This window comes from Rosa rugosa, chromosome 3, assembly GCF_958449725.1.
Source record: "Rosa rugosa chromosome 3, drRosRugo1.1, whole genome shotgun sequence".
NCBI lineage: Eukaryota > Viridiplantae > Streptophyta > Magnoliopsida > Rosales > Rosaceae > Rosa > Rosa rugosa.
In genome coordinates, this window is record NC_084822.1 from 31,034,970 (window position 1) to 31,107,058 (window position 72,089).

The following is a 72,089-nucleotide window of genomic DNA, read 5'->3' on the forward strand; positions in this document are numbered from 1 at the left end:
ATCATGATGGGGAGAGAGAGAGAGATAACACCGCATGTATAGTGGTTCACCTTGCTCTTGAGGCAAGGCTACGTCCACTTAGATAGTTTACTATGAGTGAGGCCAAGTGACCTTTGTAGTGATACAAGTATAGGGATCATGGATCCATCCTCTCTAAGAAGGGGAGGACTTCCCTTTATAGCTAAGGGAAGTCCCACTCCATTTACATATTCTCGATGTGGGACAATAATACATATATTGCTTCTCTTGAAGCCTCTTGGAGAGCATGGGAGGGTGGCCTCCCTACGAGGTACCGGCCGACCTCCACCATAGCGAGGTAGCTCGGGTGTCGGACTACCGGATGCATGTCGTAGGCGGGACTAACCATGCCGCGGGGCCCACCTAAGAGGTCATTGCTTATGCTTGGCGGTATGTGATATAGGTGGTATGTACAAGTCCCCCAAGTCCCCGAGTAAGAGGCGCTTCTTGGTTGGGGAGTTTAAATGTGATGCCGCCAAGTATGAGTGATGACCTTTGTTGAACGTCATACCCATACTAGTCCCCCAACTCTGCAAGTAAGAAGGGACTCTACGGGTATGTTGGTGCCATGGGGCCCTCATCACGCTAGTACCTGCAAATAAGATAAGAGTGTACAAAATACATACTGATTGCGCTAGGGCAATCTAAGTGACATTTGAGTCAAATGCATCGAGGTGCATGAATGTTTATGTGAGATGCATGTTACACAATGTGTGTATGCACATATTATGTAATGTTTGAAGTACGAGGTATAAGTCGAAAATGTATGTGGTTGTGATATCATACAAAGTGCATATGATGCATAGATGTGTGATGAATACAATGATATGTACATAATGATATGTATACGTTGTAGGCATATGATGAACACATGTTAGGACCGGGAGTGTTGTTACTCGCCGAGTCCCCCAAGTCACGTAGTAAAACAGGAATTTGGATTTAGGCTACGGTAGACGAAGCCGGTAAGGCTAAGATTAATGAAGCTCCGGTATCGAAGTAACCAATGACAATACTAGCGAGACTATGGCGTGACCATGATAGTCCCCCAAGTATAGGTTAGAGGAAGGAACTCTAACTTACTTAACCCAAACGTATAAGCCATAACCCAGTTGTTTGGCTCATGTGTAAGAGGAATGTACGAATTGAGCTCGCTCATGCTGAGCGGGTGATAGGTTGTGGGAGTTTTGTCCTATGGTCTTTATTAATGGGATGTAAAAGAAATTTAATTGTTGCGATCAACAATAGATGAAAAATTTCAATATTTCCATTAATAGACCATAGCGCGACAGGTATGAGCGTGAAGCTCAATGATAGTCCCGGGCGGGTACCACCCCTAGTGATAAGTGGTATGAATAAGTCCCCCAAGTATAGAGAATGCTCGGGAGGTGAGATGACTCAAAAGCAAAGGATTGGACCTTCGCTTACCCCGCCTCCGGTACCAAGTGGGGTTTTCTGAGGGCTTGAGCCTATGGTACCCGATAGGGTAGAATGAGAATTTGGGTCTCTGATACCCGGAAGGGTAGATTGGGGACCAGAGCCTCTGATACCCGGAAGGGTAAATTGAGGATTTGGGTCTCAGATACCCGGAAGGGTAGAATGAGGACCTGAGCCTCTAATACCCGGAAGGGTAGATTGAGGACTTGAACCTCAGATACCCGGTGGGGTAGAGTGAGGACTTGAGCCTCTAATACCCGGAAGGGTAGATTGAGGACTTGAGCCTCGTAACTCCGTTGAGGTACCCGGTGGCTTTGGCCTCCGGTACCCGGTGGCGTGGCCCCGGGTAGGATGAGGACGTGAGCCTCTAATACCCGGAAGGGTTTGAGTGAGGGCTTGATGCCTCTAGTACCCGATGGGGTAGAGTGAGGGCTTGATGCCTCTCGTACCCGATGGGGTAGAGTGAGGGCTTGATGCCTCTCGTACCCGATGGGGTAGCCCCGGGTAGAATCAGAGATTGAGCCTTGTAACCCCGTTGGGGTATCCGGTAGCTTTCGCCTCCGGTACCGGGTGGCGTGGCCCCGGGTAGAATGATGGCATTGGCCTTGTAACCCCGTTGGGGTACCGCGCTCGGGGTGAGGATTTGTGTAATGATATGACCTTGACTTACCCCTTGGGGGTACCGCGCTCGGGGCGAGGATTTATGAGATGCATGTTGCATTTATTTTTGTGAGTGTCACATGTGTATATGTAGCAATTTAATTGGATTGCAATTAAATTAAAGCTTGACATTAATACATAGTCGTAATAGATATGATACCGAGACTATCACATATCGTAGGCATGCTTAGATTATAGAAACCGTTATTTGAAGCATGTAAATAATTGCATTAGCTCAAATTTAAAAGTGTAAATGAGAACTTATCTTTTGCCGATTGGGGAGGTTGAAAATTTGGGATTGACCCAAATATCAAACCATGTTGGAGTCGTCCAAGTATAACGCTCCATGTAATCGACAAATGATCGTCGATAGTTTACTTGGCCTTGTATGCACAAGAAGATGCCCGGTTTAGAGTGATTTTTCTTTCTCCAAAGGCAAAACAGAATAAGTGATTAGCAACTTATATGATATAATTTAATAGCGTAAAAGATTGAATTTATTCGTATAGGTATACGATCATGCTCAATAAGAATTTGAGTACACAATAATAATCATGGGTGAGACCGGGCCCATCCCGGATTGATCACAACTATTGCATAGGGTAGTAATTGAAAATTATGCTCAGTATTTGCCCACTTGTACGTGTGGTTTGATCGAAAAGACCAAGTAATCATGCTCCATACGTTTGTATGATAAAAAGAAACCCAGGTTCCCGGGAACCTTAATTGGTAGTATACCTTGGGCAACGTGCAATTATAGCAAGCTTATGTGTTAACAAGCTAGGTGCTCAACTGAATATATCTTGCATGTGGTACTGAATAAAGCTACAAGGCATGCATGTGTAAGTATACCATGCATTCATACTCTAAGGTATCGGGTAGGTTTGCATGGACATATAATTGCTTGATACGTGGCACTAATTGCACGTACCACGCATAAAGTGAAACATGAGTGCAAACATGCTTGATATGTCAATTGAACTTGGACCATATATCCGAGTACTTATCTTAGCAGCGTTGCAGACTTGCAGGGAGGCTTGAGTTCGAGGTTTGCAGGTACCCGGAGAGGCAGAGATCAAAGTAATTGGGCAGGCAACTGAGAAACGTAGTTATGTGCATGAAGAGCGCACGACTTGGTTGATGAACCCAGCGGGTACCGAGTGCCAGTAAGCTAGTGCCGGGATGAGGGAACTTCGAAGTTGTGGTCGACAAGTTCGATGCCAGACATGACGAGCGAGTACCGGTGATGATCGTGATGATATTGGAGGCCTCGACCAATAACGGTCCCGGGTGGAAAACTCCCGATGGGCCAGACTTATCTCCGGGTTCGGTAGCTGGTACCGATGATAGCTGCCACCTATAGCTGCCATGGTGGTTTGCTGGTTCCGGTGAAGGCAAGGCACCGGTGAATGCAGGGGTACCGCTATGAGCTCTTTGATTTGTCTTCAGCATGAGTTAACAAGATGAGGCACGAGGGGACCTTATGAGATAAGCTGCCTGGAGATGAATTTGTGAAGACAGACTAAGTATACAAAACCCCGGCTGGATTGGGTGTCCAAAACAGTCCCCGGGTGTCCAGAGTACTTGGCCTGATTGAATTTTGGCTACAAGCCTTCGATGCAGGCTTGTCACAGTGCAAGATTTGATCAGCTTGGATGTGTGGCGGTTGGATTTGACCCGGGAAGGCCCAACAGGTACCGGGAATCATTCTGGAGTTTGAGTGAAGGTTGACCCGGTACCTTCAACTCGGCCGTGACGGTCAAAAGCCCCGAAGAGAGCTCCACTTGGGCTATTTCACTGGTGAGTTGATGGCAGGTCCTGTACAGTGATACCGCACGGGTTGGCAAGCTTGGTGGGTCATCGGGATTCGTCATAAGGTTCCCGAATGAAGGAGGATGATGAACTTCGTAAAATTGGTATGAGTTGCCACCGAGAGAGAGGTCACGATCGGGTTGGATATGGATCCGAGACTCTCAGTCATTGCCGGCTCCATGATGACGGGTGCCGGTATGGGCCTTAAGAACTCATTGAGGACAACGGTACCCGGTGGTGAAGAGCTTGCGGTAAGGGATGTCGAGTACCGGTATGTAGACTTGGTGGTGTAAACTCGAGTTTGCTTAAGCTGCCGGGATGAGCTACTGAGAGGAGGTACCGGGTTGGTCACCGAGAGGAAGTAGATAGGTTTCGGGTACCGGGCTTGAATCATGACGTGCGAGAGTTGTTGAGGTTGGGAGGTGTGGGAGGGATGCTCACCGAGCGGGAGCTAGCAGTGGGGTGATGGGGTTACCGGTGATGATCTCCAGGAAATGAGGATGCTTTCGGGGAAGGCCTGGTTCCAGAATTTCGAAGTACCGGGCGGGGACCCGTGGTGGTACCTGTACGTGACTGGCTGAAGGATCCAGGAATGATTTAAAAATTGGACGAAGAGCGGGATCTTCTCAATGAGTCCCGGTCGGGTACTACTGAAATTGGACCTTGGTGGTAGAAATGACATGAGTACGGTGATGAGCTATGATGGTGCGGGGTCCTGCACGTACCCGCTCACTTGTGGTACCCGTACATCACTCTTGCTCAAGGTCGGAGGTTCATACCCAAACATACGGACCCTCCTTCTAGCGCCAATGTTTCTACTGAAGAATACGGAATGGAAACTATGTGTGGATCATGATGGGGAGAGAGAGAGAGATAACACCGCATGTATAGTGGTTCACCTTGCTCTTGAGGCAAGGCTACGTCCACTTAGATAGTTTACTATGAGTGAGGCCAAGTGACCTTTGTAGTGATACAAGTATAGGGATCATGGATCCATCCTCTCTAAGAAGAGGAGGACTTCCCTTTATAGCTAAGGGAAGTCCCACTCCATTTACATATTCTCGATGTGGGACAATAATACATATATTGCTTCTCTTGAAGCCTCTTAGAGAGCATGGGAGGGTGGCCTCCCTACGAGGTACCGGCCGACCTCCACCATAGCGAGGTAGCTCTGGTGTCGGACTACCGGATGCATGTCGTAGGCGGGACTAACCATGCCGCGGGGCCCACCTAAGAGGTCATTGCTTATGCTTGGCGGTATGTGATATAGGTGGTATGTACAATGAGCTACGCTCATGGTACCGCCAGAGGTACTGATTCCCGCCAAAGGAATAGCCTATAGATACACAGCCAGGCGAGCTACAGCCTGAGCCTCGGATCGCCCCCAGATCACCGCCGACGCGCCGCCACGCGTCTTGCCAAGATAGCATCAGAAGCTCCTGAAGCTGGGGACTGAAGCACATCAGTCCCACATCGAAAACAAGGAGAAGATCAGCCTCCTCCTCACCTATAAAAGGTTCTCTCCTCTCTCCTCATCAATTACGCATTTACTACTCATTTATTGTTATGCTGTCTATATGCATTGACTGACTTAGGCATCGGAGAAGTGAAGATCGCCCAACGCGGTCTCCCTCTGACGCCCTGTCTTTCGTTTGACAGCTAGCGAAGATCACCAAATCTACAGAGTAGCGGTCCGCCCACCGGACCCTCGTTAAACGAAGGTTTGGTTACCGCCAGACTTTGGCTACCGCCAGACTTTGAGCATTAACAGACAGCTTCCAAGCCAAGGACCAACAGTTAGCGGCATACATGGGGTACGTCAAAACACTGCTAAAAAAATTCAAATTTCACACCATCACACAGATCTCCAGGGAAAAGAACGCCAAGGCTGATTCACTGGCGAGACTGGCAACCGCTCAGCCACATCAAAGTCCAGCGGACACAAGAGTGGAGTGCCTTGACAAGCCAAGTATTACAAAAACCCTGGCGGAGATCTTCAACATTGAGGTCAATCCCAGCTGGATGGATGAAATTATCGAATACAAGCGCAACGGGACATTGCCAGAGGACAAGGTCAAGGCGCGACAGCTCCAGCGGAGAGCAACCCGCTACAACATCCAGAATGGAAAACTTTACCGCCAGGGATTCACCCACCCCAACCTTCGTTGTTTAACCCCAGAAGACGGAAGGGTCGTGCTAGCAAGGATACATGGCGGAGAATGCGGAAACCACTCGGGCGCCAGATCCTTGGCCAATCGCACAATGCGACAAGGCTACTTTTGGCCTACACTCGGTGATGACGCCCGAAGGATATCGAGATCTTGCCACAAATGCCAACAGTATGCTGATCTCCCACATGCACCGGCGGAACCATTGTCAATCATCATCGGTCCATGGGTTCACTCCACGTGGGGCCTGGATTTGATGGGCAAATTCCAAACCGCCAAAGGCCAATTCAAGTACATCATAGTCGCTATCGACTACAACAGCAAGTGGATAGAGGCAGAGCCACTGACGGCAATAACTACCTCCAAGGTAATCCACTTCCTCTAGAAGAACATCTATTACCGCTATGGCGTCCAACATACAATCATTATGGGCAACGGCACGCAGTTCAACAACAAGGAACTCATATCTTTCACCTCCAACCTTGGCACCAAAATGAGTTTCGCGTCTGTCGCTCACCCCCAAACCAACGACCAGGTCGAAGCAGCAAACAAGGTAATCAAGAAGCTGCTATAAAAGAAGCTCGACAACGCCAAGGGTTTATGGGCGGAGAGGCTTCCTGAGGTTCTTTGGGCCATCAGGACAACCCCAACTTCCGCCACTGGCGAAACTCCCTTTTGTATGATGTTCGGAACTGAGGCTGTTCTACCTGTCGAGGTAACTCAACCTACCGCTAGGGTCGAAGGCTACTGCCCCGAGACCAACAGCGACGGCGTCAACCTCGACAAGGACCTCCTAGAGGAAAGACAACACAAGGCCCATTTGCACAATCTGCAAAACAAGCAGCGGATATCGCGTTTCTACAACACCAGGGTCAAGGCCCGGAACCTTCAATTGGGGGACTGGGTAATGAAGGAAGTAATTCCACCGCTAACAAAGCTCCGCCAAACTTCGGAAGGTCCATACAAAATTGTGGAAGTCGTTAGCCCAGGCACCTTCTACTTAATGGATAAGGATGGCGTCACAACAACCCACCCTTGGAATACCGAACACCTTCGGTATTACTACAAATAGTCGTACCGCTACCCAAGAGCATCTTGACTTAGCTAAATTTTTGTTCAATATTTAGCTAAGGGAAGCTACCCAACGGGTACTACCCCACTTTTGTACACGCTGATCAATCAGCTATCAATCAAACGAGGAATTATTCAAACCATTGTTACCAAGTCTAGCACTGAGGGCAACTGGCAACGCCAGCAATCGTCAGCGGACCACGTCCGCTACATGGTGCACTTGGACCAATCTTAATTCCTTTAATGTTTCATTGATTGGCAAAAGAAAACTCTAAGTCAAAACTCTAGCGGTACAAGCATATCATGACAAACACAACAAAATTTTGAAACATCACTTCATATACGAAGGGCTGGGACTCCCCACCCAAAAATATTCATTACATAAAAAATTACGCCTCAGCGGCTACAAAAAAGGGGGGCACTCAGCATCAATTTCAAGGATTGGCACGACCGCCATCAGCGTCTTCACCTTCGGCATGCGGCGACAGATGTAGGCGGCTTGTTTGGTCTGACCCTCGGGCGGTGGGACTGGGAGTCTCTATTGTACCATCCGCCCCGGTATGGGCCTCCAGGAAACCAGCACGGGACACCTCAGACTGGGTCGGAGGAGGAGTCCGCTGGGAGTCATCCGCCGGACGTGCGCCGCTTTCTCCGCTACCCGAGCGGGCGCCTTCAGCTCTAGCGGGGGTCACACCCTTCTCCGGTAGAGCATTCTTAGCTGGCGGCTGGGTGGTCTAGGACGCCTTCGCCCAGTCGATGGCGCCTTTTTGCTGCAACATTTCCAAATTGGCGACAGCACCAGCTTTCCCCGCCTCCGTCAATGCCATCTTATACTCCGCCAACTGCTTGAATGCCTCCACAGCGGCGGCCGCAGTACGGCTCCCCTCAGCTCCCAAGTGGGCGAGCTCACCTTCCAGCCTCTTCACCTACGTAAGTCTGGCGGAAGACTCCCGCTGCAGGATCTCAACCTTCTTATCCTTGGCAGCCAGCCGATCCTGCAGCAGGGATATGTCCTGCTCCAGCTTGCAGACATGGTTATTCCACTCCAAGTCCCACTCGACGGCGACCGCCATCTTGCCACGAGCATCCGCAGCATCGCAATCCGCCTTGGTCAGGCGCCGCTCTGTGTCCGCTAGCCTGTCCTTAGCCTCCCCTAGCTCCCTCTGGAGACCCTGGATCTCTTCTCTGAGCTCCCGCTCAACCCGGGGCTGCTTCGACGCCTCCAGGAACACCTCGTGCAGTCCAACCGACAGATGACCGAAGGCCAAACTGAATGGCGACTGGTCAACGGCGGTTGGCCGCGCAATCCCCGCTAGCCCGCCAAACCCGAGCTGCTCGCAGAGGTGATACAGAAATTCCCGCTCATCGTCGGTCATGAATTCTGCGTAGGCGGAGAACGAGTCCAAATCACTCGCTGGCACCTCCCTCTCAGCAACCACCGGCGCTTTGGGCGGAGCCTGTCGAGCCCTCTTTTGCTGGCGGGCCCCGATAGTCTCCACCTCGTCCCCTTCTTCCTAGTCAGGGAGGTCATTCTGGCGGCACCTTCGCTGAAGCACCCTTGTGTTTTCAGCAGGAGCAGGCCGTGGGCCCTTTGGCAACGGCTCCGGCCCCGCAATGGTGGCAGTCTCCGCCGGCGGCACCGTTCTATCCTTGTGTGCCCCGCGTCGGTTGGCAGGCGCCCTCTCTTTCTGTGGCACGGCTGCAGAAGGGCCTCTACTCCCACCGACAGCCCCGCTAGTCTTACCAGTCCCCGCCTGAACGACGGGCGACCCATCGCTACCAAGATGAGAGTGGTGCGGCATGGGCAGCACCACGGGAACCTCGGACTGGCTTAGCGCCAGTGTATCCGAATTGACGACTGTATGCTGGGCTGCCAGCCCGGAGGCATACATACTCTCCAAGAAGTTGTCGATTTCAGCACGATCCATGGCTTTGGCGAAAGCGTCGCGACTCGCTTTGTTACCCGGCGGAGATTCTACAAAAAAAGACGAAGTGACTTAGACTGAGACAAACTAAACAAAGGCACAGTGTGGCGGAAATTGCTTACCAATGCCACGCGTCAATTGTTGATCTACCAACAACTCCCAACCGGTGAGGAGACGAAGGTCCAACAGGTTGTGGTTCCTCCAACAGCCTCTGATACGTGCCACACGACACTCCTCTTCCCGAGTCAGGTTATAGCACAGACCCGCTACAAAAAGAGGTAACCGTTAGTACAAACTACAAGGACTATCACAACAAAAATCGTCAACTTTGGTCAACAGAGACCGACAAACAACCTCGGATAGGCTGAAACTCCGACTTAATCCTAAACGTCGGCTCCCCCTCATTGGACCCCGCTTGGTATTCCCACCCCGACGTGGCAACACAGAAGGTACCCCGCCAGTAAGACATGGAGTCCTTCAGGTTCTCGATCAGCTTGGGCGCCCCTTGGCGGCGGCTCAAGTTCACCTGCCCTCTACAACCTTGGCGCTTCACATACACCAGCTCGTAGAAGTGTAGCACCTCCGCTACGGTTGGTCCCTCACAGCCGGACAAGCGCCATAGCGAGTTCAGCGCCATCATCAACCGCCACATGTTGGGGCAGATCTGCCCAAAGGCGATGCCAAACTCGCACACCAGGATTTGGAGGTTTGGCAATAGCGGGAATGTCACTCCTTGGAAGATGATCGCCTCGTGCACGACGGCAAACCCCGCTGGGAGAATGGAGGCCTTCTCGTCCACCGTCTGCGGACGAAGCTTAACCACGCCTGGCAACCGATACATCTGCTTCAATCGGTTGATGGTGGCAAAGGTCATCCACCCTCCCGCCTCGTCAAAGGGGGTACCGTCGGGAAGGACCCACACCGACTCGGTATCCTCCTCCGCCACCTCCCCCCCGTCAGCGGAGCCACTGGCAGCGCTGTTACTTGCTAGCCGCTCGTCACGCCTACTTTGGGCAGTGGCATCCTCCCCCGCCCTAGAACTCTCCGGACGCGAAGTACGACCCATAGTTACTTCCCAGGGTATGGTTTGTAGCGGCTCGATCTCTAGAGGTTCTGGCAGTGAGGTTCCTGCACGGGCAGACGGACGCAACAAGTCAATAAAAATTCTATCCGCCACGCTGAACGACACGTCAGACCTGGAGTCCTCACTGCTTGAAATTTCTACGACGTTAGCCATCCTAAAACCCTAAAACCCAAATCAGTCAGTTCACACAATCTAACCTATCCCTATATCAGTTGCATCAAAGAACCTCAAGAACAAAAGCCCAGAAAATTCCAAAACAAGAACAAACAAACACTCAACCCAGATTCGACCATCTAGCAAATCCATAAACACCAACTCTCTGCCAAAAACCATAAACATACCCCCCAAACCTCACTTTACACCCTCAGAACACACCGGGGGAGAACAGATCAAACCCCAAAACAAAAACAACAAAACCCAGAAACAACACAGATCCAATGAAACAGGAGTAGGATTCGAGATACCAACCTCAAAGCAAACTTTGGTCTGATCGAGAACGCTTGTCTTCACCGGTAAAGATTTCGTCCCCAAGATCCGATAACTCGAACAGATTTCGCCCCCCGAAATTCTCTTCACAAATCGCAGACGAACAGAGCTTGAAGAAGACGACGAACAGGTTTGAAGTTTTCGCAAAGTGTCAAATCTCGCTAGGTTCCCCCCCCCCTTTTATGTCAACGTCAAAGAATTCTAGGCCGTCCGCTCAAAAACGACATCACGCACCAGCCGTACACGTGTCCCACGTCTACACTTACTCTCCGGATTAACTGAGGCGACGCCTCGGTTACAAAATCCATAATTACTCGCATTAATGACGAGAAGAAGGCCAGCCTGAGGAGGCACACCTCCACACGCTAACCCTTTGGAGGCGAGCCACGTGTCGACCACCTTCAGACGAAGCGTCTAAGGGAAGTAACTGGTATAGGGGCAGAAGTCTCCGCTAAGCGAAACTCCGCTAGCGAAACTTCTCCCTTGCCACCTTCCAAGGAAGAAGTCTCCGCTAAGCGAAACTCCGCTAGCGGAACTCCTCCCTTGTCACCTTCCAAGGAAGAAGTCTCCGCTAAACGAAACTCCGCTAGCGGAACTTCTCCCTTGTCGCCTTCCAAGTGACGAAGTCTCCGCTAAGCAAAACTCCGCTAGCGGAACTTCTCCCTTGTCACCCTGCAAGCGGGACATATTCCGCTACCCGACATCGCTAGCGGAACTCCCTTTCCATCTTGCAAAATCCGTACTTTGCTGAGCACAACACCGCTCAACAAAATACCGCTAGGCACGTCTCCGTGACACTGCTTCCTGCTACAACCAGCGGGGGGATTTCCGCCAGCGGCGGATCCTGAGGCTACGCCTCACTCTGACAACGACCGCCACGCTGCGTTACGGTCAGACCGTCCCTACGGGACACGGGGACTTGTCAACAGTCTACGACGGCCCTGATCAGGCACGTTGACCCCCGCCACTTGGGTACTAAAGATTGGGCTTGCTACCCAACACCCTCTGCTCCGTGCAGCCCCCCCTCAACAAACAATTTACCGACCATCCGGAGGTCCATCTTAGCCGGGGAGTGGGGGACTTCCTGGGGGGCCTAGCAGCGGCCCACCCGAAAGGGTATAAAGCGTTTGCTCAGTAAATCCATGGTTGACAACGCACTGACGCTAATTATGCTGTTGAAAGTCTAGCGGAAGGTAACGCTTCGAACCGCTGAGCAACTCCCCAACCAAGATTGCCCTCCTTGACTGGGGACTTGGGGGACTTGTACATACATGTACATTTGCAAGCATAATTAGCTATAATGAGCCACGCTCATTGTACCGCCAGAGGTACCGATTCCCGCCAAAGGTACCGATTCCTGCCAAAGGAGTAGCCTACGGATACACAGCCAGCCGAGCTACAGCCTGAGCCTCGGTCGCCCCCAGATCACCGCCGACGTGCCGCCACTCGCCGTGCCAAGATAGCATCAGAAGCACCTGACGCTGGGAACTGAAGCACATCAGTCCCACATCGAAAACAAGGAGAAGATCAGCCTTCCCCTCACCTATAAAAGGTTCTCTCCTCTCTCCTCATTAATTACGCATTTACTACTCATTTATTGTTATGCTGTCTATATGCATCGACTGACTTAGGCATCGGAGAAGTGAAGACCGCCCAACGCGGTCTCCCTCTGACGCCCTGTCTTTCATTTGGCAGCTAGCGAAGATCACCACATCCTCGGAGTAGCGGTCCGCCCACCGGACCCGCGTTAAACGAAGGTTCGGCTACCGCCGGACTTTGAGCATTAACAGTAAAATATAAAGTAAGAGAGTTTGGGAGAATAGAGAAATGAGAATGAGGGAATATGATGTATCTTATTGAGTAGAAAACCCTCCCTTATATAGAGATGAGGTTAGGGTTTAAATTACAATATCCCTAATTGGATAATTACAAGAATGCCCACTAAATAATAACTATTTACAACAATTTCAACTTTTTTTCTTCCCTTGCTCACCCTATTTGTACCTGAACTCTCATCAGTAGTACCCTTTTTGACAAAGGTTGTCACCGCCATATCGGTTGGGCCAGTTCTTCCAAATCTTAGGGGAAGTTTTTGTTTTTTGCACTGTTGGTCCCTAAATACTGCAACTTCACAGTTACAATCCATCAAACAGTCCTCTTTACAAGCAGTCTTATCCAATGATAGAATAGAGTATGGAGTGTTTTCCCAATCTATGTTATCCACATCAGCAATAGAATATGAAGTTTCATTCTCACCTTTGCAACCAACTGCACTCAAGTTTCTCTTGCAGCCTAAATATCTTTGGCCCTCGTAGATGAAAGTGAAACCAGGGAGACATACACAAGAAGGTTCCTGTTCCACAAGTACACAATAAGAATTTAGGCCACAGAGGCCAAGAGGAGCACACTTATTATCAGTTGATGACCACTCAATTGACCAGGAACCATTCTTAACCAAACTGTAGGAGTACAACCGGAGTATTCCATCAGCATCAATCGTCAGACGATAGCCAGGATACATAGAAAGGCCTTGCTGACCGGCAATACTTTTTATCTTGAAACCAGTGGAATTAAGAAGATAGAGCCCCCCATTTTGATCAAGATTGAGGGACACATTGTTCCCAGCTCCGACTGTCCCAGAGGCCCAATAAGCATATTGATCAGTACTCAATGTAAATGGACCAACTGGATACTGAACTAGGTTGCCATCACTCTGCATGATCACCTGAAACCTTCCACTTGCGTGATTCATGTTTGAGATGGAGGAGATGAGCTTTGTTCCAGCCAACAGACGCTGCCCCGATACAATGGTATCTGTTGGAACATCAAAAGTCTGCCAAATGATCTTTGAATCAGAATTGTAGAGGACAAAGTTACCTGAATCAAGCATGGCGGCCCTGAAAGCAGGCTGGGAAGAATTTGAAATTGGTATAAGGAAGGCATTCTTGCTGGTTGAACTGAGCTCAACTCCACTGTCCCTCACAGTCAATTGAACATCATTAGGAAGTGGCTCTTGTTTAACAGCATCACGATTTGCTGTCCAGATGACTGTTTTCGGATTGGTTTTCTCGAACCAGATGCCTACAGCAAGGTCATTTCCTTGCCTGTAGAAGCCAAAAGCAAACTGACCCGAATTCGATAACCAGTATGAGTTGTTATTGGGATATAGAGAAGCACCTAGGCTGATATTCCCTTGTTGAGCAGCTGCAACTTGAAGAAGAAGAAGAAGAAGAAGGAAAAGAAAAATTGCAGCCATATTTGAGTTTTTCATGCTTTAGAGACCCTAGCTTATATATAAAATAGCTTTGGATCCTTCAAGAGATGGTACCTGTATCAAGCATTTTTAATGTCAAGGCCTCAATCAGTACATGTGAAAAAGAATATCATCAACCTATTCAAGAATCCAAGTGCCCAACTCTGGATTTCCAGTAGCTTTGACTAGTGGGTAGTGGCAGCCCTAAATCTATTCAATTCAACTGGATTGAAGTGTCAAAACGAGTAAGAAAACAAGGAACAAGTGTTGGAGATGGGTACTGTTAGTACAACATGTGTTGTTGGCATTCCATTAACCACAAAAGTATTCATAAGCCATGTGATGATCTTAATTATATATTTCTATGTGCTCTGCTTTCTAAACATGAGATGGTGACTTTTGCTGTCCATGCAGGTTGTGCGCAGTGGTCTTCTTCTTCACTCTCATGCGTGGGTATCTTCTCTTCATGGTGATCATTCTGTCAAAGCATGGAGGATTAATTAAGCACCATGTGGTGGCATTGCTTTTCAGACATGAACATGGGAGCTAATCTTTCTATACTCACAACCTTGCTGTTAAAGAACAAAGGAGGGAGCCTTTGCATCTGGCTTCGATATCGTCTTGCTGCCATAGGAGAAAGAAAGAAGACCATGGCAGCTTGGTTCTCCACCTTCTTCTGACAAGAACCTTGCTGTCATGGAAGAATGGAGGAAACCACAAATCAGCTTTCAATCTCTCCTTGCTGTCCAAGATGGAAGTAGGAAGCAAGTGCCTATTCACCTCGTGATCTTCTGGTGATTTGTTAGTATTAACATATTGGCAAGGAGAGGCAATATCCCATTGAGATGGATCCGGGTGAGGAAGAAAATCTTGGAGAGGTAATTAATATCCCCTTGAGATGGATCTGGGTGAGGAAGAAAATCTTAGAGAGGTAATTAATATCCCCTTGAGATGGATCCGAGTGAAGAAGAAAGGTGAAAGCAACCATATCTTTTCCTTGCTGTCCACTCAGTGTAATCATGAAGACCTTGCTGTCTAAAATGATAGTGGGAAGCAAGCAACTGGTGATCATTCATACATGAACTTAAAGACCAAGTATGATAGTTTGTTTAATTGCAAGTATGGATATCTTGCTGTCGAAGACAGGTGGCCTTGTTCATCTTCATGGAAACCTTGCTGTCAAAGATCAAAGTGGGAGACAATTGCAGCAGGGTTCCCCATTTTAGTTGGTTATCTTGCCGAAACACAAGGCCCTACTCCAACCAAGCTTCTAGCAACTTTGACAGAATGGAATTCCTTCTTCCTCCTATATATACATGGGTATTCTGTTTGTTCTAGGTATTGAAATCGTGTTGAGTTTCAATCCCTTGATTGTAAAAGAGTCAGACTCTTTGTTGCTCTGTTTTGTTCCATGTTGAAAACAGTTTGTGAGTCTGTCCAGTAAGGATTGCAGCAGTCATTGCAATCCCACAGTTAAATGTGTAGTCTGTCCAGTAAGGATTGCAGCAGTCAGTGCAATCCCAGATTGTAAGTTAGTCAGTTCAGGAGGGATTGCCGCGGTCAGTGCAATACCTGAGTTGTAACTTTGTAATCTGTTTTGATTAGTGAATCATTGGGTTCTCAAGAGTTAGAGCCCCGCAGTGTTTTTGATCTCAATTGAGGTTTTCACTGCGTGACCAAGTTGTGTTGTGTTGTGGAATTTTCTGTTCTCTGCCCAGTATCCAAAACACGTTCATCCTTGTATTTACAGGTACCGTTCCATTCGGTTCATTTCTGTTTCTCACATACTGGTACATTTTTCATCCAAACATTCTTGTCAATTGAAACTACTCAACCGTTTGACAGCAACTAATGTAATAACCTGTTTTAACAACTCTTAGTGGAATTACTGTTAATAAAGGAAAAAAGGGGCAGACAACTTTCTGATTTTAGGGAGTAAAGCTCGGAGATGTGTTTATTTGTCCTGTTTATGCATAATTGGTGACAGTTAACAAGCAGACTAGCATCTCTCTCTCACTCACTCTGTTTCACTTAAAAAAAACAGAGCATTAGTTCTCTAACTCTGTTCTTCCTCCATCAACCACCTCCAGACGTCGGATCACTCCCTTTGGCTTCGCCTGAGGCTGCTCTACCTACTGGACGTCGTCTTTTTCCCCAGCACAGCCTCAAGGTCCGGCAAACCAGCTCGACCCGGTTGCACCCGAAAACGAACCAACTCATCCTCCTCGTGTTTCCGGCCACCAATTCCCCCCAAACTTCATCCTCGAGCTCGCCTCAACGTCCTGAAGCTCCTAGAAGTGGCCTTGCACGGCGGCGCTACTCGTGGTGGCGGCTGGAAGCCAGACCCGATCAAATCGAAAACCGAAGCTTCGAGCAATATATCTCGCGCTACAGGACGTTGTTTTGAGTGTTTCTTGAACTGGTGAACTCAGAGTGAGGATCTGAACAACTTTCCAGAAGGTATCGAGGCCTGAAGTTGCAGTTTTTACGTCGAACTAGGAGCTCGCCGGTTTCTGGGTTTTTCCGGCCAACCGACTGGTTTGAGGTAATTTCTATTCCTTCCGGTCATTTTAAGACTTCGTGCTAGTTATGAAAGTTGTCAAGCATGATGAGAGGAAGAAGAGCAGCCCGGCCCCGACACCATTGGTGGTGGTCGGCGGCGGCTCTGCCACTAACTCCGGCGGCCCTTTCCGGCCACCTCCGGGGATCAAAAATATAGTTTCTGTGCATTTTTAGATTCTATATTTCAATACGATCATTTCGATATATTATACGCAATTTTTGGATATCATATGATTAAGTTATGAATTTTACGATTTCGATCGATTTCGATCATTCGATTTGTGATATGTGAAGATCGGACCGTCCGATGGACTTGTAGTTTTGATATGATGATCTTATGACTGTCCCAGTGGCTTTGTGTGGTCATGGGCGAAGATCCGACCGTTGGATCTTCGTATAATTGCTAAACAGTGATTAGGGAGGCGATTCGTGAGAATCCGTCCGTTGAATTTTCGTATAAATTAGCGGAGATGTTAGTAAGGACGATTCAGGAAGATCTGACCGTTGGATCTTCGTGATGATTTTTGGAGGATGATCCTAAAGGCGATCTGTGAGGATCCGACCGTTGGATCATCATTTAATTTCGATCCGACCGTTGGATTGTCGTTTGATTATGTTTTTGAGTTATTGGCTAAGTTAAGGTCATGTCTGATTAGGTGATCGACGGTTTGATTTGGCGGACGATTCGTGAAAGTGTATTTTGAGCTGTTAAGAAGACGCAGCGGGAATTTAGAGGTGAGTAAACCTCACGTGGTTCATATTACGAACCGAATAAATTTAATTACCTTATTTTGTCGTAATTGTGTGAAAATATTTATGGAATAAATATTTGTTTTAAAATCATATGGACTTGATCAATTACGGTCCATAGGTAAGTAAAATGATTTTTTACTATACAAATGAAATTCTCGGTTTTATTGCATGTGAACTATAGTTGGTATTAGTGATTATCCCTGAGCGGATAATTACGTATATATATATTTACGTGATTATATGTGAATGGTGTGACATTGAAGAGTGTGGAATTAGGATGATTAAATTATTATGAATTGACATGTGACTTACCATATTTATATGTGATGAACATGATTGATGAGTTCTTGTTAATATTCATGATTTACATTTGAGGATGTATAGAGTTAGAGAATGTAGGGTTCTGAGGATGAGGTGTCCGAAGTTCGACGGTTAAGGATAACCGGAGTGTTTGTGTGCTGAGGACGGGGATGTCCAAGGTGCGACGGTTTATTATTAACCGAAGTTGTGTGCTGAGGACGGGGATGTCCAGAGCGCGACGGTTTATTATTAACCGAAGTATATGGTGCTGAGGACGGGGATGTCCAAAGCGCGACGGTTATAGTGTTAACCGAAGTATTTTTGCCGTTGCTTGACCCTAGGCCAAGGTGTCAGAGGTAACGAGGCAGTTAGAGCTCTAACGTGTTATGGGATGGGACCAAAGTGGTGATGGTGTTGTGAGATAGGACCAAAAGTGGTGATAGTGTTGTGTGATAAGACCAAAGTGGTGATATTGAATTGGTTTGACGTTTGCGTCGTGGATGTTGAGATTGTTGGTTGTGTTGTTGAGTTATAAGAATTGTAATTTAAAATCAACAGTTCTTTCTTGTTTACTCATACTGGCTGTAAAAAGCTTACAGGGTTTTGTGTTGTTGCAACTCCCGGTACACTATTCAAATTTTGTAGCGGGTAATCCTACAGGTCAGGAGAACCAGGACGGTGATCGGGCTGCTTAGAGTAGTGTTATGTAAATTACAGCATTATATTGTGAGGTTTGTTATGCTCATTTAGAGCTTTGGAATTTTACTTTGTAAGAGTGAATTGTAATAATTAACTCGAGGTTTTCGAGTTTTTGTGTTGAGAGGCGAGTGATGTGTTTGTTGTGAGAAAAAAATTCAGAACGTTATTTGTATTAATTGTTTATTCATGTTTCGGATTTGAATTGGTTATTCAAAATTCGGGGTGTGACAGTTTTGGTATCAGAGCGTAAGGTGCATATTTGGTGATGTGTCAATACTTTCCGAGTGATGGCCCGTCTGCAGCGGATCCCCATCGTGTGCTCTTCGGTATTGGCTAAGTCATTGGGTATGTGTGAGTGTTAGGAGTCGTTTAGGCCGCTAAGTAGTCCTAGGAACGTGAATACTTTTCTTGTAGTATCGACTTGGTTAATATGGACTAGTATTGACTTATACTATGTTGAGTGTTATACATGTATTAACCAAACATACTATGCTTCCTAGGTAATGGAAATTCCGAGGGGTGGGCCTAGACGTCGTGGTGGGGGTGTAAGAGAAGGTAGAACTGGTGATAGAGACAGGTTCCGTCCCATAGAGGAGCTTTATGATGATGATGTAGAGTCTTCTATCGGTGTACAACCTACTCCGCCCATGGGTGAAATGGCTGACCCTGGTCGTCTGTTGAGATTGGCTAGAGACATTAATCATCTGGGAGCAGCCAAGTTTCATGGAAGCATGGATTACAGGGTGGCTGATCAATGGGTCGAGGATATGGAGAATTATTTTGAGATGATGGACTGTAATGAGATCGAAAAGAGGAAGTTAGCCACTTTCATGCTAAAGGGTGAGGCTAGGGTGTGGTGGAATTGTATGCAAAAGACCATTGATGTGACCACCCTGACTTGGGATGGTTTTGTGAGACTATTCCGAGAGAAGTACTTTCCAGCTTCAGTGAGAGAAAAATTGGAACGGGAGTTTCTCTCACTAACACAAGGGAAGATGACGGTGACAGAGTATGAGGCAGAGTTCTCTAGGCTATATAGGTTTGTGAAATCAATGGATGCTGAGGATTTGGCCAAGAAGTTTCAGCGGGGGTTGAATGCTTCCATTGAGCGTGATGTGGCCATTTTGGAACTGAAGGTCATGAAGGAAATTCTAGCAAAGGCTCTGATCATTGAGCAACAGAACTTGATTCATAAGGAGAAGGAAACAGCTGAGAGGGATTTTCAGGGAAAGGGAAAGGCAGTGGCAGGTAACAGTGGATCCAGAGACTTTAGGGGTGGATACTGGAAGAGACAAAAGACTCAGTTCCACCATCAGGCCCCAGCTAGAGTAGCAGCAGCTCCTCTTCCTCCTATTCGGGCCGTACCTGTCAGACAAGTTGCAGCTGCAGCGCCTGTGAGATGTTATAACTGCGATGAGTTGGGTCATCTCTCTAGGGCTTGCACTAAACCCAGGGCTAAGGGATGCTTTCGTTGCGGACAGACTGGACACCTTGCCAAGGACTGTACTCGACCCCGTGTTGGAGGACAGGGTAATCAGCAAAGGCTCTTACCTCCAGTACCAGCTAGAGTCTTTGCAATCAGTCAGAGAGGCACTGGGGTGGAAGGTACCTTATCTGTTTATAACTATCTTGCTAGAGTATTGTTTGATACGGGAGCCTCCCACTCTTTCATATCTAGTTCAGTAGTGGATGTGTTGGGATTGATTGTCATGCCTCTTACTAGATCATTATGTGTTACATCACCTCTGGGTGTGTCTCTTGAGCTGGATATGTTTTGTGTTGATTGCCCTATTGGGATAGGTGGTAGAGAGTTCTCTGCATCATTGATTGTGATTCCGGATCACACATATGATGTGATTTTGGGTATGGATTGGTTGAGCCCGAACCATGCATTGATTGATTGCTTTAGGATGATTGTGTCCTTCCGTATTCCTGGACAACCAGTGTTTCATTACCGTTGTCTGAGGTCCGACGTTGCCATGAGGGCAGGGATTTTGGCTCATATTGAGTCAGGGAGTAGTATTTCTGAGATTACAGGGATTCCTGTAGTTTTAGAATATGCTGATGTGTTTAAGGAGATACCAGGGTTGCCTCCAAAAAGGGTAATGGACTTCTCCATTGATGTGATACCAGGTACTGCCCCTGTATCGAGAGCACCCTATCGGATGACTCCAGCTGAACTTCAGGAGTTGAAAGTTCAGATTGATGGATTACTGGCTCAGGGGTTCATACAGGCTAGTGTATCTCCTTGGGGTGCACTAGTGCTGTTTGTGAAGAAGAAGGATAATTCACTTCGATTATGTGTGGATTATCGGCAGCTGAACAAGGTGACCATCAAGAACAGGTACCCTTTACCTAGGATTGATGACTTGTTCGATCAGCTTAGAGAGGCTACTGTGTTCTCAAAGATTGATTTGAGATCTGGATATCACCAGTTAAGGGTGAAGGATGAGGATATTCCGAAAACGGCGTTCAGGACCAGGTATGGACATTTTGAGTTCCTTGTCATGCCTTTTGGCCTAACTAATGCACCAGCAGCATTCATGGACTTAATGAACCGTACGTTCAGTCCTTATTTAGATCAATTTGTTGTGGTGTTTGTGGACGACATCTTGATTTATTCAAGGTCGTCTAATGAGCATGAGGAGCATTTGCGGATTGTACTACAGACGCTGAGAGAGAAGAAATTGTTTGCCAAGTTTGAGAAGTGCGACTTTTGGCAGAAGGAAGTCAAGTTCCTTGGTCATGTAGTTTCGAAGGATGGAGTTTCGGTAGATCCTTCGAAGGTGGAAGCGGTGATGAGTTGGAGTCGCCCTACCACCGTTACGGAAATCCGTAGCTTCCTTGGATTGGCAGGGTATTACAGGCGATTCATTAAGGGGTTTTCTGGTATTGCTTCAGCTTTGACCAAATTGACAAGGAAGGACGCTCAGTTTTTATGGACGGATGAATGTGAGAAGGCTTTCAACGAGCTGAAGACCAGGTTGACTACAGCACCAGTGTTGACTATTCCTACTAGCGGTGGTGGTTTAGTTATCTACAGTGATGCATCTCATCAAGGCTTGGGGTGTGTGTTGATGCAGAATGGTTGTGTTGTTGCTTATGGCTCTAGACAACTGAAGGTTCATGAGCGGAATTACCCCACTCATGATCTAGAGCTAGCTGCAGTGGTGTTTGCCTTGAAGATTTGGAGACACTATCTGTATGGTGAGAAGTTCGAACTCTTTTCTGATCATAAGAGTCTGAAATATCTATTCTCCCAAAAGGAGTTGAACATGAGGCAGAGGAGATGGATGGAGCTCATCAAAGACTATGATTTCACTTTGGAGTATCATCCTGGAAAGGCCAACGTAGTGGCAGATGCTTTGAGTAGGAAGCCCCGAGTAATCATGGCATCGCTTATGGTACAGGAGTGGCTCATGTTGGAAGCTGCATCCGAATTTGACCTTATGCCCACAAGAGGTGGACATGAAATCTTTCTCGGTAGTATGACCTTACAGTCTACCTTGATTTCCATGATCATTCAGGGGCAGACACTTGATGAGTTTGCCCAGGCGAGGATTGCAAAGATGACTGCTAATCCTAATGTGGAGGGCCCTTCTGAGTGGGCTACTAGAGCAGATGGGGGGTTGAGATTTCGAGGAAGATTGTATGTTCCAAGTGTTGATAACCTCAAGGAGGAGGTCATGCGGGAAGCTCATAGATCTCGATACACGATACATCCAGGTGGTACTAAAATGTATATGGACCTACGAAGACAATTTTGGTGGTATGGAATGAAGAGGGATGTGGCGGAACATGTGTCGAAGTGTCTTACATGTCAGCGAGTGAAGGCAGAACATCAGAGGCCTGCAGGGATGCTACAACCATTACCGATTCCGGTGTGGAAATGGGAAGATATCTCCATGGACTTTGTGACTGGATTGCCTAGGTCCAGGCAAGGTTATGACTCAATTTGGGTGATTGTGGACCGATTGACGAAGTCTGCACACTTCCTTCCTGTGGCAAAAACTTACTCAGGGGATGCGTTGTGTAAGTTGTATGTGAATGAGATAGTAAGGCTGCATGGTGTGCCTGTTACAATTGTTTCTGATCGGGATGCTCGTTTCACTTCAGAATTTTGGCGTAGATTCCATAAGGCATTGGGCACAGCTTTAGCTATGAGCACCGCATTTCATCCACAGACAGATGGGCAAACTGAGAGAGTGAATCAGGTGATGGAGGATATGCTTAGAGCTTGTGTGATGGACTTTAAGGGAAGTTGGGCGGATCACCTACCATTGATAGAGTTTGCCTACAACAACAGTTATCACGCCAGCATCGGCATGGCCCCGTATGAGGCTCTTTATGGTAGGCCATGTAGAACTCCTATCTGTTGGACAGAAGTAGGGGAGAAGGGACTCTTTGGTCCTGCACTTGTTCTGGAGACTACAGAGAAGATCACTACTATTCGGGATAGGATCCAAATAGCACAAAGTAGACAGAAGAGTTATGCAGACTTAAAGAGAAGACCAGTTGAGTTCGAGACGGGTGATTACGTGTTCTTGAAGGTCTCACCTATGAAAGGCATAATGAGATTTGGCAAGAAGGGAAAACTCGCACCAAGGTATGTTGGACCCTTTGAGATTTTAGAAAGGGTTGGGAAAGTGGCATATCGTCTTGCCTTACCTGTTAGCATGTCTGGTGTACACAATGTCTTTCATGTGTCTATGCTCAGGAAGTACGTCCGAGATGAGTCCCATGTAATTGATCATGGTACGATTGAGGTAAACACGGATGTAACCTTTGTGGTTGAACCTGTTCGTATCTTAGATAGGTCTACGAAGAAGCTTCGTAGGAAGGAGGTTAATCTTGTGAAGGTGCTGTGGAGTCATCATGACGAGGGCGATGCATCATGGGAGTTAGAGTCTGACATGAGAGTGAAGTATCCACAGCTCTTTGCGGAATTGGGTGCTTGAATTTCGGGACGAAATTCCTTTAAGGGGGGTAGATTGTAATAACCTGTTTTAACAACTCTTAGTGGAATTACTGTTAATAAAGGAAAAAGGGGGCAGACAACTTTCTGATTTTAGGGAGTAAAGCTCGGAGATGTGTTTATTTGTCCTGTTTATGCATAATTGGTGACAGTTAACAAGCAGACTAGCATCTCTCTCTCACTCACTCTGTTTCACTTAAAAAAAAAACAGAGCATTAGTTCTCTAACTCTGTTCTTCCTCCATCAACCACCTCCAGACGTCGGATCACTCCCTTTGGCTTCGCCTGAGGCTGCTCTACCTACTGGACGTCGTCTTTTTCCCCGGCACAGCCTCAAGGTCCGGCAAACCAGCTCGACCCGGTTGCACCCGAAAACGAACCAACTCATCCTCCTCGTGTTTCCGGCCACCAATTCCCCCCAAACTTCATCCTCGAGCTCGCCTCAACGTCCTGAAGCTCCTAGAAGTGGCCTTGCACGGCGGCGCTACTCGTGGTGGCGGCTGGAAGCCAGACCCGATCAAATCGAAAACCGAAGCTTCGAGCAATATATCTCGCGCTACAGGACGTTGTTTTGAGTGTTTCTTGAACTGGTGAACTCAGAGTGAGGATCTGAACAACTTTCCAGAAGGTATCGAGGCCTGAAGTTGCAGTTTTTACGTCGAACTAGGAGCTCGCCGGTTTCTGGGTTTTTCCGGCCAACCGACTGGTTTGAGGTAATTTCTATTCCTTCCGGTCATTTTCAGACTTCGTGCTAGTTATGAAAGTTGTCAAGCATGATGAGAGGAAGAAGAGCAGCCCGGCCCCGACACCATTGGTGGTGGTCGGCGGCGGCTCTGCCACTAACTCCGGCGGCCCTTTCCGGCCACCTCCGGGGATCAAAAATATAGTTTCTGTGCATTTTTAGATTCTATATTTCAATACGATCATTTTGATATATTATACGCAATTTTTGGATATCATATGATTAAGTTATGAATTTTACGATTTCGATCGATTTCGATCGTTCGATTTGTGATATGTGAAGATCGGACCGTCCGATGGACTTGTAGTTTTGATATGTTGATCTTATGACTGTCCCAGTGGCTTTGTGTGGTCATGGGCGAAGATCCGACCGTTGGATCTTCGTATAATTGCTAAACAGTGATTAGGGAGGCGATTCGTGAGAATCCGTCCGTTGAATTTTCGTATAAATTAGCGGAGATGTTAGTAAGGACGATTCAGGAAGATCTGACCGTTGGATCTTCGTGATGATTTTTGGAGGATGATCCTAAAGGCGATCTGTGAGGATCCGACCGTTGGATCATCATTTAATTTCGATCCGACCGTTGGATTGTCGTTTGATTATGTTTTTGAGTTATTGGCTAAGTTAAGGTCATGTCTGATTAGGTGATCGACGGTTTGATTTGGCGGACGATTCGTGAAAGTGTATTTTGAGCTGTTAAGAAGACGCAGCGGGAATTTAGAGGTGAGTAAACCACACGTGGTTCATATTACGAACCGAATAAATTTAATTACCTTATTTTGTCGTAATTGTGTGAAAATATTTATGGAATAAATATTTGTTTTAAAATCATATGGACTTGATCAATTACGGTCCATAGGTAAGTAAAATGATTTTTTACTATACAAATGAAATTCTCAGTTTTATTGCATGTGAACTATAGTTGGTATTAGTGATTATCCCTGAGCGGATAATTACGTATATATATATTTACGTGATTATATGTGAATGGTGTGACATTGAAGAGTGTGGAATTGGGATGATTAAATTATTATGAATTGACATGTGACTTACCATATTTATATGTGATGAACATGATTGATGAGTTCTTGTTAATATTCATGATTTACATTTGAGGATGTATAGAGTTAGAGAATGTAGGGTTCTGAGGATGAGGTGTCCGAAGTTCGACGGTTAAGGATAACCGGAGTGTTTGTGTGCTGAGGACGGGGATGTCCAAGGTGCGACGGTTTATTATTAACCGAAGTTGTGTGCTGAGGACGGGGATGTCCAAAGCGCGACGGTTTATTATTAACCGAAGTATATGGTGCTGAGGACGGGGATGTCCAAAGCGCGACGGTTATAGTGTTAACCGAAGTATTTTTGCCGTTGCTTGACCCTAGGCCAAGGTGTCAGAGGTAACGAGGCAGTTAGAGCTCTAACGTGTTATGGGATGGGACCAAAGTGGTGATGGTGTTGTGAGATAGGACCAAAAGTGGTGATAGTGTTGTGTGATAAGACCAAAGTGGTGATATTGAATTGGTTTGACGTTTGCGTCGTGGATGTTGAGATTGTTGGTTGTGTTGTTGAGTTATAAGAATTGTAATTTAAAATCAACAGTTCTTTCTTGTTTACTCATACTGGCTGTAAAAAGCTTACCGGGTTTTGTGTTGTTGCAACTCCCGGTACACTATTCAAATTTTGTAGCGGGTAATCCTACAGGTCAGGAGAACCAGGACGGTGATCGGGCTGCTTAGAGTAGTGTTATGTAAATTACAACATTATATTGTGAGGTTTGTTATGCTCATTTAGAGCTTTGGAATTTTACTTTGTAAGAGTGAATTGTAATAATTAACTCGAGGTTTTCGAGTTTTTGTGTTGAGAGGCGAGTGGTGTGTTTGTTGTGAGAAAAAAATTCAGAACGTTATTTGTATTAATTGTTTATTCATGTTTCGGATTTGAATTGGTTATTCAAAATTCGGGGTGTGACAATTAAATATTGATTTGATTACTTCAAAATTTTCATTAAACAATTTCTAGTAGCAAAGACCGTTTCATTGTCAAGGGAAGAAGTGATCTTTGACGCTCAGGCATCAGCATGAACAGCAGATCACTCAGTTTTTCAACCCGAAAAGTAACAAATTCTTCATCAAAATTTTCCAAAACTAAAACAAGAATTGATATAACAGACCATTGCTTCTTGATTCTGTCTAGCAGTAGTGCGGTTTTATTAGATTGGACAAGTAAAACGGACATGATTCTCTTCTTACACCATCCTGTTTTTGCTGCACAAGCATTCCCCAAAAACAAAAACCTATTTTCCTTGTATTTATTTTCCATCCCAAAAAATGGAAACCATTACAATTTGATCTAAGAGGGCATGATCTGTTTGGTCACGGTGTCATAGCTCAACTGCATCCCCAACCCAACACCCAAACCTTCATTAAATCCCCTCACATCCTCCTCATAAAATGCCCTTCACAATACCCACTTTGCATCACTAGCAATATCCTGTACATTGTACATTGTAATGTTCTGTTTATTATGTCATAAAAAAGAAGTTCTGTTTATTCTTTTTTCGACAAATCGATCTATTAATCAAATATAAATGGACAGAGAATCAAAGCTAGCTGCTATGTCTTGCGTGTGTAATTGAGAGAGGCCAAGTCAGTGTAGTGTGTAGGGCAGTGCTCCATATGGAAGAGCGACCTTTGAATTTTCTCGATTGCGTCCAATATGGAGTATGGGGTATAAATTGGGTCTTACACGATAAAACCAAAGACTACTACTATGGGTCACCACCCCTCTCTTGTATTTTTCTCTTCGAACTTAATTTTCTTTTTGTTTATTCTGGAGCCATGTACGTCCAACTTCTTCCTGGGTTCAAAGACCTAAAGTCAGTTGGTATAAAGCTATGAAAAAGGAATGCTACAATACAAACATATTCACACACAAAACCCTGTCAATCTCAAATGGATTTTGATAAGGGAAAATGTCATAATATCCTAATTTTCCTAACTCTCTTCCTTCACCATATTTATGGATTTCTCCATTCTCCATTATCCATAAAATAATTAATTAATTGATTAAGATAATTTTAGGAGAAGCATGGAAAGGCCCTGCGCCTCATGGCGCCTCCACCATGCTAGACCGGCCGGCAATGGCCGGCGCCGCCTACCCTCTGCAGCCATCACTTTGCTTTGACGACAAGAACCCTAATTCGACTTCTCTCTTTACTTCTAACGTCAATTGTGACTTCATGACTCAACCAAAATCCTCATTGGCTGCTTCTAAAGCCCATCTTTTGTTCTGCAAAGCCTTCCTGCTCTTTAGCAAAATTAGGGTCGAGACCATCCTATGCAAAGGACACTAAAGAAAATATTTCATTCTTGCAAAGAATCCAGGGTGATATTTATGGACCTATCCAACCATCTTGCGGACCATTCAAATATTTTATGGTGTTAGTTGATGCATCAACACGCTGGTCACATGTTATGCTATTGTCCACAAGGAACGCTGCATTTGCTAAACTCCTAGCACAAATCATTAAGTTAAGGGCTCACAACCCTGATCATCCTATTAAGTCAATACGTCACAATACTGGAGAGTTTACATCACAAACTTTTGATGATTATTGCATGTCTATTGGGATTGAAGTTGAACATCCAATTCCTCATGTTCACACCCAAAGTTCACACCCAAAATGGTCTCGCAGAAGCTACCATTAAACGACCACAAATGGTTGCTAGAGCATTGGTAATGTGCACCATTCTCCCTATTTCTGCTTGGGACTATGCAATATTGCATGCAGCTGTGCTGATTCGTTTGAGACCCACTGCCACTCAACCCTTTTCTGCGTCCCTGATGGTTACTGGGTATAAGCCGGCCTGATGTCTCACACTTACGCATATTTGGGTGTGCAGTTTATGTACCAATTGCGCCGCTACAGCGCACCAAAATGGGTCCTCAACGACGATTAGACATTTATGTTGGATATGACTCTCCAACTATTATTCGCTGCTTAGAACCCTTGACAAGCGATCTCTTTACCGCTAGATTTGCGGATTGTTACTTTGATGAGACAGTCTTTCCGTCGTTAGGGGGAGATAAGAGCACAAATGTTCAACAGGAACGACATGAATTGTCGTGTTCTATCCCCACTTTGTCTCATCTTGATCCCCGAACCGCACAGTCTGAAATTAAAGTGCGGAGAATTCTCAATCTTCAGAATTTAGCAGATTCGATGCCTGATGCGTTTACTGTGTTCGCTCAAAAATCGTCTTGGCCGCGTGTCACTGGGCCGAGGGCTTCTTTGGCTTACACGTGTCCTTCTAGAGTTGTGATGTGTGCGCGGGCGTGCCAACTAGCGGCCTGTAGGCCAAGCGAGGTTTTGTTCTAGATTGTAGATCTTGCGCCGATCTGACTTCTGATAAGTTGATTGTGGGCCGAGGAAGGATCGATCTCGGCCGCGGGGTTCTCTCTGCCTTGAATGCAAGGACTTTAGCACGGATCGGCCTTACCTAGCCGCAGTGCTGTGTAACTCGGTGATTGAGGAGAAAGTGAAGTGATGATGACTCTTTTTGTGATTTTCTTTATGAGCGCAAGAATGTAAATAATGCAAAGTAGAAGTGCAGCAAATAAAGATAAACAACAAGAATATAAACCGCGGGAAATAAAGTGCAGACAAAGTAAATAACGAAAAAATAAATTGTATAAATGTAAAGAACAACAATGTAAAGTGAAGGAGAGATAAATACCGGTAAAGAAAGCGATAAGAAATAAACACGTAAAGATTGATAAGTGTTGTTGAAATGTATTGAGATAAAATTTGTGTAATCATGTAGAGCGTTTGGTCGAGGACCTCTAACAATGAAACCTATGGTCCTTTTTATAGTGAAACTAAACTACTGAATGAAGGAAAAGAAACAATCTCAACCTTTGATAGCTAAGACCGCATTGATTACAAATAGAACATTATTCATGTTTGTGATATCGTTATCAATGATTGATTCTTTCATGAGCAATCAATCAGATCTTGTAACTAATGATTGGCAATAACACCTCCTGATGCTCATTCAAGTTAATTGCCCCAAACTTCGGTAACATTTCTCCTGACAATCAACATCTTTGATGTGCCGCGGCTAATTAGCCGCGGTCATTCATTACGACTTGTGGGTCCATTTGGTCTCTCCCGATCTAATAACGGTTCTCTGCACACGTTATCTTAGGTCATAAATTTGACAATAAACATTTAATGTGCCGCGGCTAATTGAGGATCAACTTTGTAAATCTTTAATGTGTCTCGGCTAATTGAGAATCAACTTTGTAAATCTTTAATGTGCCGCTGCTAATTAGCCGCGGATATTCATTACACTTTGTGGGTCGGGCCCACCTATCTGCCACGTGAGCCTTGCCAAATATTGGTTCAAACATGCTGATATAGCTAAAGTGACAAGATCACACATACCTGCTGCAAACGTGCCTGCAAGGATTGATGTCCCTAGAATTAGAGGACATGATGCCACCTCAAGAGAGACTGAGCATGGCCCCAAAGTCCCCTCCTATGGTGACGTCGTGGCTAGGCCCATGGCTCCTGCCAGGAAGTGCGGGAGGCCCAAAGGTTTGATGGATTCTTGCCAAAGAAAGAAAGCGAGTTTGGCACAAAACGATCCATTAATCATCGATTTAAATAATCTGTCTCATGAGAATATTTCAGATTATAGTTATGTCAAAGAGACATCATTGGGGGATGCTCCAATGTCAGAACCAATTCCAGAGAATAGAGAGATCTTCATGAATTACACTAGTGTACATGAGACGATGAACAGAAACTCTATTACTATTAATGATGCCTTTGCATATTCTGTTGCAAAAGGAATTATAAAGTATGATGATATCAAAACTCGCTCAGTTGAAGAATGTCAACGAAGAGTGGATTGGCCTAAATGGAGAGATACGATCTAGGCTGAATTAGATTCACTAGCAAATAGACAGGTATTTGGGCCTATAACGCAGACACCCCCAAGTGTAAAGCCTGGTGGTAATAAATGGGTCTTTGTTAGAAAACATAATGAGAAAAATGAGGTTGTTAGATATAAAGCCCACCTTGTGGCGCACGGTTTCTCACAACGCCCTGGAATCAACTACGAGAAGAAACATATTCTCCCGTAATGGACGGCATAATGTTCCGCTACCTTGTCAGTTTGGTAGTTTCTGAGAAACTTGACATGCAGCTTATGGATGTGGTTACAACATATCTCTATGGGGATCTAGATTCAAAGATAAATATGAAAGTTCCAGATGGACTTCAATTACCCAAATCAAGTCGCTCTAAACCACGGAGCGTGTTTTCTATAAGATTAAAACGGTCACTATACATATTGAAACAATCCAGACGAATGTGGTATAATCGTCTAAGTGACTACTTAATTGGGAAGAGATATGGTATAATCCGGACGAATGTGGTATAATCGTCCAGATGGACTTCAATTACCCAAATCAAGTGGCTCTAAACCACGGAGCGTGTTTTCTATAAGATTAAAACGTTCGCTATATGGATTGAAACAATCTGGACGAATGTGGTATAATTGTCTAAGTGACTACTTAATTGGGAAGGGATATGTCAACAATGAAATATGCCTATGCGTGTTCATTAAAAGGACAAGTTCCGGATTTGCAATTGTAGCAGTTTATGTTGATAACATGAACCTAATTGGAACTCTAGATGAGTTAAAGGAAACTGCTAAATACTTGAAATCCAAATTTGAGATGAAAGATCTTGGGAAAACACAGTTTTGTCTCAGTTTAAAACTCGAGCACCGTAGTGACGGAATTTTGATCCATCAATCAGCTTATGCTCAGAAATTACTAAGGCGCTTTAATGAAGATAAAGCGAAGCCTGTGAGTAATCCCATGATTGGCCATAATCTTGAGCCCGGAAAAGATCCCTTTCGTCCAAAGGATGAGGGCGCTGATTTATTAGAGGCTGAAGTGCCTTATTTAAGTGTAATAAGCGCATTATTGTACTTAGCTCAATGCACAAGACCGGACATCTCATTCGCAGTAAAATTGTAAGCTCGACATAGTTTTCCACCATTGGACTGACGTAAAGACAATCTTTCGTCATTTAAAAGGTACGATTGATATGAGATTGTTTTATCCATACAGAGAGAAAAAGAATAATGGAAGTTTGGGATTGGACCCCATAAGGCAAAATGCAACTGTCCATGATATGGCCCCTGGCCATGTCGCCGCTGCCGGCCACCTCCTCCTCCCCTCCATCAAAATGACGGTGATGTTTTGATGGGTTTTGCTAATGCAGGATACCTCTCTGACCTTCACAAAGGTCGCTGCCAAACAAGTTAGGTCTTTACCATGGGATGCACTGCGATATCTTGGAGGTCTACAAACAGACTCTTGTTGTTACTTCCTCAAATCATGCAGAGATTATTGCTCTACATGAAGCAGTGCGTGAATGCATATGGCTAAGGTCCGTAATTAGACATATTCGAGAGGAAATTGTGGTTTAAAGTCTACCACAGATGAATCTACATGCATTTATAAGGATAATGCAGCTTTTATTGAACAAATGAAGTTAGGTTTCATCAAGGGCGACAATACCAAGCATATATCGCAACAACAATCACTTCTAAAGATTGAAGTGAATCAAATCCGATTAGAGGATAATGTAGTGGACTTATTCATTAAGTTGTTACTTAAATCCACCTTAGAGAAACATGTGAAGAGCATCAGATTGAGAAAGTTATCCGAACTCCCATGATTGTAGCAATCAGGGGGAGATGTCGACATCAGGGGGAGGTATGATGTCTATATGTTTGATCTCAAAGAGTGAAGGACGTGTTGTACTCTTTTTCTCCTCCTCGAGGTTGTTTTTGTCCCACATGGATTTTATTACTCGAGCAGGGTTTTTAACGAGGCAACGTTTGAAGCGTCACCACCAAGTTTGAGCGGCACAAGGGGGAGTGTTGAAGAATGTTGACTTTTAGTTGCCTTGTCAAACTAGGTTTAGTTCTATAGTTGTAATAGGAGAGAAGTTTCTAGATTCCTAGTTCTATTTGGAATAGGTTTCCTTGTATCACAAGACAATGTACTTTGTAATCCCTATATATAGGGCTCCTATTATCAATAATAGAACACACAATTCTCTCATCAATCTCTCTCGAATCTTTTATTCTTAAACAAATCCAAAAGTTACCAAGAATTTACTCATTTTGTTCTTTGCACTTTGATTAGTAGTTAAAAATATGTTTAAACTCATATTCATCCTTCTGAAGTAAAACTTTCAACAATATTCCTTAGATAAAACTTTCAATGAGGCCGCCATGTTCATTTCCAATCGTTAACTCCTTTGATCCTTTCAACAATATTATTCTTCAATATACAACAAACTTCTTCCGAACCTTAAGCAAATTACTCATTGAATATTAACTAGCTTCAAGGGGAAGAAGTTTACTCTGCGATATCCGGAGGAAAACCTAGGGTTGGAAAACAGAGTTTTGTTGTTGTGGCTTGTCCGGCGGGGTTCCCACGTTGATGGCGGCTTCTGGCTGCGTCGGTGTGTGGTGGACGTTGCCGGATAGGTGGTGGACTTATTAGTTTCTTCTGGGGTGAGGGAGTTTCGGCGACTGCAGCATCGAACGATGACGATTTTCTTTCTCAGGTCTTTGGCTGGGTCACGACAGGGGTGGAGGATCTTGGTTATGGATCTGATGGGTGTGAGCGGCTGGAATGGTTTCACTCCGAGGTGGAAGGGGATAGGAAGGTGGAGAGTCAAGGGGTGGTGGTGGTCAGCATATCCAGGCCTTTGGTGGCGGTGCAGATTGCTCCCTTTTTCATGGTTTTCAGTGTTCTTCTTTGTCAATGGTCCAGTTTTGGTCCTAGATCTGGTCGAAGACTATGTAGATAGTGGAGGTGGAAGGCCACACGGCGGGCTTGGGTGGCTACAATGGGGTGAGATTGTGCGGCTGGGATTAAGGCAGTGGTTTGCTGGTGGTTGGGGTCTGATGTTGAGGAAATTGGAAGCGTGTTGCGGTGGTCGAATTCTCTTGTCTATTAGGTTTTTAGTTTGTGGTTTTTGGTTAGGTTTTTTAGGTTTTGGTTTTTGTTTAGGTATAATAAGTCCCTCCTCAATTGAGCGAGGGTTAGGTTGTTTTGGTTTCATGGGTGTGTCGTGGTCTGGTCTTTTGTCGGTGCTTTTTGGTTATCAACGTGATGGTGAATCACCCGTACACGTGGTCTGGCGGTTTTGGATCGCGGTGTCTGAACGGGTGAAAACAGTTCATCGTAATGTTGGTGGCTGGGTTGTATCGGTACATGTTTGGTGGTTACTCATTGTAGCTCGTGGGTATGAGCGTAAAATTTGGTTAGGGGTTGGGTCTTTTTGGCTCATGGAAGTCACTCTTGTTGACAGTCCCGTAACTATGGATCTAATGCTATGTAATATGTTTGGTTATTAATGGAATTTTCATCTTCTCAAAAACAAAATTACTCATTGAATATTATGAAGTCAATATGAAAGTTAGACTTGGCATATTTGAATATCCCTAATTGCAAGAATAATTACTTACCTGATATTAGAAGATAACAAGTTACTCAACAGATGTAAATCAAACATAGAATATAATTAGACATGACGCAGTCTGTAATGTTCTAATTACTCATTTTATCCTTAGCATCTTGTAGCAATAATATATGAAGAGCAAATGTAATCAAAATACAAAGCAAACAATAAAAAGTAGATGGAGAAACTAAATTAATAGACAGGTACACTAATCAGCTAAATACACAATTGCCAACTCTAGATGTTGTCTAGTCAGTGCAAGGCTTAGTCAATGTCTGGAACTGAAAGAATTTGGAGGGGATGGTATCTCCAGAATCCCTTCCAGCATTAGTACCACCTTCTTCATCGAAGGGCGCAATGATGGCTCCTCCTGGATGCAGCAAAGACCAAGCTTAACCATCTCCCGTAGTTTACTCGTGTCAATCTCATCATCATTTTTCACTAGCTTATCCAGTTCATTGGCCTCCAAACAATGGTACATCCAATTCTCAAGAGTTAATAGATCCTCAGGTATGTCCATGGTCGAACCTCTCTGACAGCATATGATCTCCAACAATACAATCCCGAAGCTGTACACGTCCGCTTTCACTGTTATCGACATGTTCCTGTGCCACTCAGGTGCAACGTAACCCCTGGTTCCTCTGAAGCCAGTATATGTCCTTGATTGGTCGGCTTTCAACAGCTTGGCTAATCCAAAATCAGCAAGCTTCGCACATTTCTGCTCACTCATCAGTATATTTTCTGGTTTGATGTCACAATGAATGATTTGTGTCTCACACTCTTCATGTAGATATAGTATACCTTGAGCTACATTGAGGGCTGTACTGACTCTTTCCTCCCAAGTTGGCCTTCCACCATGAGATTTGAAAAAGAATTTCGCAAGTGAGCCGTTGGTCATGTACTCATAAACCAGAAGCCTATTTGTTCCATCTTGACAGTAGCCAAGCAATTTCACTAGATTCTTGTGATGAGTTCTCCCAATTGCATTCATCTCATTACGAAACTCTCGCTCTCCTTCATCCACCACCGTCTCTAGTTGCTTGATTGCCACTTCTCTCCCACCAATCACCCCTTTAAAAACTGTCCCAAAAGCTCCTTTTCCCACTTGATTGGTGAAGCCTTTGGTTGCATTTTCAAGTTCACAATATGTATATGACCGCAGTGTAACACCTTCAATTAACCCTTCACCAGCTGAATTAGTAACCTTTCGGTAATCCGAAACACGATATCTATATATAACAACGCCAGAAATTGCCATAATAACAAGTGAAAAAATTAAAGTTGCAATGATGCTGATAAACATGACTCTGTCATCATTTTTTCTTCCCTTTTTCTCGATTTTTGTACCTGAACTCTCATCTGTAGTACCCTTTTTGACAAAGGTCGTCACCACACCGGGTTTGCGAGTTCTTCCAAATCTTAGAGGGAGCTTTTGTTTTCTGCACTGCTGGTCCCTAAATACTGCAGCTTCACAGTTACAATCCATCAAACAGTCCTCTTTACAAGCAGTCTTATTCAATGAGAGAATAGAGTATGGAGTGTTTTCCCATGCTATGTTATCCACATCAACAATAGAATATGAAGTTTCATTCTCACCTTTGCAACCAACTGTACTCAAGTTTCTCTTGCAGCCTAAATATATTTGGCCCTCGTTGATGAAAACGAAACCAGGGAGACATACACAAGAAGGTTTCTGATAGACAAGAACACAATAAGAATTTAGGCCACAGAGGCCAAGAGGAGCACACTTACTAACATCTGGTGACCACTCAATTGACCAGGAATCATTCTGAACCGAACTGTAGGAGTACAACCGGAGTATTCCATCAGCATCAATCGTCAGACGATAGCTACGATTCATAGAAAGGCCTTTCTGAAAAGAAAATAAACTTCTTATCTTGAAACCAGTGGAATTAAGAAGATAGAGCCCCCCATTTTGATCAAGATTGAGGGACACATTGTTCCCATCTGTGAATGTCTTAGTTTGCCAATAAGAATATTTATCAGGACGCAATGTAAATGGACCAATTGGATACTGAACCAGGTTGCCATCTGTCTGCATGATCAGTTGAAACCTTCCACTTGCGTGATTCATGTTCGAGATGGAGGAGATGAGCTTTGTTCCAGCCAACAGACGCTGCCCGGATACAATGGTATCTGTTGGAACATCAAAAGTCTGCCAAATGATGTTTGAATCAGAATTGTAGAGGACAAAATTACCTGAATCAAGCATGGAGGCCCTGACAGCAGGCTGGGAAGAATTTGAAATTGGTATAAGGAAGGCATTCTTGTTTGTTGAAATGAGCTCTACTCCTTTGTCCCTCAGAGTCAATTGAACATCATTAGGTAGTAGCTCTTGTTTAACAGCATCACGATTTGCTGTCCAGATGATTGTTTTCGGATTGGTTTTCTCGAACCAGATGCCTACAGCAAGGTCCTTTCCTTGCCTGTAGAAGCCAAAGGCAAACTGACCCGAATTCGATAACCAATATGAGTTGTTATTGGCATATAGAGAAGCACCTAGGCTGATATTCCCTTGTTGAGCAGCTGCGACTTGAAGAAGAAGAAGAAGAAAAAGAAAAATTGCAGCCATGGTTGAGTTTTTCATGCTTTAGAGACCCTTGCTTATTATACAAAATAGCTTGGATCCTTCAAGAGATGGCACCTGTATCAAGCATTTTCAATTTCAAGGCCTCGGTCAGCAGACAGCACATATGAGAAAGAATATCATCAACCTATTCAAGATTTCCGAGTGCCTAACTCAAAGTTGACCTTCATAAACTATAAAGCTACAGCCAAATTTGGAAGATAGTAGATAATGATTTCTCATAGCTTTTACTAGTAGCAGCCCTAAATCTATTCAATTCAACTGGATTGAAGTGTCAAAACGAGTAAGAAAACAAGGACCAAGTGTTGAACATGGGTACCGTTCCATTCGGTTCATTTCTGTTTCTCATGACTTGCATACTGCTGTATTTTTCATCCAAACACTCTTTTCAATTCAAACTGCTGCATTTTTCATCCAAACACTCTTGTCAATTCAAACTACTGAAGCGTTTGACAGAAACTAAATATTGATTCAATTACTTCAAAAAATTTATCAAACAATTTCTAAGAGCAAAGACCGTTTCTTTGTCAAGGGAAGAAGCTTCTTTGACGCTTAGGCATCAGCATGAACAGCAGATCACCCAGTTTTTCAACCCAAAAAGTAACAAATTCTTCATAAAAATTTTCCGAAACTAAAGTAAAATAAAACAAGAATTGATACAACAGACCAATGTTTCTTGATTCTGTCTAGCAGTCGTGTGGTTTTATTACATTGAACAAGTAAAATGGACATGATTTTCTTCTTATACCATCCTTTCTTGCTGTACAAGCATTCCGAAAAACCAAAAATCTATTTTCCTTGTATTTATTTTCCTTCCCAAAGGATGGAAACCATTACAATTTGATCTAACAAGGCATGATATGTTTGGTCATGGTGTCATAGCTCAACCCCATCCCCAACCCAACACTCAAAACCTTCATCAAATCCCCACACATCCTCCTCATGAAATGCCCTTCACAATACCCACTCTGCATCACAAGCAATATCTTAGCCACCCCATTGCTCTTCCCTACACACTCCCTAGCCCTCTTATCCCCCAACATGCAACACACGCTCCACAAAACCGCCACGCCGTCCTCCGTCGCCGCCATCGACCCCTTCATCAGCCTCTCCGCCACCGCCGCCACGCATTTCGGCTCCCCGCTTATCTCGGACCTGCCCTCCGCGCACGTGGCAATCTTGGACAACAGCTTCATCGCCTTCTCCGCCAGGGAAGCGCTGACGTCAGGGTTCGAGAGGGTTTCCGTTATGAATTGGACGAGTCCGAACCGGACGAGTTCGGATTTGACTGACCGGGTCACCGACAACGAGACCAAGCACGAGAAAACGACGTCGTGCAAGCTCCGATCGGTTTCTGAGGTCAACAGGTCGTTGAGTACGGTCAACAGTCCCTCTTTCTCGGCGATTAATCGTTTCGAGTAGGCGTCGAGTGCGATTGAACCCAAAACCCTAGCGGATTCGATCTTCGAGCTCAGACTACCACTCTGCAACACCAATTGAATCGAAGAGAGGCAATTCCGGTTGCTCTTGGTGATCAATTGGTGCAATTGCTCGACGACGCCGTTTTGAGACGAAATCAAATCCAAAAGCCTCATCACCAATTCCAGAACCTCGATTTCGACCCCTTCTCTGTTCAAGACGCCGACGACGGCAGGAACGAAGCCGTTGAAATTCGCCAGAAATCTGCGATTCTCGTCCTTTGACTTGGCGAAATCGACCATCTTGGACAACGAATTGAAGAGATTCTGGTTGAACTTCTCGTTCTCGTTCGCGAGATATTGCACGAGGCCGCGGAGCTGTTGGTCGGAGAGGGTAGGAGAGGAGGCGGGGGAGATGGGGCCGTGGGATTGGGCCCAGAGGTTGATCAGACGGCGGAGATTGAGGTTGGGGACGAAGTCTTTGGACTGGAGGATCTGCATGGTGGCGGGACAGGTGTCGTGGCCGGCGTCGAGCCAGTGCTGGATGCTGGAGCGGTCGTAGGTGACGCCGGTGGAGAGGCTGACGGGAGACCTCATGACGTCCATGGAGATGGGGCAGCGGAAGGGGTTGGGCACGTTGATGTGGAGTTCGTCCCTCCTCATCATTGCTGTGATTTCTGTTGCGAGTGTGAGTCAACAATGGCGGAGTTGGAGCGGTTTTGAAGAAGAGGGAGGTGACGTCGTCGTTTTGACTTGGCGTGTAAACGGTCGTTGGTCAAATGTGGGCCTGTAGTGGGAGGAGTGTAGTAGGTTGGTTATTTAAGTCGCTGGGGTTGGTTTCCGCGTACTAACAGTTGTATGGAAAAATTATGGAATTATTTTACGTAAGCAGCGGTGTTAAGTATGAACAATGTTCAATCATGTAAATTTAGTCACTATTTAAAAGTAATTATTTTCACTGTTAAATCGATATCTAAATGTGGTTGAGCGTAATTTTTTTGTTAGTTACTGATTAATTGAACATTAGATTAAAGATTAGATGACTTTTTTTTTTTCGTGGGTTTATCTAGTTCTTTAGGGGATTTTGCGTGATTGCTAATTTGTTTGGTTCCATTTACCTCAATTTTAGGGATTTTTTTTTTCCCTTTGACCCTATTAAATATTTTTAATTCTCACTTATTTAAAACACTCTAAGAATGTTTTCTTTAATAACCAATTAAGTTTTTTATTTTATTATTTTTTTTAGACTATTTTACCCTCACACCTTTGTTACATATAGAGAAAGAGAGAGAAGAAGCCATAAGAGACTTCGTCGGAGTCCGATCACCGGCCGCTGGATTCCAGAAACCGGTTGCCAGATTCCAGTCATCGGCCGCCGGAATCAAGTCAACGATCTCCGGATTCCAGTCACCGGCCGCGAGACTCCGGTAACCGATCACCGGAATTCTGTCACCGGCCACCACCCACCGGACTTCTCTAAAAACTTTGCCGGAGATCCCCAAAGAGGTTGTCAGAGATCTCATAGGCCACTGCAGGGCCGGTCCTGAGCTTTTTGATGCCCAGGGCAAAATTTTGTGTGTGTGCCCAACTAGCCTAAATAGACATGTAGTGATTCTCACAAAAGTCATACTCTAAATCCTTTTTTTTTTAGGGGTTTGGAACCCAGTCAAGTAAGACAACTCATCCCCACGCCGATTTTATTACATAAAGAAACATTATACAACGGACATAAAACCAAAACCCCGTATAAAAAAGAATACAAATTTTTTCTTGCCACAGAAAACTCCTAGCTAATCCAAAAGATCACACATAATGTAGCACTTCGACACAATCACACAAATAAGAGACATGGTAACGTGTGTCTTGGTAAAACTTACGAAGAATTCCTGAATCAAAAAAGAAAAACCATATTCAAAAGTTGAACAAACAAATAGAAAATGACTTGGAAAAAAATAGAAATTATCGAATATGCACTTACTTATGGTCGTCCGCTATGAAGTATATGCTTCAACAAGGAAGCCATATAGATATATTCGCCCAGTATGCTGCCATTTCCATAATCGAATGGATTACACCAAAAGATCAGTAATGTGCATGAAATTTTATATTGAATAAAACCAATTGAAAAAGCACTAGTATTTTACTTCATCTTGAATATGGTGGCTGACCCCCCAAATGAACAGGGTGCTTAGAGCATCGTTAGCAATGCTAGCCATTTTTGAGTCAAATTTTAGCCAAAGTAACTAAAATGTTATTTTGGCTAGCCACTTTAGATATATGTCTGCATCAGTGCTCTCTATTTTAACTAGTTTTGAATTTATATTATTTTTTTAATGAAGATTAAATAGTTTAAATGTATTTATAAATTACATAAAATAACTTAAAAGGAATGTTTTAAATTATAGAGAACCTCATCTCACTCTCTATATTTAGGAGCGAGATAGCTAAAAGTTATAATAGAGAGTCACTTAAGAGTCTGGTGCAGCTGCTAAAATAGATAAAAAGTTAAACATGCTCTCCAAAATGGCTAAAGAGTCAAAATAGAGAGTCTGCTAAAGATGCTCTAATTACAACATGAAAAGTAGCACAAAATAGCATTGTAGTCCCAAGCCAAATATGATATCTTGCTGAAGCTTCAAACTGAAAGTTGGCACGCCAAAACACTAAACTTTGAATGATAAACACTTTAGCATAGAACAATAAAACCTGCAAATCTAGAATCAGCTTTTTTCCGTCTTATTTTTTCTTTTCTAATCGGGATTGACTTGCAAATCCAACTTCTAATTGCACCTAATATTGAAAATTGAATGCTGAAGCTTCAAAATGAAAGTTGGCACGCCAAAACACTAAACTTTGAATGATAAACACTTTGGCATAGAACAATAAAACCTGCAAATCTAGAATCAGCTTTTTTCATTCTTATTTTTTCTTTTCTGATCGGGATTGACTTGCAAATCCAACTTCTAATTGCACCTAATATTGAAAATTGAAAACCGATGAATGAGAAGGTTGTTAGAAATCACTTTGAATGATAATTGATAAACACTGGAGCATAGAACAATACCTAGAAATCTGGAATTTGCTTTTTTCCTTCTTGTTCTTTCTTTTTTGATCGAGATTGACTTGCAACTCCAACTTCCAATTGCACCTAATACTGAAAATTGAAAACCAATGAATGAGCAGGTTGTTAGAAATCAACAGAACTCAAAAAACAAGTAACAAGAATTTTGATATCCAAATTTTCATGGGATTTCAAAATTGAAGAATACCTATTTTGATTTGTACCTCAGCCTACATCGATGGAAAGCTGAAAAATTCATATGATCACTGTAGAATAACATAAACATAGAGAGGAGAAAGATTGGGTGATGGATAAGAATGAACTGAAGAATTGAGTAACCATTGAAACCAATTTAAAGAAAAAATTTGATGGGTTTCAAGGTTTGGGACTTGGGAGAGAGCAAGAGACGCTTGGATAATCAATTTTGTGCCTGCCATTGTGCGTTGGAAGAAGAAGAAGAAGAAGTAAAGACGCGATCTGTGTCTAGAAATTTGAATTTTTTTTTTTTTCACGTTCCACTCTCTATACATATATAATTATATATAATTAAATATAGGGTGCGTCTATTACCACCATATCATTTTCTTAGTTCACCCTACAATCATTTGAATTATTGAAAGACTATATTACCCAAGTGCAAAATGACTAATAAGTACACTAATTTTCTAAAATCTAAATATATAAGAAAAAATAAATACATAACCAATTAATTAAATACAAATACTACTTAATTTCTCATTGAATAACATTAATCTCATCGTTAATTCGTTATTCAATTCACACAACCATTAGTGTTAACTTCATCAAAATCTTTGCAGTACCCTTTGTGAACACCGAAAGTGAAAAATTTAAAATACGGAAAAAAAAATCCATTCTCTTTTTCATTGCTCATAGTTATTAACTTACTAATATTTTGACATGAATTGAAACAGCCGATCATTGGAATTGAAAGAAAAAAAATGGAAGTAAATCTGAATATGATCTTATTAGGAAAACTTTAATATATTTTAGTTTTTTTATTGGTATAAATTAAATGAGAAATTTAAGTTAAAAAAATCTTTTTTGATTGGATATTTCTGGAAAGAAAAATGAGTTAGATAAGTAAATTTAATAATTGAAATTAAAATATAGGATGTAATGAGCAACTAGGGTGAACAAAGAAAATTGTAGGGTAGCAATAGCCGCACCCTTAAATAAATAAATATATATATATATATATATATATATATATATATATATATATATATATATATATATATATTAAATCTTATTGATAAAATCTGGTGCCCCCCTCTATGTTGGGCCCTGGGCTGTCGCCAATGATGCCCATTGGCAAGGCCGGCCCTAGGCCACTGGAAAGATTTATTGCCTCCAAATAGATGTCTATTGCCCCCTAATAGACTTCTATCGCCCCTCAATAGACATCTATTGCGGGGCAATAGAGGTTTATGAAACCTCGCCGGAAGTCATCAAAGAGGTTGTCGGAGATCTCATATGAGACCAGAGAGGTTTATTGCCCCCTGAATAAACTTATATTGCCCCCAATAGAACTTTCAATCGTCGGAATGAGAACTAATCTCCGTAAAATTAGACAAATAAAACTAGAAGATTATATCAATTCAAAACATTTGTTGCCCCCTAGTAGTCGTCTATTGCTCCCTAATAGACCTTTATTGCCCACCGATTTTTTTTTCCTTTCCTTCTGGGCTTCTACAAAAAAAAAAAAGAATTCATTTGGGCATCTAGAAAATGCTTTGGGCACCCAATCTTGTTCTTCTCCCTTCCTCCACGGTTGCAGAGCCAGGACAGGAAGTCAGGAACCTTAAGTTCACAATTATGATTCTTTACAACATATCAACAAATCGAGATCTAAGTACCAAGATACAGTACCAGAATCGAGATCCAAGTGCCAAAATCTCGTGCAGAGGCTTCGAATTAGGGAAGTTGTGGACGATGATCTTCTGGTTCAAAATGACGACTCGCGCCGGAGCTTGAGTCCCTGAACTACGACGGAGGCTTACGTCACTCTGTTGCATAGCGAAGAGTTCTGTTGGGCATCCAAATGCTCGAAAAATCCATATGCAACACTAGATTCACCAAGGACATAGTCGTCCTCATCTCCGACTGCGCCGTGAAGCTTAGAGAGAGAGAGAGAGAGAGAGAGAGAGAGAGAGAGAGAGAGAGAGAGAGAGAGAGAGAGAGAGAGAGAGAGAGAGAGAGAGAGAGTGCAAATCATGGAGAGAGAAAGAGAGGGCACATGTAATTAATTAATCAAGTCAAGGGCAAAACTGTCATTTTGCTTTAAACAGGGTAAGTGGGAATAAAAATTTGTTGCTGGGATAATTTTGGCCAATTTTGGTGCTTTGGGTCAAGGACCCTTTAATTTACCTGAATGTTTTGGTGGTACTTAAATTTAATTGTCATGATGATGTCCTCTCGATATATTTTTTTTTCATTCTATTTCGAGTAGAAGATGTATGTACTTGAGTTTGTAATTTTAATTCCCAATTTTAGGATTAATATGGACAATTGTTAGGTTCACTCTTAGGGTGAACGAGCATATTCACCCTCACTGTCAATTAACATACTTTTACTTAATAAATTTATTATCCAATGTCCATAATAACTTTATAATTTTCTAATCTAACCATTCATATTTATAACGTAATACAAATATTAGCTCTGTAAAAAATCAATCAAATTGAAGACCTTTTAGTTATTTATTTCTATGAAATACATGGACGGTTCATCATAATAGTAGTAAGTGTTGTTAGAACCATCCATTTGTTTGATTCAATTAGATAATTAAACGATTTCCGATTCGATTGATTTTTTACAAAGATGATTTTTAAAGGCTAATTTAAGATATGGACCATTGGATTATAAATTTATTAAGTAAAAGTATGTTAATCGACAATAAGAGTGAATATGCTCGTTCACCCAAGAAGAATTGTCTTTTTTGATAACATTAGCTGTGATTTTCTGCATAAAAGGAATACTAATAAAATTATTGACTTGTCCATTGTAATGTTCTGTTTATTATTTTTTCCAAAAATGTATTAATTAAATATAAATGGAAAAAGAATCAAATCTAGCTGCTATGTCTTGCGTGTGTAATTGGGAGAGGTTCAGTCTCGTGTGTACGAGTGAAGACCTTTAAATTTTCTGGATTGGGTCCAAGTATGGTGTATAAATGGGGTCTTGCTTCTGACTTTGCCGTTTGCACAACGATAAAACCAAAGACTACCACTATGGGTCACCACCCCCCCTCTTGTGTTGAAAAGAAGAGAAATTCCAACCTAATTTTCTTTTTGTTTTTTCTGGAGCCATGTACGTCCAACTTCTTTCTGGGTTCAAAGATCTAAAGTGAGTTGGTATAAAGCTATGGAAAAGGGGTGCTACAGTAAAGAAATATTCACACACAAAACCTTGCCAATCTCAAATGCATTTTAATAATGCCCATAATTAGTAATGGAAAAAAAATTAATACTTTTTTATTTTCATTAATATTATTTAAAATAGTGATTGCATAATGTATGGGTGTGAGAGCGTGCGAGTGGTTAAAAGTATGAGGATGGTTTAGGACTTGTCCGGACATGATATCGACTTTTATGAGTATTTAATTTCTTTGTGATTGGTTTCATTATGTTGCATCTAACTAACCAGATAAGTTATTTCATCGGATTTTTTTTTTATGCAAAAAGATTATTAATTAAGATGGAAGTTCTTGAGGCAGCCACAGTTTACATTGTCGAATAACAAGGCATTTGAGGCATCTCTCATAACCAGATTGGTCCAACAAGCACTAAGATCATGTCCTAGGTTAGCTATGGCATCAGCTACAAAATTTGCCTCCCTAAAAGTATGTTTAGAAGTAATGACCGAAAAAGATGCAACAAGAGCTTTGATATCCTGAATAATCATGAGTAGTCTCCATGGTGGTTTGATGACTCAATTGACAACATCGATCACTAATTTTGAATCGCCTTCGACCTCAATCATGTTGTAGCCTCTCTCTCGAGAACTAGCAAGACTGTCTCTAAGTGCAGTAGCTTCTGCCACTAGAATTGTTATGTTGTTGGAATTTTTTTGCAGCTGCATAGAGAGGTTTACCAGCATAGTCTCGTATAATGAAGCCTCATGTAGCCGAGTTCCTGTTATCGAGCCATCAAAATTAATTTTTACAAAACTACTAGGAGGGGCACTCCACACTATGGAGTTTGGTTGGATTTGAGTAATAGCTCTTCTTGTGTTTGGTTGGTCTAGCCTTCTCATTGAGTTCCATTGCAGCTGCTGAAGTTCCCATAACAGAGGTTGGATTTCCAATGGTTCCTCTAAACACAGCATCATTCCTTGTTTTCCAAATTTGCCAGCAGAGAGTAATTACTTTGGCAAAAAGAATCTTATCATAGGGCTCTGTAAAAGGAACATTTTCTGGAAGATTTTGAGATAGCCTTCTTCCCAATCCACTGGAGTTAAAATTCCTGCAATCCTCCAAATACTTTTAGTAAAGTCGCAATACCCAAATAAATGGTTGGCAATTTCATTACCAAAGTTACATAAGGGGCAAGAATTAATATTGATCATTCTAAATCTAGAGAGCCCATCTCTGGTTTTTAATCTCCCTCTTAGCAGCAAGCCAGCAACCAACCAAACATTTTAAGCTGCAGCCAAGTTGCAGACTTAATGGTAAATTAACCATTGGCTAAGGGACCCCAGACATATTCATCCTCCTGATCATATAAAGGTATAGGGATACAGTAATTTGATTAACAATGCATTGATGAAAGAAGGAAAGTAGTCTGTTCCTTTTTTTTTATTGTTCAATCACACGGTGTCCTCAAAGGCTTCCTAGGCCCAGAGACTAATCCGTGCTCGGGGAATCTTGTCAAAATGCTTCGTCCCCCCTGGCCACCAAGAATATATTGGGATTTAACTCCAATAAGCGTCGGCGGGATTCGAACCCGGATATGGGGGTTCCACACCTGGAGACTCTTACCAACTCGACCACCTGTGGTGGTTGGAAAGTAGTTTGTTCTTGTTCCAACTCTTACTGTGTTTCATTCCAATTAATAGCACTGATTATGTAATCTTCAACCGTTTCATTCCAATTAATAGCACTTTTTTTATTTTCATCAAATAATTCATATATGGAAAGTCAAAAACCCAATGGAAAATCCAGAAATTGATAGACTTACCATTTCCAACTATCCATCTCAAACCCTTAATGATCAAGCTCCTGGCCTCCACAATTCCTCTCCAATGTTAAGGAATTAATTTGCTTCTTTGTGACATAGAAAAAAAGAAGTTTTCCTTAGGTATTTTTTCCTTATATTTGAGACCACCAATTGTCTCTAAGACTCTAACTCTCTATCATTGATCACTTTCCAAGCTAATTTAGCAATAGCAGCATTATTAAAGAAAGCTGAAGGTCTAATTCCCAAACACCCCACACACCTCCCCCCCCCCCCACAAAATAAATAGACTTAGGTTGACAAACTTGTTCCCAAGCTACAGGAGAACATTTCATGTTAGAGCCCTAGAAAAAAGACATTTCATGTTTGTCAATACTAGCGAATTTTGAAACAATACATAACATGATTAACTGATTAAGCATACCAACAAGGTTTAATATAATTAGGGTTAATCTACCTACTCTGATGAGTGCACCTTTCTTCCAGCTTGTTAGCTTCTTTGAAATTTTCAGTAGCAATTCTTTTGCATTAGTTGGATCTTTCCAGAAGATAACATTATGTATACCAAGGTACTTACCAATAGTAGATTTTTACTGAATGTTCAGGATGTTGACAATATCCTATTTGATTATATTCGGAACCTTAGGAGAAAAATAAAGTGAAGAGTTATGGAAATTAATTTTTTGTCTTGAAGGTGATAGAGAATTTTGAAAGAACATTGCACATATTTCTAACTCCTTTTCTAGTTGCCTTGGCAAAAATTAAGCAATAATCTGCAAACATTAAGTTGGATATTCTAAAACCAAGTGGAGAAGAAAGAATGCCAACTTGGGATTTATGGTTGCTAGCTAGGGCATTTAGGTGTCTAATTAAAGGTTCCATGGCTAAAATAAAAAGGTATGGGGAAAGGGGATAACCTTATCGTACTCCTCTTGTAGGTTAGAACCAACTTGCAACAGTTCCTTTTACCAGAATAGAAAAAGAGACAAAGGAGACGCAATTGATAACTAACTTAATCCAATTTTCATGAAACCCAAACCTAGCAAGGCAATTTGATATAAAAGACCAGTTAATAAAAGCATAAACTTTCTCAAGATCAATTTTCACAGCCATCACACATGTGTTTCCTTTTTTTCTTTGAAATTCAGAAAAAAGTTCATGTGCAATGAGGATGTTATCTTGAATTTCCCTTCCTAGTGCAAAAGCCCCTTGTTTTTCAGAGATGCATTTTTCTAAAAGGGGTCTCAACCTTTTCACCAGAATTTTAGTAATGATTTTGTAAGAGATATTGCAAAGGCTTATAGGTCTAAAGTCACTGACATGTTAAGGGTTACAACTTTGGGGATCAAGGCAATATTGGTATAAGGAGATTGAGGGGTCTCCCAGTAGCAAAAATATCTTTGATCATTGCAATGATAGTATCCTTGACCTCATCCCAGTAGTTCTGGTAGAAAGCTGCATGTAAGCCATATGGTCCTGGGACTTTTAGACCTCCAATGGCTTTAACTGAATCCCATACTTCCTCATCAGTAACCTATTTCAAAAGTATAGCATTATCATTATCAGTTATGCAAGGCTCAATAATTGAGATAAATTCCTTCATTGAGTTTTCACTTGGATGGCAAGTTAATTGAAATCTTTTCTTAAAATCTTGAACAAGTATATGAGTATATCTGCCATTTCCTGGTTTGAAGTGGCCCAGTTTCCATTTGAATCTCTAATATTTGTGATGAAATTGGATCTCTTTCTCATGTTGGCTTGAGTTTGGAAGAACTTAGTGTTTCTATCTCCCAAACTGAGCCAATTTGCCCTTGCTTTTTGTGCCTAAAAAATTTCTTCATCTTTGTAGCATTGGGTTAATGCCTCTCTTAGCTGCACATCTTGTTCCTGTAAATAGGCAGAAGATGGTGAGAGCACAAATTGATTATGCATATTAGTACTTCTATCTTTAGATCCTTTATCTTTTTAAAGTGCTTCCAGAGACATTCTTGTTCCAATCTTTAACTTGGTTAGTAAACTAGTTAGAAATGGTAAGATAGGGGTTATTTTTTAAATTTTGTTTCCAAATACTTGTAACTAAACGTTTAAAATCCTTGTGGGAAAGCCACATTTCTTCAAACTTAAAAGACTTAAGAAGGTCTTCTTTCCTTATGCTATATTGTTAAGCATATTGGACCATGGTCATCTCCTATAATAGGTAGATTTTCTAGTTTGCGGTCAGGTAGTCATTTAGAAAAGCAGCATTAACACAGGCTCTATCCAACCTTTCATAGATTAAGGTATCATCCTTGTGATTTTTGGTCCAAGTAAAAGGTAAGCCAGCAGCATTTAGAGATAAGAGGTGCTCCTTATTTAAGAAGTCAATGAAGTTAAGTATGAAGTTAGTTACTACTTGGTTGCCACCAAATTTTTCCTTTAAACGGGTGATTATGTTAAAATCACCAATTAGAAGACATTTTTCATCATTTGCCGGTTTTAGCTTAGCTAATTCATCCCATAACATGTCCTATTTTTCCTTTTGAGGATAGGCATACACAAAAGTTGCATACCAAAAACTATTGGTAGAAATATCAATTATAATGCAGTGAATAAACCTCTCATGAGGATACATCACTTTAATCTTAACCTCTCACCCATAGTTTGATCTTCAGTCATGTCTTTGGTTCTCTTTTAGGGCTAGAACTCATCTCAAAGCTCTCAGTAGCAAACATCAGAGCCCTCTTACCATTTATCACTTTAACTTCAAACTTGTTCATGTCCTGGTCATCTACAACAAATCATGATGCCCTGGCATTATAAAGTTTTAATACTGCATGTTTTTTTTTTTTAGGAGAAACGAAAACACTTTTATTAATCGGACCCAAGTACAAGCAGTAGTAACCGTTACAAGAAGCTAGCCACGAACTGGAAACAAACTTCTAAAAAGTAACACACTCCAACTTTAAGAGCCCTACATATATAGAACAATAGTGGGTAGGCTAAGCCGACTACGGCCATACTCAAAAAGCACACCCCACCAGTTCCACATACGAAAACTAAAAAACAAAAAAAGAAAAACCTACACCCAATGTGTTAGACGTGGCCTGTCACTTTCAAGCCCAACAACAAAGGGGAAAAGAAAATAAAAAGAAAATAGAATGGGTTAGGCCACATTCAGACCCCAACAAACCCTAGGCCTGAATCAAACCCTAGCCATCCTAGAAACAGACAGCTACCAGCCGCCGGCACATCAACTACACCATGGCAAAACAGCATGGCCACCACCACCCGGGTCGCACCTAGGAGATGGACCAAAGCCATGGACAAGGGGAAAGACATTACCTCGTCGTGACCCCTGGGGAAAGACAAAGCCTCGCTATCACCATCACCAACCTTACCACCACCCGCATCTCGGCCACCAGCAGCGCCGCCGGAATCCACTAGGCCTCCTCCACCCGGGTCAAAAAGCCAAGGCCAAAACACCAAGCTGTGCACAGAGACCAACCAGAGAGAAACAATCTGAGCTTTGAAGCAGTGCAGGGGTGAACTAAAGTTAGCATAAAAATGGTCTACTGCTGATATGCTAAAAACAAGCTCGCAATTTAACCCTGCAAGAATGTAGTTGTTAGTATAGAATAAGTAGGGATAGTTCAAGCCGAGGATTGAGGGTACACAAGTAATTATGTAACAAATAAAGAATCAAAGTATGAATATAAGTATGTACGAAAATAATAAAAGAATATATGAACATGAAATTGTAAAAGGGGGGGGGGGGATTTTAGGTTTTGTAACGCAGAAAACTAAAGTAAAACATATAAACAATGCGGGATTTACAATGATATGAATGAAGATGTTAGAGATTCGGAAATCCACCACCAAAACATGCTCAAGACAAGTTTATTATCCTAGTTTCAATTACTACGTCATGAAAACGGTTCCAATTAAGAACAAACCGTGAAACAGACTGCATAAGTAAACTTCCCTATATTACTTAAGCAAGATGAATGCACTGTTACTAAGCTTTTAGAATAGAATATCAAGATATAAACGTTATACTATCAACAATTTATTCTAAGCATTAATCACATGTGGAAGTTTGATCGAAACAAGTATGCAAAACTAGTGTGGAATGCCTACCTAGCATGCAATCCTTTTTATTGGAATAAGCACTATTAACCGTTTAGGAGATTAAAACACCTATTTCTAGCCCCACTTACAAGTTCATAATGTTCTATGCACGTGTTCATGAACATAAACAAGTAAGAGATATCCATAAATCCAAACCAAATAAACAATTTCACAATGAGGTATTTTCAAAACCGAGAATCAAAACAACGCCAAAAACATGTCTTAGGACTTCAAACCTTGCCCTTAACAAAAGTAATTTAGCTATACATTGACTTAAAAATCACAAGCATAAAACATGAAAATAGAGAAAAAGAAACATATGGTGGCAGAGGAACAAGAAAGAGAGATAGAAGAGAAGGCGAAAGGTGTGTTCCTTTTGAAAGTATTGCAGAGGCTCTTTATATAGGAGATACATAGCCTTACTTTCATTCTTCAACTCTGCTTTGCAAACCTTCCTTAGTTGCTTGAGGTTTCTTTTTATTGGTGCACAATTTAATTACTTTCAAGCCTTTGTAATCTTGCCATAATCTTGTGGAATTCTTCTAGGATTCTCCTTGATAATTGCAGCATCAATGCACTTCCAAAAACGCACAACAAATTCGTCCAAAGAAGATTCTCGGCTAAACTGCCCTGTTTTGACTAGGATACATTTTCTGTCTCTAAAGCTTACTTCTGGGACAAGGCCTGAAATTGTGATCGACAAAGCTTAGCTGAACATGGGTGCCATAAATGATACACGTAACTCATGTATTACCAAATTTAAATATGTTCTGAGAGTGACAAATGTCGAAATACGAGAAGAGTTGTTGAGTAGGTGATGTGGAAATGCCAATTTATTTCTAATTGATTTTTACTCTTGATGCTTAGCTTGACATATCAATTAAATTAAATGGTTGATCTCAATTGAAATCAAGCATTAAGTGATTAATATCAATTTGATTGATATCAAGCATTAGATAAAATCATCATTAATTGACATATTCCTTAAACAAATATAATTAAAGGGTAATTATCACAAATGGTACCTGAACTTATCCTCTATCTTATCGATAGTACCTGAACTTTTCGATTTTATTTCAAATGGTACATACCACTAACTTCCATTAATGTTCCATTATAAACTGACATGTGCCAAACATGTGACTCATTTTTCAAGGATAAATTTGTAAAATTACCTTCTTCTTTTTTGTAATATCACTTATTTTCACTTATATTGTGGCTATAAAAAATGAGACTATCAAAAGGAAAAACTTTCAACTTCAATAAAAAATATGAATGACAGAAAAAAAAAATGAATGTTTTGATAAGCTTTTGGTTTTAAATGTTTTATAGTTTGTCCAAAAAAAATATGTTTTATAGTTTTATTTGAAATGTTTTGTCTGTATCTATAAAACAAATTAATTTTTGTTGAGATCTTGTTTTTAAATTTTATTTTCATAAGAGGGTAGAGATACATTTTTAATTCTATTTTTAATTGAACTTCTATTTTTATTCACATATTAATTGATCAAAATATCTAGTAAACAAAATTATTTAAATGGGTATTTTCGTCAAACTACTCTTGAATATAGGACATGTGTTTTGCACATGTTAGTTTTTAATGGAACATTAATGGAAGTTAGTGATAGGTACCATTTGAAATGAAATCGAAAAGTTCAGGTACTGGTTGTGATCAAAATTGAAGTTCATGTACCATCGATAAGATCGATAGAGGATAAGTTTCAGGTACTATTTGTGATAATAACCCATAATTAAACCAATTAATTAAAAATGATTAATTTAGTACACCATTAAAGAATATTTTGGTTGATTCATGCATTAATTATGATTTTATTTGATAGATATATCTTTAAACAAAAATAATCAAATCAATCAAGTAAAAATGATTGATTTAATTACATAATTAAGGAATGCAATTAATGTCGTGTCATCAATGCATTTCAAATTGAGGCAGGCGCCAACACTGTAAATACCTCTTCTTAAGAGCATCTTTAGCAATGCTAACCATTTTTTAGTCAAATTTTAGCTAAAATAACTAAAAAGTCATTTTAGCTAGCCACTATAGAATTACGTTTGCATCAATGCTCTCTATTTTATCTAGTTTTGAATTTATATTATTTTTTAGGGAAAATTTCGCAAACAGTACACCAAGTAAAGGCCACTAATAATTCTTATACATAAAGTTCCAAACCAAACATTTCGGTACACGAAATCTGAAACTCGACCCACTATCAGTACACGACGTCAATTTTTGACACCAAAATGTCCATTATGCCCTCAGTTCTTTTTTTTTTAATAGATTTTTTTTTATGTTATTTTTTTTCCTTCGTTTTTTCTTTTATTTTTTTCTGTTCTTTTTTTTCCTTCGTTTTTTTTGTTTTTTTTTTTTTATGTTATTTTTTTTTCTTCCTTCTTTTTTTTTTTCCTTCGTTTTTATCTCTTTCTTTCTTTTCACATGACTAAATATTGGCTGAGTTACAAATATAAGTTGTAGGACCATAAATCTCACCAATTGGAGGGCAAGGGCGGCATTGGAAGTGAGGGAGTGAGCCCGGAAGAAGGAAGAAGAAAGAGATAACAACGAAGGAAAAAAAAAAACAGAAAAAACGAAGGAAAAAAAAAACAGAAAAGACGAAGGAAAAAAAAATAACAGAAAAAAAATTTTATTTAAAAAAAAAAAAGAACTGAGGGCATAATGGACATTTTGGTGTCAAAAATTGACGTCGTGTACTAATAGTGGGTCGAGTTTCAGATTTCGTGTACCGAAATGTTTGGTTTGGAACTTTATGTATAAGAAGTATTAGTGGCATTAGTTTGCGAAATTTTCCCTATTTTTTAAATGAATATTAAATTGTTTAAATGTATTTATAAATTACATAAAATAACTTAAAAGGAATGTTTTAAATTATAGAGAGCCTTATCCCGCTCTCTATATTTAGGAGCAAGATAGCTAAAAGTTATAATAGAGAGCCACTAATTGGTGCTTGTTACCGCTATGCCAAAGCAAATGGAGTAGTCATTCGTGCACTCTTTGCTAATTGGTGCTTGATAGAATACATAGCTTTTGTAGAGAGTCCTGGTATTATTTCAGGATGTTCTCTTTATACTTATTGTAATCTGGGGTTCAGGCTCTATGTCCCCCCCCCCCCCCCTTGTATTCTGCAATTTCATTAATCAAGGCTTGAGGGCAGCCGCACCAGCCCCATTTCAAAAAAAAATAAAATAATAATAATAGAGAGCCACTTAGGAGTCTGGTGCAGCTGCTAAAATAGATAAAAAGCTAAACATGCTCTCCAAAATAGCTAAGGAGACACAATAGAGAGTCTGCTAAAGATGCTCTAAATCAAGAGAAGGGACTTGAGACAGACAGAAGAAATCTCTCAAAGCTCAAAGTCTCCCAAGCTCATGAATAACCATAAAGTTGTCAAATAGTCGATTCCTTTACCTCACTAACTTCAGACAAACAAGGAAATTACATACAAGCTCACAAGTCGTCAAACTCGTGGAGAATCTGATACGAGCATTTTAATGCGATGTTTTAATAGTTAATTCCTCATATTTTGCTTAGTTATTTCCTTCACTAAATCAATTTTTTAACTGAGTTTCTATTTTTAGGTACATTGGAGCAGATGAAGAAGAAATGAGCTTAAAAGAGCACGAGAAACAAAGGAAATGTTGGAAATGACAAAGGCAAGGCACAAGAGATGCAAAAATGAGCTGAAATGAAGAAATTGAGTATTCCTTGTCCATCGAGGAATTCTTGGCCGGACTAGGAATCCCAGTCAAAGTAGGAATCCTGGGTCAACTTGGAAATATGTTCGGAGAAATGAAGAAAATTGGCAAAAAATGCCGAGTCCTAATTGGACTAGGAAACCTACTCCTACTAGGAAAAGGAATCCTAATGATACAAGGAGTCCTAGTTGAACTAGGAAAACAAAAGAAGATTCCAGAAGGTTCAAGAACATTTCATATGAAGAGTCCTTGTTGGACTAGGAGTCCTCATGAGGCTAGGAAATTTGAGAGCACTAGAAGACCAAATGGCTTCAAGATTACTCAAGAAAACTCAAGAATATTCAAGAAAACTTGGGATATTGTGGCAAATAAAGAGACCTAAGTATGCTAGGGTTTCTTGGATGCAAAATGATGGAATTCTAAGTGAAATAAGTGTTTTGCAGTGAGAGATACAAGGGATTCTAGAAAGTGACGTTTTTGGAGTTATCTGGGAGAGTTTTAAGGGATTACAATATTCAGGATATGGATGAAATCAAGTCCAGATACATTCCTTGTTTCCGACACTCCTTCTTTGGCCAAGATAAAGAGAAAAAACTCAGAAAATATTCATTTAAATTCGGCAAATATTATCTCCCTAGAATCAAGGTGCAATTTTAAAGGCTTCTCATTGGTTGGATAACACAAGAATGCTAACATGGATTTATCTGATTGGTTGGAGCTGTGTGGACTAATTGGATAATTCATGGAAATTAAAAGAATGATCCAGAAGGCTTGGACGTCTCCTATATATAGATGCACTCTGGACGTCTCATTCATTCATTATTTCATACGTCAAAACTCTTTCCATTCTCTAGTTCTCAAAGTTCTGCTTTTTCCAAGCAAAGAGGAGAAGAAGAAGAAGCCATGAGCAAGCCCTAGCCACCATCATCCATCCTTGTGCCGTAGCATTGAAGCCTTGCTTTCAAGATTCAAGTGTTCAACGTCTCAATTAAGTGTTCTTCATTCATCTCTTTCACGGTGTAATTCAATCTTTTTCCTTATATACTCGATCTTTTATTTTTCTTTGTTTGAATTCGTGAACAATGATTTCTAGTTAACACATAACGTTAAGGGCAAAGTTTAAAGCCCGTCTTTATGCTTGAATGAAATTGGCGATTTCTATATGTTGGTTTTCATGTTGCTTATGTAAGTTTGCTCAATTGGTTTTGCTTTACTGAAATCTTTTATATGTTGATCTTAATTGGTTCAGAACTTTTAGGATTTGGATGTAATTGGTGCTAGATTCAGGTTAACAATTCACCGAATAGTTTTATAACCCTAAATCGATCATAAGTAGTCAAGGCTTTGGACAAAAGTCGAAATCAATTGAGGAGGATTGCAAGTAGATGAACTTTTTCATACTAAGTTGTGCACTTAAGTTGACATCTTTTCTTTGTTCTTCATGCATTGAATATGTTCTTGGTAGCTAACTTTTTAGACTATGATTGCATGTTCAATAGGATTATTTAGGTGCTTCCACTTAGATTAATTACTCAAGGAAAGTAAAAAATGGGAAATTGTTTGCTTTTTAACGTTTCACATGGTCAGCTTCTTTCTCATGACATAGAAAATCAACTATAGGATTTGTTAGGGCTGGCAAATTCTATCGATCCAAACCAACCAACTGATTACCACCCGAACCAATAATGTTGGTAGCCAACTATGTCGGTTATCGAGATATTGGTACGGTAGTGCCGAACCGATTTCCAGATAATGGTACGGTACTGCTACAGATTTTCAGATAAATACGGTATACCGTACCGTATATTGTATATATTATTTATTTATTGAAAATATTTTATATCTATCGATCTGAACCGTTGATCATTAATAGTTTGATTTCAAATCTTCTTATAACCGTTGATTAGACTTGAACTCTCCAAACCCTAAAGGGGTAATACGACTACAGAGTACAGAACCTAATCCAGTTCCCACTCAGCCACTCTTTCCCTCAACAGGTCTTTCCCTCGAGGCCTCGAAGGCTCGAACCCAGAAAACTCCGCCCTCTCTCGTTTCGATTCAAACCCAGAAATCTCCGCCTCTCCACCCTCTCGACCTCTCCTTTGAAGTTCGATTCGATTCAAACCCAGAACTCTCCGCCTCTGGACCTCTCCTTTGAAGTTCGATTCATGTCCTACGGCGGTGAGTTTTCTCTTTGTTTAATTTTAGCTAGAAGCACTTGGATCTTTGATTGAGTCATGAATCGAATCAGTTTCATCAGTTTCTCTTTCTTCAAAATTTTCAAATTGCGTCTGATTCTCTTACGATTTCCACTGGATCTTTGATCTTCGATTGTGGCGTTGGATTTCTGCTCCTTCTGTTGCTTTGTTTGTATGATTTTGACTCGGATTTCTGAAAATCAAATATAATTTCTCGCATATGGATTTGGTGAGATTCGATCTGTAGGTCTGGGCACTCATTGGTTTATCTGATTCATATGGATTAAGTGTTAATTGGCAATAATTTGAATGGCGAATTGGTTTGTTTCTGTTGTCAGCTGAATTAAGGGAATGGATGCTTGATAATATACATGGAATGTTGTTTGTTTTAAGCATGGTTAAGAACTATTGTGAGAGTATGCAATTGTTTAGTTGGCATCCATTTGGTGTTATCAGTTAGGTGAAACTTTGTTAATGTTTTCGGTAACTTAGAGGATTTAGTCTTGAAGGACCCTTTCTAGGAATCTGTCGCAGATTTTGATTAACATGTGGTTTTAAGATCATTTTATGCTTTGTGTCCTTGTACTGTAAAAAATCTAATGGCCTTAACGGCGTTCCTTGTTTTCCATTTAAGGTGGTTAAGAACATTGTGATTGACTGAAGTGTGAATTTGCAGAAACTGTTTTTGCAAAAACTAAATTTGAGGGAGCACAGCAACTCAGCAAGGCAGCAAGCAAATATGAAGTGATGAACTGATGATGAGATGAACTTTGAGTCCTTGAACACTTTGTTTTCAACTATTGCACTTAGTTATTGTATCATTTGATATTTTGATTCATTTGTGTGAACTGTGAACTATGAATTATTGACTTAAAATTTGTATGAACTATGGAGTGATGAAGGGGATGAACTGAAGTGAATAAGTGATGAACTCAAGTAGTGAAGTTGATGTATGAGAGTTTTTAGCTTATTTTTCATTTCCAGGTTGTTCATTTCCAGGTTGGCCCTTTAAATTGATGTGAGAATTGCATTTTTTTCATTTGTTGACAGGTTTGGGCTTTTAAAATTTTAGTTGGGCCTTAGCTGAAATCTGGCCCAATTTCAAACTCGGTACTAGGCCCAACCAACCGAAACCGAACCGAGATATCGGTATACCGAGAAGTTGGTATACCGACTTATGTGGCCGGTAATGGTAGGCTTTTTTGTGTACCAACTTAGTTTGGTACGGTACGTGGTATTGGGCTTCAAGATCCGGTACCGTACCTAACCCACCCCTAGGATTTGTAATTGGATTTTGTGCATATGGATGTGGTTTTGATCGTTGTTCCTTGCGTTCCACAATTGTATTTATGTTTTTAAGTTTTCTTTATTTTATTTTTTTAGTTTTTTATTTCAATCCTAATTCCCCCAATTTCGATATTATGTAATTTTATACATTTTTTGTAAATAACACTTCATACTTATATTAATTCTTTATGCAATTACAGGTATATCCTCAATCCCCAGCTTGAATGATCTATACTTATTCAGTTATTCTATACTGACAACTACATTTTGCAAGCCTGAATTATGTACTACTTTTAGCATGTCAATTTTTGGCGCCGTTGACGGGGATTGAAAAATCTATTTATTATTGCGTAAATAAATGTCTATATATTTATATACTATACGTGTAAAAGTTGATTTTTGTTTTTGTGATTCGTGGATAATGATGGGTGATAAAAGTTTGAGTTTGATTATGAGTCTTAAACCATAATGGAATAGGTGAAAAACTCTTTCTTTAACATTAGTCACTCAACCTTTCTCTTCAAGTAGGCGCACCTTAGTAAGACACGGTGTCTAGGCTGTTTGGATGAGAGAAGTGCTTTCAAATGGGCCTTGTGCCCCGCCAAAATATTTTCTCTACTACCTGGTTGTGTCTAACAAGAGTTACCAAAAGATTGAGAAGGGAGACTAGTGTTAATGCTAGAGCCCTTGGGCCGTACTTCTAAATCTTGGTTGAAGGCTTGTAATTGAATTTAGGCTTTTGTTAATCATTTGTTTCACGTTTTAAGCCAGTATATAAAAACTGTACAATATATATTTGTAAAAATACTTTTTACATTTTTCTTTACTTACTTGTATACTTTTGCTTGTGTCTTGTGTGAAAAATGATGTACAATATACTTTTAAGGGCTAAATACTGGTTACTACCCTGTGGTTTAGATCCAAAATCAGTTCAGTCCTTGGACTTCTAATTTTATCAAAAACACCCCTGCAGTTTCAATTTTGATCTAATAAGTTCAATCTGTTAGTCTTCCGATAATTGAGTCATTTAACTTGTTGACGTGGCTCATATATGGTCTATGTTTTATGATGTGGTGTTGAGGTGGCATGCATAGTCAATTTAGCAGTGGGTCTCAGTGGTTTTAAATATCGGTATCTTTATATGTATCGGTACTTTGAAAAAGGGAGATATCGAAAATATCGGGGATACAGGGTAACGAAATGTCGTTTTTGAAAAAAATCAATTTATTAGAAATTTAGAACTACATATAAATACATATGAATGTCAACTTCATCTACATCCAAAAACAGACTCTAGGCGGTTGAGAAGCCGCTCGCTGGTCTACGAAAATGCAATAATCAGACCAAGACATGTGATCCATATAGTGCGAATTGTAGTGATGAACATGATAGTTATAGATCTTTTTAGAGCCGCCGACTGCTTCCCTTATAAGGGGATAATAAGAATGAACCTAACTGGATGACTAATCATATACTTCTCCATATTGATTATATCCATAAGCATCATAACCAAATTGATTGTTGCCTTCATGAGATTCATTTGAGATCTCACTGCGCTCTGTGCCTAAACTGATAGAGTCAAAACTTAAGGCAATTGAAGAAACATCAGATGGGGTACTTTGATCATCAATTGCACCTCTAGTCCTCCTCCCATATCGGGTCTTCTCTTGAGCACCATGACCAGCTGTTCTCACTCCGTGGTCTTCATCTTGGGTGGCATGATCAAAATTACATTCACAGGTAAATTGGAATCCTCCATCCACAGAAGATTGTCCATATTCATATCTTTCACCTCTACCACCTGTTCCACTTCCATCCTCTCCACCATCATCAGAACTATTTGGAGCTGATGTACCACCCCACGCATCATCACTATCTGAATTATCTTCTGGGTTTTTAACAACTTCTTCAGATAAGACTCTCTCTACGTCGATTCCAGCATTAGTTGCATTTTCTACAACTTGTGGAAGAGGTCTTCTAGCTTCATCATCGAGGTGTGCAGGCATAATCCAATCATGAAGTGGATCAATGCCATTATCAAGCGGCTCGCTTGCAACATGAAGTATATCTATATACCTATTCACCTATTCCATTTGATAGTTACTTTAGCATTTGAACTTTTAGCTTCTTTATACTATTCAACTACAGACTATACACTCACAGACTACACAGTAGCTTCATTATTCCTCACTTTTTCAAGATGCATAGCTAAAATTTAATACTCCATACTCTGCACTCTCTTCTCATCATGTCATCCATATATGGTTCCTTGACTTCCTTTTGCAATGTCATTTGGCCTCATTTGAATAATTGAACCTTTATGGCTTTATCTTCTTTCTGTTATTCAACTACAGAGTTACAAACTACATACATAGTTACAGACATAGTCATAGACTACATAGTACCAAATCTCTCCTCACACAGATTTGCATTTAGACTTTTAGAGAATTACTTCTCACCCAAAATCGCCTTGTGGGTATTTCTCCGGGGTAAAGATTCGCCGTGAGGGGATTTTTTTCCTCACCTAGATTCCCCTTGAGGGGATTTTCTACTCACCTAGATTCACCTTGAAGGGATTTCTCCTCACTCAGATAGTCAGATTTGCCTTTAGGAGATCTCTCTTCACACAGATTTTCATTTTGAGAATTATCGAGTTTTTTTTTTTTTTTTTTACCTCAAATTTTACAGATATTTCTTCACTTTATCGGGGATATATCGCAAATATCTAATATATCGGGGATATTTGACGATGTCGAAGAAATTTAGCAGAAACGGTAAAAGATAAGATATTTACCCCCCTAGATATATCGATCCGTCGAAAAAAGGAGATATCGGGGGATATATCGGAAATATCGCAGAGATTTAAAACCTTGATACATAGGACATTGCAGACCTTAAGAAGTAAATGGGCCAAGTTGTGGACTTCATGAGCAAGATCCATGAGACTGGGAAGCTCCCTAGTAACACAATACCAAATTCAAAAGGTAATGTTGAGAATGCATCTATTGTGACTACTAGGAATGGAAGAGTGTTTCTGGATCAACCAAAGGGATCTAAGAAAGCCCAAGTGAACGTTGAGACTGAGAAGGAGCAAGAGACTACAAAATTCATTTTAATAGCACTGAAGCTATTGGTAGAGTGAATAACCGTTATTATAATACTAAATCCAGACGTATAAGAAGAAATTATATATAGTTCTGTGAGATCAAATTTGAGTGATGAAATTATAAATGTAAATTATGCTAAATCTTGTGGTAATCTTGCAGATTCTTTAACTAAAGGCTTGGTAAGAGAAAATGTATAGAATACATGGAATTGAATGGGATTGAAGCCCATATAGCCATAAACCATATATGAGGACACCCAATCAAGTTATTAGAGATTTTAACAACTGGGTTCAATGGGAAAAAAGAATCATAAGGTGGCCGTAAGAAAAATGCACTTTATTCCCTTACTCATCTCATGATGTAACTGCATTAATCTTGTAACGTATATGAAGATTGAGTTTATTCAAAAAAAAAAAAAATCTCTTAATAAAGTTTGTAGCTCATATGAGTGGAATGTAATAGTTACAAGTATGAGAGTGGGGTTGTTCTCTATGAGAATTGTGTTTATTCTCAAATGCACTCATGATAAGCACAAAGGCATAATGTGCTGGCTAGCAAAGCTCATATTAACACCTAAATTATTGGGTGTGTCCAGTAGCTCTTATTTTCCTTTAAGTAGTTATAGTTCAAGTCTGAGACCACTATCAACTTTAGAGTATGGATTGTTATTTTACTAAGTGAAGATTCAATGCAGAGTCACACCTTCATGAAACATAGTGGTTGGCTGGTAACTTTATGATTTATATTTGCATTTAAATTATTAAATGAGTGGGGAAATGCTATGACATTTTAATATTTTATTATTTAATAATTATTATGGTTGAGTATATTTGGGTGTTTCAAATTAGAATTTATTTATTTTTTTTTTTTTTTTTGATCGGTTAAAATTTTCATTGATAACAAATGGTCAATATAACCTTCGGGGTTAAGGTGGCCTCGCTAAAAACCCTGCTTGATCAGAGCAAGTAAAAAAGAGCACCACCCCCCATATCATCAATTTCTACATTCATCTAAAATGATATCAGTAAGCCAAGGTGGCCCTGCTTCCTGCCAGAGTCTATCTTCGTTAGCCATCAAGAATTTATTTTGAAACGTTTTGGTTTTAAATTTTTTTTTTTCTAAGGGAAAAGAAGGTATATTCCTATAATCAAAATATCATACAACAGTACGAGGTCACGCTAGAGTAATCACATCACCAAAATAGTCTCATCATAATGTTGAAGCCAGAAGCCGGCCAGACCAAAAACCATTCCAGCTATTGATACTCAATGTAATTTGTCAAGCTCACTTATTCAAATGACTAAGCTATCCAAAATAAAATAATTAATACTAACAAAAAAGGAAATAACTTAAACTGAAAAGTAAAAATAAAAAATTTAACCTAAACCAGACTCAACCTCTCAAAATGTAGTCGCCTAAGAACATATTGTTGTACACCTGCACGACACAAGAGAGAGCGAACAGCCTGGTTAAGGTCAGCCTATGACATACCTCCCAAAAGGTCAGCCCAAACCCAGCTCAAGATAGAGAGAAAGAGAGATGGGTTGAATCCCAAAGGTCCAACCCACACCCTCATCCCTACAACCCGGAGCATCAGGAGCAAAACCTTCAGCAACATCATTGACGAAGCCTGTCATTGTTGATTCAATCCGGTGGCCTCCCTAGGCAAGAAACCAAGGTTGCTAGCCTGAGCACCAACCCTGATTGCACAACCTCCACCTCTACTACAGCACGAGTGTCGTCGAGTCAGAACAGATTTGCACGCCTTCTCTGGCAACCAGAAGATGCCAACCAGCTCCAAAAGAAATAACCACCTCCGCAAGAAACGCCGCCTCCCACACAAACCGATTTCAGGACAAAGAGTAGATCCCGTCTCCTGCTGCAACTGTTGCCTGAATGAGCAATACTGGGGCGTCCTATTGCAGTCAGAAATCGAAGGGCTACTTTTGCACTTATGCGGGAAACCTGGGCTTAGGTTTCGGAATAGCTCTAATTTTTCGGGTATCTCTCACTCTTTTTACACGATTTGGTTTTAATTTGGTTAACTCATGGTCTTTTTATTCTAGTTTATTTTTGTTCAAGTAAATCCAAAATATGTGTCTGGCCCAAACTCTAGGTTACTTGACCTAGTTGTAATAAGGTCTTGAATTAGAGATATTCTCGGAGATATTCATAGATATCCGATTAATTATACGATTATCTTTCCTTGTACAACTCTGATTCTATATCTTGTAATCCTCTATATAAAGAGGCCCCTATTATCAATGAAAGTATGACTCAATTCTCTCCCAATTCAGTTTTCCTTAAACATGTTATCAGCACGACGCTCTAACCCTAAAACTTAATAGACAAAACGCTAAATCCGAATACAAAACCTTGAAACCCTTTCCGCCCCCGCCGTACACCTTGAAGTCCTCGACACCAGAAGTCCAGAACCGGCTGCAGAACAACCAGAACCGGCCGGAAACCTACATAACTGGCCACCGGAAGCTCTAAACCACCAACAGTAAATATTCTACTGGTTCACCACCTTCAAGACCTCCAACTGCTACCAAGTTTTTCCAATAGCAGTGTCTCAATCCCAGGATAATGGAACCGGAACCAGAACATCCAGAACCGGCCAAAAATTGACCGGACCGGCCTCGGAACGGCCACGTCAAGCCCAGAAGAAGAAGTCAAGCCCAGGGGAAAAGTCAAAGCCTGCAATCTGATCCTCAGCAGGCCTGGGTCGAAAAATAAAAAATAAAATAATAAAAAAAGGGAAGGGCAGCCCACAGCCAACTCCGGCGACCGCCTGCCATCTCCGGCCGCCGACCATTTTCCGGTGACTTTTTCTGGCCAAATTTCCGACGACTTTTTCGGCCAAATTTTCCAGCTACTTTCCGACACTTTTTCCAGCAAGTTTCTACACTTTTCAAGGTATGTTTTAAAGGTTCTATTAGTTCCCGTTTTTTTTTATCGTTTTTCTCTTCTTTTTCTCGGGGACTTGCAACCTCCCTTGTTCTACCCCCCTTTCTTCTTCATAGGGGAGACCAAAAGCCGAATTGTCGGGGTTCGTGCTCACTCCAAGCTTGGTGCTTGTAGAGTCCTCCAAACTTAGAGTTTGTTGAGAAGTTATGATCAACCACAAACACATCATTGTTTCGATCTAATCCAATACCTCTTGGAATCGGATTTCTTGGAAGCGACTACGCTCACACTCAGAAATCCCTAATTTCTTGGAAGTGATTACGCTCGGAAATTCATAATTTCTTAGGAGCCATGATAGGAGCATTTTATGCGACATGTATATGGTTAATCCCTATATTAATCTTTGATAGTTTAGTCTATTTTCTCTTTATTTATTTACTTTTGTGTTTATTAGGTTTTTCAGAGCAAATATACAAAAAGAAGATAATATTGAGGAAAGATACGCAAATAAGGAAAAGCTTGAAGTCCTGGCCTAAGCAGAAGACCTTGATGGATAAAGGAGCCCAATTCATGGAGATATCACAGCAAATTATGGAGATATTCGCAGAGATATTGATGATGACATGGCGAATTCTCATTGGACAAAGTGATGTGGAGAAATCCTAATTCAATCAGAGAATTAAGAAGTTGATTTTCTCTACACTTTAAGGACTCTCAAACCAAAAAAGAATGAAGGAGGACTCAAGAGCACTATAAAAAGGCTAGAAAAGATAACGAAAAGACTCTTACGCACGAGAATTAAGCAAGAAACCCGAGTAGAAGAAAGCAGATCAGCCATCCACCGACCAGTCGGCAGATCCTGCCGACCAGTCGTTCTGATGACTTTTCCAACTTGATTTTTAGGGTTTTTCTGTTTTACTTTGCTTATGAATTCTTTTGTGCTTCCAATTCAAACCATGTGCAACTAAATTCTAAGTAGTTAGGGCATGTTGAAGCCCCAAATCATGATTGTATGCCATGCTATGACATTTAATTAGTTTTTGTTTATTCAAGGGATGAGAACCTAATTACTATTTTTACATTGATGATTTCTTTATGTGCTTTCTTTGGTGGCCAACTTAGATTGCATGTTTAGGATTCTATTGCCATGAATGATCATTGCCTGTTCCTTTTAAGAAGGTTCCGTTGAAAGTTCTAGAGTAGTAAATCGTTTATAAGGCGAGTGATTAGGTTCCTAGATTAATTGAGACGCGTCGTACTCATGATGTCTTGTGATGTCTCGTTTTTCTTAATCTTAATGATTTCTATGTGTTAAATCTAGAGTTGCGTCAACCAAGGTTGCATTTTAGGAAATAGGTTAGGTGTAGAGCGTCTCTCACCTAGCATACAAGTAAGGAAAAACAATAGGTTAATTCAGGCGTTGGGTTAACTTGAGCATCTTCATCCTCAGGTAAATAAGACTAGGTTAAACATGGTTTGCATACTGGATTGATTAGTGGTGGATTCATTCCCTGGACTTCTGCTGCTCTATTGATTCTCAATCTTAAGCAATTTCATTATTTGTTATTTACTTTCAATTGTCTTTACAAACTTCACAATCAACTCTTAAACTCGGGAAGTCTTACAATTAGTTCCATAAGTCCTCTGCGGGAGACCCTACTTCCTTATTCTACAATTGACATTCAAATCGGTAGTAGGAAAATTGTTGGCATAAAAATAACCGATCAAGCCACTACGCTCAGAAATTTTATATGTTTTCGTGGTAGCTTTTTCCGCCCCGAAACTAACCCTTTTTCTTGTTCTCTTTCAGGATGAGTAACCTAAATAAACTGGACTTCGCTCCATTGGGAACAACTAGCTCTGGATATCACAAGTGGGTACGTGATGTCCGCCAGCATCTCAAGGCCGATGGAATCCTGGATACGATTCTCTAGCCTAGCCAGGACGTGCTAACTGTTGAGCAAGCTCAAGCTTTGGAAGCAAATAAAGCAACCTTGGAGGCAAATAAGGCGAAAGCCATCATCCTAATGACTTGTCATATGGATGATTCGCTCCAATACGAGTATGTGAATGAAGAATACCCTAGAAGGCTGTCGGTCTCACTCGAAGAAAGATTTGGCAACGTCCGTGACTCCCTGCTTTCTGAACTAGAAGTGAGATGGCATAGCCTCCGCTTCTGTGATTTCAAGTCAGTTATTGACTACAACTCCGAAGCACTTCGCATTAAATCCTTAATGCAATTATGTGGAAAAGATATCACAGATACGATGTGGATTGACAGGACTCTCTCTACCTTCCCCTTCTCTGCTTTGATGGTTGCAAAGAACTATCGAATCAATGTTACTACAGGACGAATCACAAGGTTTCATGAGCTCATTGGAGCTATGAATATCGCTGAAAAGCATGACAACATCGTTATGAAGAACTATCATTCGAGACCCGTGGGAACAGGGCATATTCCGAAGTCTAATTATAGTCGCGCTCCTAAAGGAGAGAGTCAAGAGCGAAACCCTAAATCTAGGGACAATTCTGGACATACTGGTCCACATTCTCGCTCTAATGAGGAAGGTAACCGCCAAAATAGGCGGACACGGAACCGAAGAGGTCAACGTGGAAAGAAAGAGAGAGAGGCAACGCCTCTGGCCATGTTAGTGGCACCACCAACACTAAGAGCCATCCTAATGACGCTTTCAAAGTGCCTCAATCAATAGAGTCTGAGCACAGAGATGTATGTTCCCGATGTGGAGTGTTCGGTCATTGGGCACACATTTGTAGAGCTCGTGGAAATATTGTCACCACCTACAAAACATATTGTGAAGCAAGAGAAGCTCACTATGTGGAACAAGAAGATCAAGAAGATGATCTAGAGTGAAGGGTTGAAGACTTCAAATCTGGCTGGGATCAATAGATCGCCAATTCTGTTTAAGTCTTTATTTTTCCAAGAGATGTAATAGGCAATTGCCATATACTTTGTAGTAAATGCCATTGGTTTAGTTTTTCTTCATATAGGCTCATCCAAAATGACTATGATGTCTAGGAAGGTTTTGAGATAAGTGGTACTTAAGCGAGCTTTGCTCCACCAACATCTCTCTACTCACCTGGTCATATTTATTTTGGAGTTACCGAAAGAAGTCAAACCACTACCTTTGTTTTGCATTAGCTAGCATTTGGATTAGATTCTCCTAATGGTTAAGAGACAATGATGTACTCCGTTGGCTTATGAATAAAATTTTCGAGTTCTTTTCATTATGACTCCATTTTGATTCTGAGCATATTAGTTTGTGACTACGATGGCTGGGCCATCAGTATTAATTTAAGGACATGGAATAGCCCAAGTTCCCCTTGCCAAATGGCACCTTGATTATTGTCATAGAAACTTTCTACGCTCCTAGGGAAAATCGCACCTATGAATAGTCAACGGATCCCATGCGAAAACACATATAGAGAACGGAAATGAGTTCCTTTACAATACCTCTAACGATTACGAACAAAGGCGCATCTTAGAGAAGTTTATGTGTCTCTCTAGTGGACTGTATGTCACTATTCGAGCTATTAAATCCAATAAAATTATGAGAGAAGATCTCTTGGATTTAGACACATATTGGCTTTGTCACTACAGAATAGGTCATCTTGGTCATGATATGATGATCCGTCTACTAAATACTTCACACAGATATCCATTCTCTCGAGCGAAACAAAGCATGAATCAAAAGTTGATTCTTGGACTAAGTATGACCGCCGCTGCTGCCTCTGGCACCGCCGCCGTCCACCGCCAGCCTAGGGCTGGCACAGTCCCTATCCATGACGCCATGGATGGCGTCCATCATGGTGATGGCACCCTAGGTGATGCTACAATCACCGACTTTGCTTCAAATAACGTTTCAAACGCTCAGGCCCAACCAAAAGCCTCATTGGTTGCTTCTAAAGCCTCTCACTCGTTTTACAAAGCTTGTTCCTTAGGAAAATTAGGACTGAGACCGTCCTATGCAAAGAATATGAAAATACTCATTCTGTTGAATAATTTCGATGGATTTGATGATGCTAGAGATTTTACATCGAATACTTTCAATGGTTATTGCAATGGGACTGATGTTTGACATCATATTCCCATGAACACACCCAAATGGTCTCGCGAAAATGACTACGATGGTAGACTCATATTGGTAATGCACACCGATCTCCTTATATCCGCTTGGGGTGATGCAATATCACATGCAGCTATGCTAATTAGTCTACGACCCACCGCCACTCAATCTATCTCTGCGTTACAGCTAGTGACTGGGTACAAGTATTTCGTACTGACGCACATTTGAGTGAGCCATTTATGTGCCAATTGCGCCGCCATAGCGCACTATGATAGGTCCTTATAGACGAATGGGCAACTCAGTTGGATTTGAGACTCCAACAATCGTCCGCCACTTAATGCCCTTACAAGGCGATCTCCTTACCGCTAGATTTGCGGGTTGTCACTTTGATGAGACAATCTTCCCGTCATTAGGGGGAGATAAGAACACTAATCGTCAGCAAGAACGACAGGAATTGTCGTGGTTTGTCCCCACTATGTCTCATCTCGATCCCTATTAAAGTGACGAGATCACACATATCTGCTGCAAATATGCCTGCAAGGAAGGACGTCCCTACGAAAGGACGTAGCGCCACCTTACAAGGAGGTAGGCATGGCGCCAACGCCATAGAGAGTGGCACTCTGGTGTTACAGGCCATGGCCCCAGCAAGGATGCGTGGGAAGCCCGTGCGTTCGAAGGATACTTTGGCACATTCCAATCCTTTGATCATCAACATTCCAAATCTGTCTCATGAGAGTCTTCCGGATTATGGTTATTGTTGGGGGACGCCTCAACGTCAGAACCTATTCCTGAGAATATAGAGCTCTTTGAAAATTACACTAGTGTACATGAGACGTGGGATAGAAACTCCATCATAATTGACGATGTAGTTGCGCATGAGTTTGTTGAGTCCGATGATATCGAACCACGCTCCGTTGATGAATGAACGCCAACGTAGACAAATTTGGCCTAAATGGAAAGATGCGATCCAGGTTAAGTTCGATTCTCTAACGAAGAGGAAGGTTTTCGAGCCAGTGATGCAAACACCTCCTAACAAAAAACCTATTGACTAATGGGTCTTCGTTAGAAAGCGTGTTGAGAAAAAGATATGGTAATCTCGCCTTATGGCGCAAGGCTTCTCACAAAACGCCCTGGAATCGACTACGATGAGACATATTCTCTCGTAATGGATGTCATTGCACTCCACTACCCTATCAGTTTGGTAGTTTCCGAATAACTGAACATGCAGCTTATAAATGTGGTCACTACGTATCTCTATGGGGATCTAGATATGGTATGTACATGAAGGTTCATGGTGAACTTCATTTACCCAAGTCAAGTGGCTCTAGACCACGGAGCGCGTTTACAATAAGGTTGAAACACTCACTAAAGTGGCTACTTGATTGGGAAGGGATATGCCCGCGCGTTTTCATAACAAGTTTCAGATTCTATCGCGGTTCATGTTGGACATGATCTTCATTGGAAGCCCTTAAAGAGTTTAGGGAAACCGCTGAACACTTGAAATCCGAGTTTGAGATGAAGGATTTTGGGAGAACACGATTATGTCTCGGTTTGGAACTTGAGCATCGTGTTGATAGATGCTTAGGCATTTTGACAAGGTCAAGCCTTCAAGCACCCCCATGATCGTCCGTAGTCTTGATCCAGTCTTGATCCTGAAAAGGATCCTCTTTGTCCAAAGGATGATGATGAAGACGTGCTAAAGGCAAAAGTGTCATGCTTAAGTACAATAGGCGCATTATTGTACTTAGCTCAATGCGCAAGACCGGATATCTCATTTGCAGTGAACTTGTTAGCTAGATATAGCTTTACGCCAACGCGACGCCATTGGATTGGTGTAAAGATATCTTTCGGTACTTGAGATGTACGATTGATATGGGCTTATTCTATCCCTACAGAGAGACGATGGATTCGGACCCATCACACACCAGGAATGCCGCCAACACTGGCATGTGTCCTCTATCCCCATCCCAAAATAACATGTTTTGGAAGGTTTTGCTGATGTTGGGTATCTCTCTGACCCACACAAAAATCTTCCCAAACTAGTTAAGTGTTCACCATGGGTAAAGACTGTGATATTTTGGAGGTCTACAGAACATATCCTAGTCGTTATATCTTCGAACAATGCAGAGATTATTGCTCTTCAGGATGTGGTTCGTGAATGTATATGGATTGGATCCATAATTATGCATGTTCGAACAATTGTGGTTTGAAGTCTACCACAGATGAGCCTACAAGCATTTAGGATAATGCTGCTTGTTTTGAACAAATGAAGCAAGGCTACATCAAAAGCGACAACACCAAGCATAATCAGAAACAACAAACTCTCCTCAAGATCAAAGTGAACTAGGTTTGATCTGAGGACAGTGTGGCAGACTTGCTCACTAAATCATTGCCTAAATTCCACTTTTGAGAAACATGTTGGTAGCATCGTTTGAAGAAGTTATCCGAACTCCCATGACCGTTGTCATCAGGGGGAGATGCAGACATCAAGGGGAGATGTCTACATGTATGGTCTCGAAACGTGAAGGGTGTGTTGTGCTCTTTTCCCCCTTCGACCAAGGTTATTTTTGTCCCACTGGGTTTTTGTTACTCGGCAAGGTTTTTAATAAGGCAACGAGAGGAGCACCATGTTTCGGGGACACAAGGGGGAGTGTTCAAGTAAATCCAGAATATGTGTCTCGCCCAAACTCTAGGTTACTTGACCTAGTTGTAATACGGTCTTGAATTAGGGATATTCTCGGAGATATTCATAGATATCCGATTAATTGTACGATTATATTTCCTTATACAACTCTGATTCTATGTCTTGTAATCCTCTATATAAAGAGGCCCCTATTATCAATGAAAGTACGACTCAATTCTCTCCCAATTCAGTTTTCCTTAAACAGTTTCTATCCCTTCCAATTAACTTATGGCTTTTGGTTATAACCTTACTAATTTCAGGAGAGTCCTATGAGCCTATATTTACAACCATTTGTTGTATGGATGAGTAATCAATATTTTACGTACAACTACTAAAACAACAATATTCACCCCACCAGGAGCTGCCCTGAGTATGTTTAGGTGGTGCGATCACACAAGGTCTATGATTTTCAGAGGCCTCTGTGTTTTGAATACTATATATATATATAGCTTCAACGGCGCGGCGCCACTTGTCGGACGGAGGCCAGGGGTAGGACGGACTGGTCTGTAGTCGGGTGGAGTCACCGGCGACGAGGTTGCAGCTTTGCCCAGAAAGTTGCAGTTGCAGGTCGAGTCGCTGCCCAGAACTTGCAACCTCGACCTCCTCCGACCTCGATCGCTGCCCAGAACCGTCTGGGATGCCTCCGGCCTCCGTCCTCCAAGCCCGAGCAGCCGTCGCCACCTGGAACGTCGCTGATACGTCGCCGTCCGCACTTTAGCGAAGTGCGGACGTCCGCTTCAGAACCGGCCTGTATATATATATAACCGTAGTTAATATATTTTTTTGCACAAACATATGCAGAGGTGTTTATTTAGTCCGCTTGGTAAAGGCCTCCACGCCTTTTCTTCCTTGTCACTAGTTTGAATATTCCTATGATGTTCTTATTCTTGTTTTTTGTTTTATTCTTTGGGCACGTGATTCTTGAAATTGATTTCTCTAATGAATTGTAAAGTTCATTATCGTTATGAATGTATTAGGAGTTATGATCTTGTGTTCAACATTATTTGAAAATTTATTAGTTATATTGGTTAGTTGTTCGAGGATAATTTTTACATTATTGAGTGATCTTCTCATAATTTTTTTTTTTCATATCGATTCGTTTTTTTTTAAGTCATTAGCAATGAACATAAGGCCTCAGTCAAATTTTTGAACTACGCCTCTCAGTTCTCAAGACCAGCCCTACACTCATCAACTTTCTCTCTAAAAATTCTCCAAGTGTGTTCTTTTTTGTAGCCAAAGAAAGGTGTTCATTTAGTGGAGTCTTGAGTTCTTTCAATTTGTGTAAATTCGTATAAGCCATACAACTTATTGTTTGACGGTTGTAATTTAGAGGAGATAAGCCAAGAAGATTTTTGTTACACCAGTATTATTCCACATCTAGCTTGAATCAATTCTCAAATTATAATTATAATTTTTTATTTTAATTTCACCGTCACTAAATATACATATGCATACTAGATGAGGTTGTTTGTAAAACGTTTGGGGACAAGATAAAAAGGTTGTGAAACATGTATACATTTATAATAGAATCATATACAGGACATTTTGCGTCAGTTTGTCCTCTTTTTCTTTTTTTTTAAGAATAGATAATTTCATTACTTATCCATGGCCAGAAGGCATGTACATCAAATACTGTCTTATACCAAAATCATAAATGGCACAAGCCGCCAAACAAAAGACAGGTAACCCTCATTGTTAACAAATGCGCTCCATTATTGAGCCTAAAAACAAGAAAACAAATCCTCACCACCTACCTCCTTTTGAGTAGTAACCTAGTCGCTTAGACACCTCAATTGGTGTACAACTAAAATGCAAGTAGTAAAAGACCATACTTCTAGTGATAGGCAAGAAGACTAGGGAAACGTAAAGCTTCCCTTTGCCCTTGTCTTTAGGGCTAGGATCAGTACCAGTAACAGCAGGGTAAGAGAGTCGCAAAGTAGCGACATTCGGCTTCTTGCTAGGGCGATGATTCTTGTTCCTACTCCCAAGTAGCTTGCCCGACCTCTTCTTCAACATCACCAGAATGACATCCATCCAGGTACGAAGGAAGTGAGCCTTGAAGGCCGCAGGGTTGACAGGCCGGCGGGTCAGAGGCTTCCCAATTAGAAAAAATTTGGAAGACCGACGAACAGGGCCGCCACCAATTCTCCCCAGATCAGGAGCACTACCTCCCTCTGCAAACGCAAGAGAGGCAGCAA

At 41.6% G+C, this 72,089-nt stretch overlaps 3 protein-coding genes and 3 long non-coding RNA genes across 6 annotated transcripts; 3 read left to right on the plus strand and 3 right to left on the minus strand.

Annotated features, from left to right (window-relative positions):
* Nucleotides 1-12,561: 12,561 nt before the first annotated feature.
* On the minus strand, nt 12,562-13,914 carry LOC133737556 (G-type lectin S-receptor-like serine/threonine-protein kinase LECRK3). Its single transcript, XM_062165083.1, has one exon. The coding sequence runs from the start codon at nt 13,912-13,914 to the stop codon at nt 12,562-12,564; it is 1,353 nt and encodes a 450-aa protein (XP_062021067.1).
* Nucleotides 13,915-14,241: 327 nt separating this feature from the next.
* LOC133740253 (uncharacterized) lies at nt 14,242-15,595 on the plus strand. The gene is made up of 2 exons (XR_009861090.1): nt 14,242-14,789; nt 14,843-15,595. It is a non-coding gene; the product is annotated as an uncharacterized LOC133740253 (long non-coding RNA).
* A 559-nt stretch (nt 15,596-16,154) lies between these two features.
* On the plus strand, nt 16,155-18,228 carry LOC133736299 (uncharacterized). The gene is made up of 3 exons (XR_009859494.1): nt 16,155-16,456; nt 17,130-17,208; nt 18,172-18,228. It is a non-coding gene; the product is annotated as an uncharacterized LOC133736299 (long non-coding RNA).
* Nucleotides 18,229-23,393: 5,165 nt separating this feature from the next.
* On the plus strand, nt 23,394-25,684 carry LOC133740903 (uncharacterized). Its single transcript, XR_009861491.1, has 3 exons — nt 23,394-23,912; nt 24,586-24,664; nt 25,628-25,684. It is a non-coding gene; the product is annotated as an uncharacterized LOC133740903 (long non-coding RNA).
* Nucleotides 25,685-33,575: 7,891 nt separating this feature from the next.
* Nucleotides 33,576-36,167, minus strand: LOC133740466 (G-type lectin S-receptor-like serine/threonine-protein kinase LECRK4). The gene has a single exon (XM_062168421.1). It carries the CDS (start codon nt 36,106-36,108, stop codon nt 33,769-33,771), a length of 2,340 nt encoding a protein of 779 aa, XP_062024405.1. The 5' UTR covers nt 36,109-36,167; the 3' UTR covers nt 33,576-33,768.
* Nucleotides 36,168-36,761: 594 nt separating this feature from the next.
* On the minus strand, nt 36,762-38,298 carry LOC133736685 (U-box domain-containing protein 28-like). Its single transcript, XM_062164278.1, has one exon. The coding sequence runs from the start codon at nt 38,190-38,192 to the stop codon at nt 36,954-36,956; it is 1,239 nt and encodes a 412-aa protein (XP_062020262.1). The 5' UTR covers nt 38,193-38,298; the 3' UTR covers nt 36,762-36,953.
* Nucleotides 38,299-72,089: the final 33,791 nt, after the last annotated feature.

Bases quoted from the DNA above. Each gene is read 5' to 3' on its own strand.
- LOC133737556 (XM_062165083.1), bottom strand. From the start codon at position 13,914: ATGGCTGCAATTTTTCTTTTCCTTCTTCTTCTTCTTCTTCTTCAAGTT.
- LOC133740466 (XM_062168421.1), bottom strand. From the start codon at position 36,108: ATGAAAAACTCAACCATGGCTGCAATTTTTCTTTTTCTTCTTCTTCTT.
- LOC133736685 (XM_062164278.1), bottom strand. From the start codon at position 38,192: ATGATGAGGAGGGACGAACTCCACATCAACGTGCCCAACCCCTTCCGC.